Source organism: Macaca nemestrina, chromosome 10 (assembly GCF_043159975.1).
Source record: "Macaca nemestrina isolate mMacNem1 chromosome 10, mMacNem.hap1, whole genome shotgun sequence".
NCBI classification, from domain to species: domain Eukaryota; kingdom Metazoa; phylum Chordata; class Mammalia; order Primates; family Cercopithecidae; genus Macaca; species Macaca nemestrina.
This window is the reverse complement of record NC_092134.1, coordinates 23456103-23523697: the sequence shown is the minus strand read 5'-3', so window position 1 is coordinate 23523697 and position 67595 is coordinate 23456103. Positions and strand designations below refer to the sequence as shown.

The 67595-nt window shown below is 51.5% G+C and overlaps 1 protein-coding gene and 2 long non-coding RNA genes across 4 annotated transcripts; 2 read left to right on the top strand and 1 right to left on the bottom strand.

Annotated features, from left to right (window-relative positions):
- Window positions 1-9475: 9475 nt before the first annotated feature.
- On the bottom strand, window positions 9476-61727 carry LOC105493440 (transient receptor potential cation channel subfamily V member 4). 2 transcript variants are annotated; one of them, XM_011761090.2, is made up of 16 exons: window positions 61678-61727; window positions 41084-41500; window positions 35049-35221; window positions 29788-29940; window positions 27413-27553; window positions 25436-25734; window positions 23332-23511; window positions 21100-21258; window positions 20702-20794; window positions 20296-20369; window positions 19432-19597; window positions 19145-19211; window positions 15186-15502; window positions 13498-13625; window positions 10714-10835; window positions 9476-10169 (listed from the first exon to the last, which is right to left on the bottom strand). In XM_011761090.2, the coding sequence occupies exons 2-16, from the start codon at window positions 41467-41469 to the stop codon at window positions 10012-10014; spliced, it is 2616 nt and encodes an 871-aa protein (XP_011759392.2). In that variant the 5' UTR covers window positions 41470-41500; window positions 61678-61727; the 3' UTR covers window positions 9476-10011. The 2 variants fall into 2 exon arrangements, with proteins under 2 accessions (XP_011759392.2, XP_024652249.2); XM_024796481.2 differs by lacking the exon at window positions 61678-61727 and having other exon boundaries at window positions 41084-43288.
- LOC105493439 (uncharacterized) lies at window positions 22759-23820 on the top strand. The gene is made up of 3 exons (XR_011608854.1): window positions 22759-22908; window positions 23011-23072; window positions 23676-23820. It is a non-coding gene; the product is annotated as an uncharacterized lncRNA (long non-coding RNA).
- LOC139356655 (uncharacterized) lies at window positions 61312-62818 on the top strand. The gene is made up of 3 exons (XR_011608853.1): window positions 61312-61336; window positions 62472-62566; window positions 62670-62818. It is a non-coding gene; the product is annotated as an uncharacterized lncRNA (long non-coding RNA).
- Window positions 62819-67595: the final 4777 nt, after the last annotated feature.

The following is a 67595-nucleotide window of genomic DNA, read 5'->3' as shown; positions in this document are numbered from 1 at the left end:
CATAATGAGTATGTGGCAGAGCAAGGACTGGAACCCAACCCTGACCTGGAGTCGCTGGGTCTCATTTCCAGTACACCCTAACTGGTCCTGTCCATCGTATTGAGTTAGGCACAAAAGACGGGTGAGGCCCTCAGGGAAGAGAAGGAAGCCACATTTGAGAAGTAGGGATGAGTACTCTTATTTTGCAAGAAAGGAAACTGAGGTTCAGAGAGGGGAGGCAACTTGCCTGAGGGCACACAGCAATTTGGTCCTGAACTCTCCAGAGGCAGTCAAGACCACCTTCTCTCCTTCTTGGGGTGAGGGTACGAGGGTGGGGATGGGATACTTCCTGTCTCAAACCCTCAGGGCACACCCAATAGGGCGCTCACAGGTGGTCTTCCTGACCACATCCCCAGGTTCCAAGCTTCCTTCTGAACCCCTCTGAGGAGGCCCCTGAGTGTGACAACAGCGGCCCCTGGTGACCAATCTCCAGGACCTCAGCAGCCCCACCCTGTGCTAGCCAAGGGCAGATCTGTGGGATCCAGGGAGCGTATCCCCAAAACTAAGGGGTGCCAACAGCAACGGGGACTCTCTAATGTCACTAAGAATCTTGAGGTGCTAAGAAGACCCTAAGCTGAGATCTGCAGACCTGGGTTTAAGTCCCTGCTCCAAACCCCAACCTCTCCTGCCCTTACCTGTTAGAAGCCATTACAGCCTGCTGCTATGGGGAAATGGAATGTGTGCCTGCTTTTTGGAAAGGCCAAAAACACTAAGTAGTTTAAAAAAAATCCTGCCACCCCCTAGAAAGGTTGAACTCCACCACATCCAGGCTATGTGTCCTCAGCCATGGGCGTTTACTTGACTGGGCCTCACTTTCTTCATCTGTAAAATGGGGATACAAATTTGTACCTGTATCTGCATGATTTGGGCCAAATAACAGAAAATCCCCCTGACTCAGCTGGTTCCAATGAGAAAGAACATTTATTATCTGGAATAATCATAAAAAGCCTTAAGGCAGGGTGGCCCCACGGTTGGTTAATGCAGCAGCTCAATGGCGTCATCAGGGGCCAATGTCCTTTTCATCTTTCTGTTCTGTCAAGGCCCCTCAGGGGCACAAAGTGGCTGCTGCAGTTCCAGGCATCACATCCGGATGCAATAGTGACCAGCAACAGAGAGGCTAGTCTTTCTTTCCCTAGATTTCTCTTACTTTCCCAGAAACTTTTCCCAGAATTCCCCCTCCCCCAGCAGACCTCCCCACTTGTCTCATGGGGCAAAACTGGGTCACATGACTATTCCCATACCAATACCTGGCAAGGGAAGGAGAGTCATGGTGACTGGCTCAGGCGTTGTAAGGACGAGGAGGCATGATTTCTAGGATGGTACAAACACTAGAATGAGCTCGCGCACACGGTTCCTGAGATTATGAATGCCAAACACTGAGCACGGTATCTAATACATGGCAGATGCCTTATCCATATTGCTTCCCCCTTTCTCTGATTCCCTCTAAGAAGACAAGATTCCCAGCCTGGCCTCTCCTGAGCCAGCCTTCCACCCCTCAATCATGGGGCTTGGGTCTCCACCACTCAGTGCCTCTCCCATCCTGACCTCTGGCCCATCAGTGCCCTCCCTCTTATTTCTATCTCAAAAGCTTGGGATGAACAAAGATCACTTCATTGTCCCCAGTGACACTGGATTCCTAAAGAACAAAAGGAGGTGCTAGATTATTATATAAATGCTTCACCAGGGAGCCAAAAATTAATTACAGCATGAACAGAGGCTGGAGTATTTAACTGCTCCATCCAGACAACTGAAATGATCCAAGTACACCGTTATCTGGGCGAGGTGCAGGGACTGACTGCCGACTACGACATTATCACATTCGGAAATGTCAGAAGCGTGCATTTTGTGGGGAGATGAACAGTGTGGCTGAATATGGCTTTTGATTAAAACAAAATTCCCAGCATTCATCTAAAACAATAATAACAGCTAATAATAACAGGGCATGTAATAATGAACCATTCACAGGCATAAGAGGTAATTGTTCAATTAAGATCCCAGAGTTTCAGAGACTGTCTTTTCTGATGGGGTCCCTTTGTTTTTGCCTCCAGTAGCACTAATTCTTTCCTAGTAGTGCTTTAAACTTGGGAAGAAAAAAGCCCTCCTGTCAAATATGACATACAAGTGCCTTATCATTATTAAATACACATACATGCGCACAATAAGAAGTCCTTGCTGGAATCAAGTTAGGGGTATGAGGCTCTCAGTGAATGCTGACAGGCTTGAGAGCTCCGTGACAGTGACAGGCAACAGCCAGGGCCTTCACTGCAGAAGTGGTCTGGCCTCGTTACCTCTCATTGCCCAGGGACCAGAGTGCTTTCTCTCCAGCACGCGTTCTGAGGACAGAATGCCTGGGTTCAGGTCCCAACTCCACCGCTTAGCAGCCAGGTGCCCTGGGCAAGAGGCTTCACCTCCCTGAACCTGTTTCCTCATCTATAATACGGAATATAGTAGACATTTAGTTTTTTTGGCCTGCCCGTGTTCTATTTACTCTCTCTTCTAGTGTCTGTATCCATTAGCTATTGCTGCCTGCACTTAAAACACACACACACAAAATAAAAAACCCATTGGTATCCAAAAACATTCATTTCTCATGCCGCTGCGGGGTTGCTCTGATCTCAGCTAGGTTGCCTGGGTGTCTCTTATCCTCTTCCCGAGGGCTGGCCCTGGCATGTCTGCTAACATCCCATTGGTCAAGACAAGTCACGTGGTCAAGCCCAGGTGTGGGAAATTATGCTTTGCCCGCGGTGGGAGGACATCGCAAAGTTAGACTGCAAAGGGCACAGATAAAGGGAGGAGTGGGGATTTGGGGCAGCTGATTTCATCTAGCACAGGTTTCAACATTCTAACTTAGCTCAGGGCACTGCTGTTCCCCACTTTCAGCCCCCTGGGTCTGGGAGAAGCTAACTACCCCTAGCTCTGGAGATGGCCAAAGAACTCAAGTCTGACCAATCAGAGAGCACTTTGCTTCCCAAGCCACAGTGATTGGTTCAGGAGTGGACACATGACCCAAGTTGGTCCAGTGAGAGTCAGGGACCTGGGACTTTGCTGGGATGATTGGAACAAGAAGCTCTTTTCTCTAAGATTGTTAAATTGGTAGGATGTCAGTGTGCAGCTTCCAGGGGTTAACACCTTGGGACAGCCTAAGAAGAAAGCTGTCATAAAGGAAGACAGAGCTGAGAGACAGGCACATAATGGAGAGACTGAGTCCTGATTACCTCATTCAAGCCCCTGAATCCAGCCATACCTGAAGCCAAACATGCCTAGTCTTTTTCAGTAATATGAGCCAATGTGTACTCAGACTTGCTGTCACAAATCTGTGCCCCCCAAACCATGACTAATATGGGGCCGAGGTGGGAAGGATAATTAAGAGTGCCAACTGTATAGAATCCCCGTGAGACTTCAATGAGGTGCTATATATAGAAGAAGTAAGATCAAGCCTGGGACACTCGAAGGGTTCAGTGAATGCAGGTGAATTTTTATCATTTGTTGGAAGTATTTACCTTCAAAAAGACAGAAGAGACCTTCTGCAGAACTGAGCAATTGGGGTGGGGAAGATGGTAAGAGTTCATGGCAAAGGAAGGTTAGCTTGGCATCTTTGGAGTCAGATGACATCTGGATTCAAATCCACACTCATCAGGTAGCTGGGTGACCTTGAACAAGTCACTTCATCTCTGTGTCTTGTTCAAGAAGGGAAAAAAATATCTTATTCTTTACCTTCCGGGATTACACAGAAGATGAAATGAGATCATGTGGGCAAAGGGCCTGGGGTTTTGGAACTACTGCCTCAGGTTCAAATCCCACTTCATCTACTTAGTTGTGTGACCTTTTGCAGTGTCCGCGCCTCCTCAGTCTTAGAGAGACTGAATGCCAGTGTCAGACACAGTAGGCACGCCACAACTGGTAGCTGCAATGATAACCTGAAGAGTGGCTAAAGGAACCAAAGTGCTCAGTCTTGGAGAAGGGCACACAAGGCAGGGGAAAGAAGAAGGGCATCAGATACTAAACTAAGGATGCTACTTTTTTACAGACTTCAGAGACGATGAACCTCCTGTCACAGGAAGTATGCAAATAGAGAGGTGTAGGCTTGGTAGTGAAAAGGGATCAAGCTTGGATATAGGGTTGGGATAAATTAATAATTCCCAAATATCAGTCATTTCTAGAACATAGTCATCATTTTCTCCATGAACATTTATTCATTTAATATAGTTCCTTAAATCATCTAAGTATTCTTTTTTATAAGCTATATTTTTATTATTAAATGATTTTATTGTAAACTACACTTGAGACCACTACTTTATCTAGAAAACTGTATTGTTTGCCATAAAGAAAAGGCTTTATTACTCTAAAAATAATATGAAGTTAAAATGTTTTTTATTTTATCATTTTTTTGAGACAGAGTCTCACTCTGTCACCCAGGCTGGAGGGCAGTGGCGCGATCTCGGCTCACTGCAACCTCCACCTCCTAGGTTCAAGTGATTCTCCTGCCTCAGCCTCTTGAGTACCTGGGATTACAGGTGCACACCATCGTACCCAGCTGATTTTTAAATTTTATTTTATTTTATTTTTTGTAGTTCCTGAGTCCTTATGGTCTTGAACTCCTGACCTCAGGTGATCCACCTGCCTTGGCCTCCCAAAGCACTAGGATTACAGGCATGAGCCACCATGCCCAGCCACTAAAAATGTTTTTAAGTTCTTCCTAGATACCATGTCCTTCCAGAGGTTCTGAGCCTAAGGCTTCTCTCTATTTGAAAACAAAGATTAGTGAATGTTGGGAAGGCATTTAAATACAGAAGCACCATACTGAGACCTTGATACAGTCAGGGAATACAGAGAACTGAAAAGAGAATATGGGTTTTTTAAGTGTGATCCTATGTCCATTGTATCACCTGAGAATATTCTGGCATACCACCAGTGCATGTCCCACACTTTGAGAACACCGGGAAAGGTCATCTTTAAGATTTTACTGGAACAAACAAAATCCCAATGACTTGTAGATTTTTAAGTTCCCCCAAACAGCTATTGAGTCATAGTCAATATCCAAATCATCAAATATTTAGAAAAATCACAGTTGGGAAAACTTACTATAGGGCTAAAAGTGTACTCATAGGAAAATTCATAGCCAAAATTATTTCATTATAAAAAAGTAAAAATAATTAGCTGGGAGATAGTGGCACGCGCCTGTAATCCCAGCTACTCAAGAGGCTGAGGCAAGAGAATTGCTTGAGCTTGGGAGGTAGAGGTTGCAGTGAGCCAAGATCGTGCCACTGCACTCCAGTCTGGGTGACAGATTAAGACCCCGTCTCATAAAATAAAATAATGAAAATAAATTAAACACTCACCTTAGAAGTTACTGAGTCTCTTTGAGTTGGGAGGGTGTTTTGATTTTGTTGGCAGGCCCATCCCATCTGCCCCTAGAGAAGTGACCTCTTCACAGACCCAGAATGAGCCACAGCCATTCTTGGTGACAATGTTGGGGTGAAGGGTGGACATTTTCAAAAAGGACTGTAGTAGATGCTGCTGGTTGCCTAGGCAATATCAATTCCCACATCCTCTTTCTCATAGAACCCAGACCCGGCTGGAGTCACTTCTTTCCTCCATATTGCCATCTCCTTCTTTAGGCCAATTGCTGTTTCCTGCCTGCTGATTGGCCGAAGCGTGGGACACATGACACAATTCTGGTCAATAATACAAGAGGAGGCCGGGCGCGGTGGCTCAAGCCTGTAATCCCAGCACTTTGGGAGGCCGAGACGGGCGGATCACGAGGTCAGGAGATCGAGACCATCCTGGCTAACACGGTGAAACCCTGTCTCTACTAAAAAATACAAAAAACTAGCCGGGCGAGGTGGCGGCGCCTGTAGTCCCAGCTACTCGGGAGGCTGAGGCAGGAGAATGGCGTCAACCCGGGAGGCGGAGCTTGCAGTGAGCTGAGATCCGGCCACTGCACTCCAGCCTGAACGGCAGAGCGAGACTCCGTCTCAAAAAAAAATAATAATAATAATAATACAAGAGGAGAGGCCAGCTAGGACACTTCAGGGAAAAAGAGAAAGGAAGAGCTGTCTTCGCTTCTACTGAATGAGGCTGAATCTGGATGTAATGTCTGGATCAAGGGCGCCATCTTGTGTCCTTGAGGAAAGCTGGCGTGACGAAAAAGCCAGCACACCAGGCATTGCGTTGCCTCGCACAGAGCCTGACGCCTGGTTGGAATCCATACTTAAATGCTGAAGGACTACATGAGGGACAGAACTGGGTCCTTAATGAATCACAGAGACCCTGAATTAACCAGCCTTAATATCCTCCCTAACTTGGGACATCCTGCTATCTGACACAATAAATATCTTTTTTTTCTGCCAGTGGAAGTTTTCTGTTACTTGCTGCCCAAATCACATAAATATATGAACACTACAACCACAATTCTCTCTTCTTCCTCACTGATTTGGGTATTGACTATGATTCAACTGCTGCCTGGGGGAATTTTTTTTTTTTTTTTTTTTTTTTTTTTGGAGACAGAGTCTCACTTATCGCCCAGGCTGGAGTGCAGTGGTGCAATCTCAGCTCTCTGCAACCTCCACCACCGTCCCCCCAACTACCCCCAACAGGGCTCAAGCAATTCTCTCACCTCAGCCTCCTGAGTAGCTGGAATTACAGGGGTGCCCCATCACACCCACCTAATTTTCATATTTTTAGTGGAGACAGGGTTTCACCACGTTGGCCAGGCTGGTCTGGAACTCCTGACCTCAAGTGATCTGCCCACTTTGGACTCCCAAAGTGCTGGGATTACAGGTGTGAGCCACCATGCCCAGCCTGCCTGGGGGAATTTAAAGGGTCCCAGGAATCACTCAATCATCACAAAGCCTGTGCCCACTTTCCAGATAAGGGAACTGAGGCTCGGGAGCATTTCTAATCTACCCACAAATACCCAGAAGAGTTCCTGAGGCAAGACTCAAATCAGTTCTCTTGAATCCTAATCCAGAGTTTTTTTTTTTTTTTTTTTTTTGAGACAGAGTTTGCTCTCGTCACCCAGGCTGGGGTACAATGGTGAGATCTTGGCTCAATGCAACCTCCGCCTCCCAGGTTCAAGCAATTCTCCTGCCTCAGCCTCCCAAGTAACTGGGATTACAGGCAGGCAACCACCACACCTGGCTAATTTTTGTATTTTTAGTAGAGACGGGGTTTTGCCATATTGGCTAGGCTGGTCTCAAACTCCTGACCTCAGGTGATCTGCCCTCCTCAGCCTCCCAAAATGCTGGGATTACAGGCATGAGTCACTGCACCTGGCCCAAATCCAGAGCTTTCTAGGACATTCCCCGACATGCCAACATCCCCCCCTCACTATCCCTGCTTGCACCCGAGGAAAAATAGGCCCCCTCCTTGTCCCAAACAACCAGCTTTAAGGGAAGATCCAGGTGGCCATTTTGTCTTCTGACCAACCCAGGGGAAAAGCCCAACAGCAACAACTTAAGAGTGTTTTCACTTCAATCAGAGTAGAGGAAAAGGAAAAGTGTTTCTCTCTCTGCCCCAGACCTACTGCCTTTCTCAGAGTTGAGCCCCAGGGGCTCAGTCACTTGGCTACTCCTTCCCAGAGCCTGGCCTGAGGGAAAGATGTTTGTCTGCAGCCTCTGAAGAGCTGACCTGCCACTCTTAGCTGGGGTTCCCTGTGGTTCTGGGGAGGTTCACCAGGAAGCACCCGGTCACCCGGACATGGGGACTGGCTCAGGCGCAGCCTTCGACACAACCCATCTAACCAGAATGGCTTTGGGGATGCCTGTTGAGAGCGCTGGCTGAGGACCCCGTCTGGGTGTGGGAACAGATAAAAAATCATGAAGCCCTGGGAAGAATTGGGCTACCCTGGACCACGAGGGGTACAATCTGCTCCTGGAAAGCAATGTAGGAGGAGGTCAGGGGTTGGAGCCCCCTGGTCAGACTTGATGATAATCTGAGTCCTCCCTCCTGCTCATGGAGCTTGGTAGACTCATGTCCCTCCTGCCACTGACTCTCCCCTTCTGACAGATGAAGAGGTGGAGGCCCAGAGAGGTAAAGTGACTCAACTAACATTCCCTGAACCAAATAACCCATTGCCAATGCAAATCCAGGACTGCTCAACCCAAGCCCCGTGCTATTTTCCACTGCAGCTGCCCTTGGCCTTGGTCTCCTCCCAGACCCAAGCTCTTCTCAACTGAAGCTTCAGAAGGATGTGAGATCCCAGCCCCAGGCTGGACCCGGAGCTGGGAGGCCATGGGAAACTCTAGCTGGCTGTGGCTTCCTTGGCTTTGGGGTGGGGGCAGCAGGGTGGGTGTTTGTGGGGTTCCTCCTCATGCCAGGAGGTCTGGAGCTGCCTCAGAACTTGATTGGTGTTGGGTGTGATCCCAGGCTAATGGCTGCCCTGGTAAGGTGATATGGTTTGGCTGTGTCCCCACCCAAATCTCTTGAACTATAGCTCCCACAATTCCCACGTGTCGTGGGAGTGACCTGGTGGGAAGTAAATGAATCATGGGGGCGGGTCCTTCATGTGCTGTTCTGGTGATAGTGTCACAAGATCTGGTGGTTTTAGAAGGGGAGTTTCCCTGCACAAGCTCTCTTCTCTCTTGCCTGCTGCCATGTAAGATGTGCCTTTCACCTTCTGCCATGACTGTGAAGCCTCCCCAGCCACATGGAACTATGAATCCATTAAACCTCTTTTTCTTTATAAATTACCCAGTCTCGACTATGTCTTTATCAGCAGCGTGAGAACAGACTAATACAGAAGGGAAGAGGGTCAGCCTCACCTCTGGCTCATGGCTCAGAGCTCCAGGTGGCATGCGGCCCCGTGGACAGACACAGGCAGGCAGTCCTCAAGGAGGCACCATCCCACTCAGCCAGCAACACCACGACCCCCACCCACCCCAGCTCCACAAGCACTGCCAATGTGCCCCTGCTACCGTAGTCCTCACCACTGCTACGCCTCCCCACTTGCAGGACAGCCCTCCCTGCAGCACTCCCAGCATGACTGTTCCCTGATGAGCAGCAGAGCCCCCACACCTGCATCGTCAACGCCCAGCCAGCATTACTCTCCGCTGCCCAAATGTACTGTCTCCACCGGGATCATTATCCCCCAGCCAGCACTACTGTCACCCCCACCAGCATCACTCTTGCCCTGCCAACTTGACTCTCCCTGACCAGCATTATTACCCCCACCAGCATCACCCTCCTCCCCTCCTCCACCCCCACCTTCCCTACAGCCACCTCAGCCACCTCTCAGGCCACCATCACCATCACAACCACCCAGTCCAGCCCCCAACCACCAACACTCTAAATGCCTCCAGGTCAGCACTTCTGCCCTCATTCTCACCCCTGCCCCTGGCTCCCCCCAGGCATTTCCTAGCTCTCCCATCTCCCTCGATGTAGTCTCATGCCTGTTACCATCCCTCCCACCCCCGCCATCGTCCTGCCATCTCCACCATCAATGAAAAAATATTTATTGAGCACCAGCAAATCCCAGACGCTCTACAGAACATACAGAAGGCACGGCCCCATGCCGAGGGCCACAGCCCCTTGCAAAGCTGCCACGCTGCCAGAAATGGTGGCACATGCAGCTCAGGCACAGGCTGAGGCTGGGGCTTGGCTGGGCAGTGCACTTGGAACGGGGTCCTGAGGCCTCTGCCAGGTTCCACCTGGGGCGGGGGTCACGTCGCTTCCTGAGAGCAGAGCAAATAAATAATGGAGAGGCAGGGGCAGGGGCCTGAATCCTGTGGTGGAGGGGCTCTGGCGTTGGCTTATGTGACTCCATAGGAGCAAGACAGGTGGCCGGGAGCCCCCACCCCAGGGTGGGGAGGCAGGGCCTGGGGACCAGAGGGTCCTGGGGCCTCCCTGGCACCTCCACTGGGCCCTCGCCTCTGGAGCCAAAGCAGGGTGTGGGGGGACACCCCAGAAGGCACTGCTGAAATGCGGCTAGACTAGAAATGGATGGGCAGAGAGGCTGGGGCTGGGCTGCAGTCCCTAGAGCGGGGCGTCATCAGTCCTCCACTTGGGGGGGTAACCCTGCTGGTGGCCATCGCAGCGGGGGTTCCCCATGCTGTCCAGAGGCACCACCACCTCGTCCGGGTTCGAGTTCTTGTTCAGTTCCACCACGCGGGGTACCACCGAGGACCAGCGATCTGCACCGCGAGCACATCAGAGGGAGGGGTTGGGGGTTGGTGGAGAGACAGTGTGCATATATTGAGTGCCTACTGTGTACTGGGCACTCCACAGTGCTCTGAAGGGGTTGGGGGGGTGTGACTATGCTCATTTTACAGAGGTTGAAACTGGGGCTCAAGAGAGGTCAAGGTGCCTCCCCAGGAGAGAATGGAGGAACCAGGATTCAAGCTTGGAGCCGAATGCCCTGAGTGCCCGTGTCCTCTCCAGCTTCATCTTGCATGCTAACAGCTTACTGGACAAACACGAAGGTTTTCTCCACATGGGCACGGCTGAGGAGCTCGTCCTCCCTCCCCAGGCCAGCTCATGTCAACAGTAGGGATGGCCAGGATGAAGCCATGTAGGTGAGGTACCCCAGGCACTCACGGGCAGCAGAGGAAACTCAGGGGCACACTCTCTCATTCTGCAGACACGGACACCGAGTCCCGGAAAGGAGCAGGACTGCTCAAAGCAAACTTGTGATGAGAAGGGACTGGGGCTCCCCTCTGCACCCACCCTTCCACTCACCCCTGCGGAGGCGGCCCACGGTGTGTGAGAAGCCATAATACTGGTAGGTCTCATTCTTGCCCGGGTCCTCATTGATGATGCCCAAGTTCTGGTTCCAGTGAGACCAGTTCACCTCATCCACCCTGGTGGGGCCCAAGCAGAGGGTCATGGGGAGCCCCACAGAGATGTTCCCTATGCCACCATCCCCAGCACACCCTCCTTTTTTTGTTATGGTAACATTTACGTAACAAAGCTGGGCGTGGTGGCTCATGCCTGCAATCCAGCACTTTGGGAGGCCAAGGTTGGTGGATCATTTGAGGTCAGGAGTTCAAGACCAGCCTGGCCAACATGGTGAAACCCCGCCTCTACTAAAAATACAAAAAAAAAAAAAAAAAATTAGCAGGGCGTGGTGGCCCGTAGTCCCATGGTGGCCTGTAGTCCCATGGTGGCCTGTAGTCCCACGGACCCAGGAGGCTGAGGCAGGAGAATCGCTTGAACCTGGGAGGCGGTTGCAGTGAGCCAAGATCACACCACTGCACTCCAACCTGGGAGACAGAGCGTGAGACTCCATCTCAAAAAAAAAAATTGGTTGTGTGTGTATTTGTGTGTGTATTGGTTGTGTGTGTGTGTGTGTGTGTGTGTGTGTGTGTATTGGTTGTGTGTGTGTATGTGTGTGTATACACACACACACACAAAATTTCCATCTTAATCATTTTTGAGTATACAATTCAGTAGCATTAAGCACATCCACATTGTGTGACCATCACTGCTGTCTATTTCCAAAACTCTTCCATTTCCCCAAGCAGAAATTTTTTCTTTTATCCTTCTTTTGAGACAGGGTCTCACTCCATTGCCCAGGCGAGGGTGCAGTGTCACTATCACAGCTTACTGCAAACTTGACCTCCCAGGCTCAAGTGATCCTCCCACTTCAGCCCCCCGAGTAGCTGGGATTACAGGCATATGCCACCACACCTGGCTAAATGTTTTAAATTTTTTTTGTAGAGATGGGGTTTCACTGTGTTAATCTTGAACTCCTGGGCTCAAGCAATCCTCTTGCCTTGCTTCCCAAAGTGTTGGTACTACAGTCACCACGCCTGGCCCAGATAATATTTCACTGTACGCATAACCCACATTTTGTTTATCCACTCATTTGTTTTCACATATTATCTTTTTTTATTTTTTACATATTATCCTATCTATTCATTTTTGTTTGTTTTGAGACAGAGTCTTGCTCTGTCCCCCAGGCTGGAGTGCAGTGGCACAGTCTCGGCTCACTGCAACCTCTACCTACCAGGTTCAAGCAATTCTCCTGCCTCAGCCTCCTGAGTAGCTGGGATCACAGGTGCCCGCCACCATGCCCGGCTAGTTTTTGTGTTCTTAGTGGAGATGGGATTTCACCTGTTACCCAGGGTGTCTCAAACTCCTGACCTCAAGCAATCCTCCTGCCTTGGCCTCCCAAAGTGCTGGGATTACAAGCGTGAATCACCACACCCAGCTAGGATTTGAGCTTTGGATTCAAACTGAACAGAGGCTGGGGGTGGTGGCTCACACCTGGAATTCCAGCATTTTGGGAAGCTGAGGTGGGATGATCGCTTGAGACCAGGAGTTTGAGACCAGCCTGGGCAACATAGCAAGAACCCCATCTCTACAAAAAAATTAAAAATTGGTCGGACATGGTGGCATGAGGAGGCTGAGATGGGAGGATTGCTTGAGCCCAGGAGTTGGAGGCTGCAGTCAGCTATGATCACACCACTGCACTCCAGCCTGAGCAACCCTGCCTCTAAAAACAAACATAAAAAATGGAATTGAACTGATCAGCTGGCCTAGGAGGTGGGTGCTGTTATTGTTCCCATTTTACAGACGAGGAAACTGACTTTGCCTGACTCCAAACATTCTGCTTATGCTCAGCCAGGTGCAGTGGCTCAGGCCTGTAATCCCAGCACTTTGGGAGGCTGAGACGGGTGGATCACGAGGTCAGGAGATCAAGACCATCCTGGCTAGCACAGTGAAACCCCGTCTCTACTAAAAATACAAAAAATTAGGCGGGCGCGGTGGCAAGCGCCTGTAGTCCCAGCTACTCGGGAGGCTGAGGCAGGAGAATGGCATGAACCCAGGAGTCAGAGCTTGCAGTGAGACGAGATCGTGCCACTGCACTACAGCCTGGGAGACAGAGCAAGACGCCGTCTCAAAACAAACAAACAAACAACATTCTGCTTATGCTTTATGCTGACAACCACTTTAAAGAATGAATCAACTGAAAAGAAAAGATTCATGAAGGGGTTCACCTAAGAAGCTGGCACTCCCTGTGCCTCTGGAACACAGAGTCATTCTGCAGATGGGCTGGGTGAGGTCTCCAGCCCTGGAAACTGCAGATTCCTCAGCTTCCCATTTCACCCAAGGCACTAGAGCCCACCCCACTGTTTGCTAGATAGAGGGTGATGCTCTGAAATGAACCCACCATCCAAGTCTCTGCTTCCCACTGAGCAAGGAACAGGGGAGCCTGTGGTGTCCCAATGCGCGTCGGGCACTGGCAGAGCACTTCTCATGTGCTGACCTGTCTAATCCGCACCACCAGCCTAGGAGCCCATGCGATCATTGTCTCATTTCACAGATGAAGAAACTGAGGCTGAGAGAGGTGGGCCAACTTGCCTAAGATCGCCTGGTGGAAATAAACTCTGCTTGGGCCTCTTGGGGTCTCAGTGGCTCCAGAAATTGCAATGGGTAGACGACGCTGGAGCAGCAGGGGCCCCGAGCCAGTGGGGACGGTTCCGCCCTGCCTGCCCGGCCCCACTGCCCCAGCCTCACCTGAAGCACCACCTGCGGTCGGGAGTGCCGTCTGAGCTCTTGCCCACAGTGACCATCTCCCCGGAGCGGAAGGCCTTCCTCAGGAACACGGGGAAGGAGCGCTCAATGTCCAGGATGGTGGTGGCCCACTGCGGAGAGGGAGGGTCAGGAGGGACCTCAGTGAGCCTCACAGCCCGCGCCTGCTGCTCTGATGGCGGAAATGAGACAAGCGGCCAGGGTGGGCCCAGAACTAGGCATTTACACTCCTACCGCCCCCTAGACACAGGATGTATAAACTCAAACACCCACAGGTGGCAGGCAGGAAAACAAATGGGTGAAACAGGATCAGGTGCAGAAAGGCTGCAGTCCAAGCCCCATCACACTGACACAGCAGTCGCCACTCAGTGCTGAGAACATGAGGGAGGGGTGGAGACTGGGGCGAACAGGGAGCAAATGCCCCCATTTAAGAGGGTAGCTGCCACTTACCCCACCTGAGGGCTCCCAGGCAGGAATTTGGACCCTGCACTGCCTGGGGCTTCCAACTTTTCAAGAAAAGCCGGAAATCTGGATTTTCATAGGGAAACTCTTAATTTTTAAATTTGCAGTTTTTTTGTTTTTTTTTTTAATATAATGGTCTGAGGCTGGGTGGAATGGCTCACACCTGCAATCTCAGCACTTTGGGAAGCCAAGGCCCGCCGATCGCTTGAGCTCAGAAGTTCAAGACCAGCCTGGGTAACATGGTGAAACCCCATCTCTACAAAAAATACAAAAATTAGCCAGGTGCAGTGGTGCACACCTTAGTCCCAGCTACTTGGGAGGCTGAGGTCGGAGAATCACTTGAGCCTGGGAGGCAGAGGTTGCAGTGAGCCAAGAGCGTGCATTGCACTCCAGCCCACAGGATGCCCTGTTTGCATCCTGTAATGCCCAGTGGGGAAACTGAGGCCCAATGAAGTAAGCAATACAGATAAAGGTTAAGAGCAGGCCGGAGTTGTTTCCCTCAGACGCAGTCCTGGGAGGACAACCTTGGGCCTTTTTTTTTTCACTGCACCATTTTCCTGAAATGCACAGTCAAAGTAAATATGGGTGCTGTATTCCTGGGCCATGGGGCAGCACTGTTTATTAGGACACCAGGTTTGGAGGCTGCACCTGGCCTGGGAGGGCTGTGATCCCAGGGCCTGCGCTTCCCAGGATTGTATAGAAAGCTTTTGGGAAGTAAAGGCTGCAGCTCCCCGGGGCCAAGGCAGCCCCTATCCCCACTGGTTTCTCCTCTAGGAAGCATGCTCACGGTTGCTAGTAAAAGACCCCCGTGAGAATGCTGACATCCCTGTGCTGGCGTGCTGAAGCATAAAAGCTGCCCCTGGGCTCAGCATGGGACACCTGCTGAAACGCTGATGGCCACTGAGCACTTTCTGAGCTGGCAGAAGTCACTCAGTCGTGCTGGGTGGAGCCAACTGTGTCCTGTGAGCTGAACCACAAGGAGAATCTGAGTCCACTGCTGGTGGCCAGGCAAGAAGCCACCTCGAAATTCATGAGGTAGCTCCGGGAAGTCAGCAGCAGCCTCTGATGCCCATTTTACAGACAGGGAAGTGGAGGCAGAATGAGACGACACGGCTTGCTCAGAATGGAAGGCCGAGGAAGCCAGTCGGGTGAGTGTCCTTAGAAGGACAAGGGTGGCCGGTGGGATGGGGCTGGGGGCCCTGGGGCCTCACCTGCAGCTTCCAGATGTGCTTGCTCTCCTTGGAGACCTGGCCCACCGTCTCGCCCATGAGGGCAATGAGCATGTTGAGGAGCAGCACAAAGGTGAGAATGATGTAGGTCACCAGCAGGATGATGAAGACCACGGGGTACTTGGTGCTGCTCAGCATCTCCAGGTCGCCCATGCCGATGGTCAGCTTAAACAGGTCCAGGAGGAAGGTGCTGAAGGTCTCGCTGTCGCGGCACGAGGGGTAAGTGGGCACTGTGCAGTTGGTCTGGTCATCATTGCACACTTTCAAGTTGGCACACGGGTTCAGGAGGGAGACCAGGGCTGTGGGAGGGGTGGGGGTGGCACGCGCTGAGTGTGAGGACACTCACAGAGAGGTGGAGGGTGTCATTTTCATTTGCTGGAGGGGAAAGCTGAGGCCTAATGAGGGGAGCACCCCGGCCCACACGCTGACCTATGTCACCCTGCACGTCAGCCAAGCCACACCAAACCCAGGTCCTCCTGATCCCAAAGCCTTTGAAGCCTTTGCTCTTTCCATAAACTCTTGCTGATAGGAAGAGGTTCTCTCTCTCTCTCTCTCTCTCTCTCTCTTTCTGTGATGGGGTCTTGCTATGTTGCCCAGGATGGAGTGCAGTGGCTACTCACAGGCGCAATCTCACTACTGAAAAGCATGGGAGTTTTGACCTGCTCTGTTTCCAACCTGGGACATTTCACCCCTCCTTACACAACCTGGTGGTTCCCTGCTACTGGGAGGGAAGAGGTTTTCAGGATCTAGTCCAGGGAGGGTCTCAGTTTTCCCCACCAGGGGACATTTGACAATATCTAAAGACATATTGGGTTGTTACGACTGGGGGTGGGGGTGCTACTGGCATCAGGTGGGTGGAGGCCAGGGGTGCTGCCCAACACCCTGCAATGCAGAGGATGGTCCCTGCCACTAAGAATGATCTGGTCTCAAATGTCAATAGTGTTCGGAAATCCTAATGCAACCTACCATTCTTAGAGGTACTGGGGGCTCTGGAATGTTCCTATTCCCAGGGGCAGACTCTCTCTCTGACAGCTTCCCACTGCACCCCAACCCAGAGAGGAAAAATGGGGGCTGAAACCAGGCACCAGTCCTGACTGTCCCCGAAGCCATGTTCTCTAAGGGGCCTCTCCTGTTCCAGACATCTCAAACTCATCATGGTTCTCCTTTCCTACTAAGCCCAGGTGAAGCTTCAGATTCCTTCTCAACACAGTTTGGCAGCAACAACCTGTCCCTAAACCAGCCAGGGAGGGGAGCATGAAGAAGGCTCAGTCCCATCAGTCAGTGGGGCATAGAATGTCATATTGCCTGCAACCAGAGATCAGAGTATGCAGATTTCAACTCATATGCTAATGCTCTTCAGTTGTATAGCACCTTCTCAACAGAGAAGGATTCTGAGACCTTGTCTGGACTCACCAGAAAAACTGTTCTGTGATCCATTAGTAATGTCTGCTATGGGCACCAAAGTGTGGGAAGAGAAGCGTGTGTGTGTCCTGTTTATGTCATGTCAGCCTCAGAACCGAGATCTAGTGCATCCTATAAGGAGAAGCCCTGTGACTGAGCTGACTGCTCAGCTGCTACTCTAACCCTTGTTTCTGCTCGGTTTCAATAACTAGGACTGCAGTAAGGCTAGATCGCTGACCTGAATCCCAAACTGCTGAATCCTCGACACTGTCTAGTTTTTCCAGTGTGATCCCTGGAAGGGGAAAGCTGTACCCTGTCCCTATCTCCCTAGTGAAAACCACAATTCCACTTCCCCCCAATAATCCACATAGAGCCTTGGCCACCGTCATGGGTTAAAGTATCACCCTCATGAGATTCCTGTGCCAGGCTCGTCCCCAGATGAACCTGCTCAGATGTGAATGTGTCTGGGTCTAACCTGAGCTGGCCACTCCCCTTTGGATGCTGGGCATTGATGTCAGATCACCCACCCCTCAGGGACCAGCCCAAGGACTTGGTCAGTTTCTCCAGCCCTGGTCCCTGGTCCTTCCCTCATGGCCCATGCCACTGAGGTCCCAGAATGCTTCTGAGTGGCATTGTGACATCAGGGAGAAGGTGTATCAAAGGGAGCTGATGTCAGGCTTTAAGAAAATACCTGGGCTAGTAGTTTAATTATTAAATTTTATCCTTCCATGTATCCATGCCCCTTCAATGTGGCTTTACAGCTTCTCCCACCAAGAAGTGGAGTCTAGGCCAGGCACGGTGGCTCGTGCCTATAATCCCGCACTTTGGGAGGCTGAGGTGGGAGGACTGCTTGAGCCCAGGAGTTCAAGACCAGACTGGGCAACATAGCGAGACCCTGTCTCCACCCAAAAACAAGAAAAAAAAGAAATGACGTCTATTTCCCCATCCGTTGAATCGAGGCTGGCCTTGGGACTTGCTTTGGCCAACAGAGTAAGGCAGCAGTGATGCCATGCCAGGAGGTGTCCTTGAACACTTCTGCTCATGTTCTTGGAAGCCTAAGGCTACCATGTGGACAAGCCCAAGCTAGCTGGCCAGAGATGAGTGACCACGTGGAAGATAGATAGCAAAGCCCCTCTAACCAAGTCCATACTAGCCAGCCTGCCAGCTGACCACAGGCACAAGAGCCTGTAGGGATCAACCAAACCTGGCCCAGGGCAGCACAGCCACCCAGCTGACCCACCGACTCATAAGCAATAATAAGTTGGCCTGGTACAGTGGCTCACGCCTATATTCCCAGCACTTTGGGAGGCCAAGGTGGGTAGATCACTTGGGGTCAGGAGGTCGAGACCAACCTGGCCAACATGGTGAAACCCCATCTCTACCAAAAATATAAAACTTAGCCATGCATGGCGGCACACGCCTGTAATCCCAGCTATTCGAGAGGCTGAGGCAAGAGAATCGCTTGAACCTGGGAGGCAGAGGTCGCAGTGAGCCAAGAGCACCACTGCCCTCCAGCCTCAGCTACAGAGACCTTGCCACAAAAAAACAAACAATAATAATAATAATAATAAGTGGGTGCTATTTTAAGCCACTAAGCTTTAGGTGGCTTCCTTTGTAACAATAGCTGACACTCTAGTTTTACCATTCACTAGCTTTTTTTCTTTTTTTTTTTTTTTTGAGACAGAGTCTCGCTGTGTTGCCCAGGCTGGAGTGCAGTGGCGCCATCTTGGCTCGCTGCAACCTCCACCTTCTGGGTTCAAGCGATTCTTGTGCCTCAGCCTTCTGAGTAGCTGGGTCTATAGTTGCGCGCCACCATGCCTGTCTAATTTTTGTATTTTTTGGTAGAGACAGGGTTTCGCCATGTTGGCCAGGCTGGTATCAAACTCCTGACCTCAAGTGATTCACCCACCTTGGCCTCCCGAAGTGCTGGGATTACAGGTGTGAGCCACTGCACCCAGCCACCATTCACTGGCTTTTGAACTTGTGCTAGTTATTTAACCCTCCTAAGCCTCAGTTTCCTTTTCTATAAGAGGGGATAATAAAGGCACTTAGCTTACAGGCTTGTTGGGGGTCAAGAATGGAAACGTTACTTAGTCTAGTGCCTGGTACACAAATAAGAACTCAGTGGCCGGGCATATTGGCTCACACCTGTAATCTCAGAATTTTGGGAGGCCGAGATGGGTAGATCACCTGAGGTCAGGAGTTCAAGACCAGCCTGGCCAACAAGGTGAAACCCTGTCTCTACTACAAATACAAAAAAAAAAAAAAAAAAATTAGCGGGGCGTGGTGGCAGGAGCCTGTAATCCCAACTACATGGGAGGCTGAGGCAGGAGAATTGCTTGAACCTGGAAGGTGGAGGTTGCAGTGAGCTGAGATTGCACCACTGCACTCCAGCCTGGGCAACAGGAGTAAAACTCCATCTCAAAAAAAAAAAAAAAAAAAAGAACTCAGCAGGGCTGCTATTGTCCCCAATATATCATGGCTACTGTTCCCGTCCTTGCACCACCCCTGCCAGGCCCACCTGAGCACCCAGAGCTCACCTGAAGCGTAGCCGATCATGAAGAGCAAGTAGACCAGCAGGAATCGGAAAAGGTCCTTGAAGAGGATCTAAAGACCCCAGTGGGATTATGGAGGCAAACAGGAGACATGTGGTTTCTCACTTTCCCCATTTCTCCATCTCCACCCTGGTCCCACCCCAGTGTCCAGACCATGCCTCCTGCCCTCACGGTACCCGGCATCCTCAGGTCTGCAGGCGCATAAGTGTGCATGTGGTGTGTGTGGCTCCCTCCAGGAACACACGAGTCCAGAGGGCCCTCCCAGCCCGTACCTTCTGGATCATGATGCTATAGGTCCCCGTCAGCTTCAGCCCACGGGTGAAGTAAAGGGCATTCATCCAGCCCAGGACCAGGGCAAAGACCATCACGGCCAGGTAGGCCTCAATCCCTGCCAGGTAGAGGGCTGCTGAGACGATCACCAGGACAGAGTAGATGAAGCTACAGTGCAGCAGAGACCACAAGAGAGGCCAGAGGGGAGAGGGGACAATGAGGCTCCGGAGGGGGAGACAAGCCTCCAAGCCCTCCAGGGTATCAGGACTTCCCAATGCCTTCTAGACCCCCAGGAAAGAAACAAAGTGGATTAGCAGGGTTCCCCAGCTTTCTGTTAACAACAACATTCAATGAGCTGGCAATTAATCCTGAGGACCCACAAGATTCTGAAGTGATGCCCCTTGGAACTGCTAAAGACAGATTTAGTGGTGTTCAGTGGAGACTTTGTGGCTAAGTGAATTTCATCGTTCTCCAACTCTAAGGGAAATGTGGAAGAGGTAACACACACGCAGTAACTCTCTCATCCTGTGTCCCAGGCAGACATCATTAATTAATCCCAACTCTTTCCCACTAAACACAGACACAGGTGCAAAATTCTTAACATGGCCCTTCAGGCAGACATTAGCAATCATTCACCAGCATAATTATTTCTATCCATGGTATATATGATAACTCCCTAGCAATCAGAATTTTTCTTTAACCAGAAAACCCTGTTGTTTGTGGCTTTGTCCTGACTTTGGGTTAGAGCTGCCCAGGTTGGGTGGATTCATTCTAATAGAATCACCTCTTTCCTGAATCTGGATGACCTAGCAACCCAAACCCACCTTCCTCACCCAAAACCTGCTGGCCCAGGGACCTCCACTTACTAGAGCAGCTGGAAGGAGCCATCAATGAAGAGAGAATTCACTCCAGGGCATTTCTTCATGAACAAGTCTTTGATCTGGAAGACAGGAGGGGGCACGTGAAAGGGGTGGGGCCAGCAGGAAAGGAGAAGAGGAAAGAGGAGACAGAGAAAGGGACAGAAGATAGGGAGGCAGAGGCTGGTACAGAGAAAAGACAAAGGACTCTTTCCTGTTAGAAAAGGAGAAAAAAGCAGAGATAGAGAACATGAGATTGGAGGAGGTAGAAGAGAAATGGGAAAATAAAAGGAGGAAGGAAAGGAGAAGGACGATTTGGAGGAGAGAGAAGAGAAGAAGGAGAGAAAAGAGGTGCAGGAAGAGAAGAGGAAGAGGAGAGCAGGCAGAGTGGGGGGCACGGGGGCCAGGCACTCACGTTGGTGAAGAAGAACAGGACCCCAGTGAAGAGCGTAATGACCTCGCCAGCCAGCCGCAGGTAGTCCACCGTGGTGCGGTAAGGGTACGGTGGCTGGGGAGCAGCAAGGGCACACAGGTCGTCACCCGGCCCCTCCAACATCTGGCCCCCAATCCAGATGTTCCCCCAGACCCAAAACATCTGGATCCCATGTAGCCTCCTCCTTCACTCTCTTGCTCCTGAGTCCCCCTCCTCCCAGCTCAGGGCCACCCCTGCATGTTGGAGGGCGCCTCCCCAACCTGTTCCTAAACCTTCTCCAGTTCCTCCTACAGGGGACCCAGAGGGACGAGGTTGTGCCCCCGTCCTGCATGGCTCAGCCAGTGCCTGCCCCAGCCCCTGCCCGGTCCCTGGGCACTCACTGTGCCCTCCAGCGGCTGGTAGTAGGCGGTGAGGGTGAAGATGACCATGGCGCATAGGTAGGAGACCACGTTGATGTAGAAGGACACGGCCCCGAACTTGCGCCACTTGTCCCGCAGCAGTTCATTGATGGGCTCCACAGCCAGCATCTCGTGGCGGTTCTGTGAGAGGCAGGGTGGTCAGGGGCTGCCTTCCTGAGGTGGGGGGTCCTGGCAGGCTGCCCCGGCTGTGCTTTCCCCCACCCTCCACCCCGATAGCGCTTTCTCTTTCCATCCATTCCTCAGCTGCGTTCAAGGATTCATGGGGAACTGGACAGATACTGAACATCAGCCCCAAGCTCCCGCACTCACCATTTGAGATTCTGCCCAATTCTGCCTCAATGTGCCTTTCCGCCCTATTCTAGCGTCACAGAACTCAGAACTGGAAAGTCCCTTAAAAGACATTTATTTTCAGGCAGGGCACGGTGGCTCACGCCTGTAATCCCAGCACTTTGGGAGTCCGAGACAGGCAGATCACCTGATGTCAGGAGTTCAAGACCAGCCTATCCAACGTGGTGAAACCCTGACTCTACTAAAACTACAAAAATTAGCCGGGCGTGGTGGCGGGCACCTGTAATCCCAGCTACTCCTGAGGCGGAGGCAGGAGAATCACTTGAACCTGGGAGGCGGAGATTGCAGTGAGCCTAGATTGTGCCACTGCACTCCAGCCTGGGTGACAAGAGCGAGACTCCGTCTCAAAAAAGAAAAAAGGACATTTATTCTCATGGTTCCCAAACTCCAATCTGTGGATAGTACCAAGCTGTTGGCCGCAAAATCATCTATGTAGCTTGCCGCAAGTATAAATCCTGGCCTCCATTCTCAGAAATTCTGATTCAGAGAGAAAGATTGGGAAATTTTTGCCCAAAGATGATAAATGATTGACTTACCACAATTCTCCAATTCTGAACCCAGGGCAGCCATCAATAATTGAGCCCTGCACAATTGTATTCATACAGTTCCCTGGGTAGACACTACCAATCAATCAGTTTGCACCTGAGATGCTAAACCTGCTGCCACTACTAATTTAAATCAAGATGGCCACTAATTCAAAAAATAAGAGAAATGAGGTCTTGCAAGGAAGCCAAGCTCACAGACCAGTAAGCCACAGGGCAGGGTTAGAAGGGTGACCACCTGCACCCAGTCCCCAGCATTTTCTGCTCCCTTTGTATAGCTTCCTAGCCCTTTAATGACTTGAGTTTCTCCATAATCATGATTTGTGCAATAACACAGCCACAGAGATGCTCTTGTAGTGTTATTCCTGATAGTTACAGGCAGAAACAAACCCAAGCGACCAACAATAACAGAATGGTTCACTTGAATATGGTACATTTACATGCAGCGACAATATTACCAAAGAATATTTAAAACTACAGAATGATGTTCACAAAATATTGCTAAGTAGAAAAATAAAAAGCTTGTTTTGTTTTGTTTTGTTTTTTGAGACAGGGTCTCCCTCTGTCACCCAGGCTGGAGTGCAGTGGCATGATCTCAGCTCACTGAAGCCTCGACCTCCCCAGGCTCAGGTGATCCTCCCACCTCAGCCTCCCAAGTAGCTGGGACTACAGGCTCGCACCACCACACCCAGCTAACTTTTATTTTTATTTTTATTTTTGTAGAGACGGGGTTTTGCCATATTGCCCAGGCTGGTGTCAAACTCCTGGCTTCAAGCAATCCGCCCACCTTGGCTCCCCAAAATGCTGGAATTACAGGCATAACCCACCACGCCTCGCTGAAAAAAAGAGCTTTCAAAAGTTCATATAACAACCACGAATGGTAAAAGCTGACATAATCTTTACTCTGTACCAGGCCATTCTAAAATTAACCTCTTTGGTCCTCCCAACAGCCCCATGGGATATGTATGATCCTTATCCCCAGGTTACAAACGAGGAAGCTGAGACCCAGAGAGGTGGGGCCACTTGTCCTGAGACACACAGCATGTAAGCTACAGAGCCAGGATCCCAACCCAGTCCTACCTGCTCCAAAAGTCCACCTTCCCACAAGTCTTGCTCATTTCCTCACATGCCAGACACTGTTCTGGGCACTTAATTGGCACCTTCTCTTGCAGTCAGCCAACAGATCCACCACGTTGGGCACTAGAGGCTGAGGCTCTCTCCCCTAGCCCAGCCCCAGGGCCCCATCCCTGCTCCCAGCCCTGCCCCTCCTTCCTCGCACCCCATGCCCTCTCCTGGAGCCCACCTCAATCTTGCTGTTGTACACCAGGATCTCCAGCACGGAGGCCTCTTCCCCACATGTGTCCAGGGAGGAGAGGTCATAAAGCGAGGAATATACTGGCCCGTAGGCCCAGTCCTTGAACTTGCGGGACAGGTGCCGTGTGTCCTCATCCGTCACCTCCCGCCGGATGATGTGCTGAAAGATCTACACAGGGGGCCAGGAGGGTCAGGGGGCTCACACTGGAGAGGTCCCCAGGGCTGGGCCCAGCTCAGCACATGACGCCTCCCCAGAAAACAGCTGAGCACCGGCTGCTGGAGGACCCCTTCCTCATCTTGTTTAATTCTTGCTCTTATTATCTTGGTTTACAGATAAGGAGTGGAGGCTGGGAAAAATGAAAGGTGTTCCAGAAGACACTTAACCAGTCAGCTGGAGCCAGACGGAACCGGAATGAGCCTTCAACATCTTAATTGTAATGAATATCTTCTTCGTGCCATTAAAATAGCAACGAATCCATCTTAATAATATGTGAATTATAATACTGACGATCATATGCGGTCCTTCCTGTTACCACTCCTTCCCTGGCTTACACACAGGGAAGCTGAGGCACAGAGAGGGGTTGGGAATTGCCCAAGGTCAGGCAATGTTAGGATTTTGGGGTTTGTTTTTGTTTTGAGATAGAATCTCACTCTGTCACCCAGGATGGAGTGCAGTGGTGTGATCTCAGCTCACTGCAACCGTCGCCTCCCAGGTTCAAGCAATTCTCCTGCCTCAACTTCCTGAGTAGCTGGGATTACAGGTGCCCACTACCACACCTGGCTAATATTTCTGTATTTTTAGTAGAGATGGGGTTTCACCATGTTGGCCAGGCTGGTCTTGAACTCCTGACCTCAGGTGATCCACCCACCTCAGCCTCCCAGAGTGCTGGGATTACAGGCGTGATCCACCGTGCCCAGCCAGGATTTTGGGGGTTTTTTTTGAGACAGGTTCTTGCTCTGTTGCCCAGGCTGGAGTGCAGTGGCACTATCACAGCTCACTGCAGCCTCAATCTCCTGGGCTCAAGTGATCCTCCCACCTCAGCCTCCCAAAGTGTTAGGTTTACAGACATGAGCCACCGAGCCCAGCCGAAGCTAGGATTTAAGCCGGAGACTTTCTACTGCCTCAGGGTCCTGGAATAATTGCAATTTCAGTAATTTTTGCTACATTTTTATTTATTTATTTTTACTTTGGTTTTTATTTATTTAGGATCTCACTATGTTGCCCAGGCTGGACTTAAACAATCCTCTCACCTCAGCCTCCCAACTAGCTGGCATTACAGACATGTAAGTGAGCACTTATTGCCTCTCCTGGGCTCCTTCCTAAGAGCCTTATGTGGATACCGCATTTAATTGTCACAACACCACACCAGAGGGCACTCTTATATCCCCATTTTACAGACAAGGAAACTGAGGCACAGAAAAGGGAGATGAGATGTCTGAGGTCACGCACTGGGAAGTGGTAGCCCCAGGACTTGGACAGGTGCTCCTGCCTCTAGGGCACTCCAGACTTGGTTCCCAAACACAGTGACAGTGCCCCCCAGAGGACATTTCAGCAACGTTCTGGAGATATTTTTGGTGGTCACAAGTGTAAGGGAAGAGCATCTGGTGGGTAGAGACCCGGGATGCAGATCAATGTCTGGCAAAAGCACAAGATGGTCCCCACCACAAAGAACCTGCCGCCCAAAATAATCGTGCTGAAGTTGAGAAACCCTTCTCCAGGCCCCATGCTGTGCAGCCCAGAAAGGGGAAGGAACTAGGGCAGGGGCACTCAGCAGGTTCGAGGCTGGGAGCACTGCTGGGCTACAGCCCTGGGACTCACTTTCCTATCAGCGGCGCATCCTGGCTGGTGGGGGTGGAGTGGTGAACATCCATTAGGGTGACATGAGGCAAGAGGCTCAGGGATGAAGCTAAGAAGCTTGGCTGGACACTAGGGAGCCATAGCAGGTTCTTGAGCTGGGACATCTGCACACTGGGGTTGGCGTGTTGGGAGGTGTGTGCACATATCAATAATGAATACCAGCAGCAGACCCTCATGTGTGTGTGCAGAGGGGCACAAGTGGGTGGATCAGCTGTGCCCCCAGCTGTACACTCACCCCAATCTTGCCCGTCTTGGCAGCCATCATTAGGGGTGAGAGGCCATCGTTGTTGAGCACGGCCTCCAGGTTGCTGTCGGGGAAGAGGCGGGCACACTTCAGCAGCAGCAGGTCATACATCTTGGTAACGAACTTGGTGTTCTCACGGGTGTTGTCGGCGATGGCCACCAGCGCGTGCAGCACCGTGTTGCCTCGCGAGTCCTGGCGCCGCATGTCTGCCTTCTTGTGGGGGTTCTCCGTCAGGTAGTTGACAATGTGGGGCTGGTTGGTGCAGGCAGCCAGCGACAAGGGCAGCTCCCCTACGGGCCAGGGTGGAGGGTGGGAGGTCAGCGAAGGGGGCCCAGGGTGGGACTCTGCCTGCAGACACTCGGGGGATGGACACTGTGGCACTCTGAGGATGATGGAGACAGTACCAGCAGTGGATATGAACTGCACGTTTCTCTGGGTGATGCCAGGGTGATAGGGTGTGGCTAGTTAAGGGCACAGCCATGCGAGTCGGAGGCTGTCAGGGACTGGATACATCCAATGATGGAATTATTATTATTATTATTTTTGAGACAAAGTCTCACTCCGTTGCCCAGGCTGGAGTGCAGTGGCACAATCTCGGCTCACTACAACCTCCACCTCCTGGGTGCAAGCAATTCTTGTGCCTCAGCCGAGTAGCCGGGATTACAGGCATCTGCCACCACACCTGGCTAATTTTTGTATTTTTAGTAGAGACAGGATTTCACCATGTTGGCCATGCTGGTCTCAAACTCCTGACCTCAAGTGATCTGCCCCCCTTGGCCTCCCAAAGTGCCGCGATTACAGGCATGAGCCACCGTGCCCAGCCGATGATGGAATTCTTTGTGTGACTTTGTCCCTGAGCTGCACATAATGAGTGCCTTTAAGCACGGGCAAGATTCAAAATATTTCATGAGTCCAGCGATGACAACGGCAGTGGTGGGCTTTGGGCCTGGTGATGTTGGTCCCAGCATAAACCAGATTAAAGGACACAGACAATACAGGCTGGGTGCTGACAACACAGCCCAAGGGCCTCTCATGATCCCCACTGCACAGCTGGGGAAGGTGAGGGAAGTGAGGTCACATGCCTGGAAAGTGCAGAGTGAGGATTTGGCTTTTTTTGTTGTTTTCTTTTTGCTTTTTAAAGACAGAGTCTTGCTCTGTTGTCCAGGCTGGAATGCAGTGGTGCAATCACAGCTCACTGCAGCCTCGAACTCCTAGGTTCAAGTGATCCTCCAGCCTTGGCCTCCGAAGCAGCTGGGATTACAAGCACATGACACCATGCCATCTAATTTTTTTTTTTTTTTTTTGAGACAGAGTCTCACTCTGTCACCCAGGCTGGAATGCAATGGGGAAATCTTGGCTCACTGCAACCTCTGTCCCCCAGGTTCAAGCAATTCTCCTGCCTCAGCCTCCCATGTAACTAGGATTACAGGCACCCACCATCATGCCCAGCTAATTTTTGTTATTTTTGTAGAGATGGGGTTTCACCATGTTGTTGGCCAGGCTGGTCTCGAACTCTTGACCTCAGGTGATCCATCTGCCTTGTCCTCCCAAAGTGCTAGAATTACAGGCATGAGCCACCACGCCCAGCCATTTTTTAAATTTTTAAAAGAGACAGAGTCTTGCTATGTTGCCTAGCCTGGTCTCAAACTCCTGGCCTCAAGCGATCCTCCTGCCTTGACCTCCCAAAGTGCTGGGATGACAGGTGTGAGCCACCGTGCCTGGCTGGAGTGAGGATCTGAATCCAGGTCCATGGTGCCAAGTTCCCCAATAGCACTTACACCTCAGAGGCAAGGGCCCCGTGACCAAGACCGGCGTGCAGCCTGTGCTCCAGAGTGCTGTCTGCACCCATGGCCAGAGTGGCCCTGGGTGTCTGGAGGATGGTCAGGGCTGCAGACACCAAGCAGTATCACACTATCTCCCGCCATGCTTCTCCAGCATGCTGTCGGCCCCCACCACGCCCCTCCTTACCAAAGTAGAAGTAGCCTCCCTCATCCTTGGGCTGGAAGAAGCGCCCACGGGCCTGGGCGTGGACGTCAGCTCCTTGGGCCACGAGGAGCTCCACGTAGTGTTTGCAGCGACGCTCGATGGCGATGTGCAGGGCCGTCTGACCTGGGGACAGGGGACAGTCATTCAGGGCCCTGGCGGGGCAGAGACCCAGCCAGGCTTGCTGGGGGTGGGGGTGGGGTGCAGGATGTAGAAATTGGGGTGGGAAATGCAGGCAGATTCCTGCCCAGCAACACCCAAGGGCAGCAAATAGGCCCTTGGATATTCCCCAGGATCCATCGCAGAAGCAGAATCTCAAGCCCAAAGGATACCCAGTTTGTGGAATCCTGAATGTGAGAACTTTTTAGATTCATAAGACGCCTTAAAAATCCTAGAGGAGGCCAGGTGCAGTGGTTCACGCCTGTAATCCCCGTGCTTTGGGAGACCGAGGAGGGAGATCACCTGAGCCCAGGAGTCTGAGGCAAGCCTGGGCAACACAGTGAGACCCCATCTCTATAGAAATGTTAAAAATTAGCTGGGCCTGGTGACTTACCCCTGTAGTCCCAACTACTCAGGAGGCTGAGGCAGGAGGATTGCTGAAGCCTAGCAGTTCAATACCAGCCTGGGCAACTGATAAGGTTTGGCTCTGCGTCCACACCTAAATCTTACCTTGAATTGTAGTTCCCATAATCCCCCGGTGTCATGGGAGGGACCCCATGAAAGGTAATTTAATCATGAGGGCAGTTACCCTCATGCTGTTTTGATGGTGAGTGAGTCCTCAAGAGATCTGATGATTCTATAAGGGGCTTTTCCCCCTTTTGCTTGGCACTTCTCCTTCCTAGAACCATGTGAAGAAGGGCATGTTTGCTTCCCCTTCCACCATGATTGTAAGTTTCCTGAGGCCTCCCCAGCCCTGCGGAACTGTGAGTCAATTAAATCTCTTTCCTTTATACATTATCCAGTCTTGGGCAGTTCTTTATAGTAGCATGAGAACAGACTAATACAACAACATGAGACCCCGTCTCTACAGAAATTTTAAAAATTAGCCTGGCATGGTGGTCCATGCCAGTGGTCCTAGCTACTTGGGCAGGTGAGGTGGGAGAATCGCTTGAGCCCAGGAGATCAAGGCTGTAGTGAGCCATGATCACACCACTGCACTCCAGCTTGGGTGACAGAGCAAGAACCTGTCTCAAAAAAAAAAAAAAAAAAGAAAAAAGAAAGAAAAATCCTAGAGAAAACAACAGTACCTTGGCCTCCCAGAATTTTGGACTCAAGATAAAATATTCCTGGATTTTGAATCTTAATATCCAGGCATCTGAAGGTCAACTCTGATTTACAGAATCTCAGAATTCAGAACTGGGGAGCTTGGCCCCCTGCTGCCTTTGCCTCTCAGAGCTTGTGAGCTCAGGACTCATTATCATGGAGCCTTAGAGCACCCACCACCGCAGCATCCTAGGGCAGATCCCCAGGTCATGATCCCTAGACTCGCTGCATCTCAGAAGCTTGGAATCTTTTTTTTTTTTAGACAGGGTCTCATTCTGTCACCCAGGCTGGAGCTCAGTGGCACAATCATAGCTCACTGCAGCCTTGATCCTCTGAGTTCAACGGATCCTCCCACCTCAGTCTCCCAAGTACCTGGGACTACAGGTGTGCACCAACATACCTGGCTTTTTTTTTTCTTTTTTTTTTTTTTTTCGGGATGAGTCTTGCTCTTGTCTATCACCCAGGCTGGGGTGCAATGGCATGATCTCGGCTCACTGAAACCTCCACCTCCCGGGTTCAAGCGATTCTTCTGCCTCAGTCTCCCAAGTAGCAGGGATTGCAGGTACATGCCACCAAACGTGGCTAATTTTTGTATTTTTAGTCAGGACGGGATTTCACCATGTTGTCCAGGCTGGTTTTGAACTCCTGACATCAAGTGATCTGCACCCCCCACGTTGGCCTCCCAAAGTGTGCTGGGGTTACAGGCAAAAGCCACCGCACCTGGCCCTATTTTTTTTTTTTTTTTTTTTTTTTTTTTTGCATTTTTAGTAGGGACGGGATTTCACCATGTTGGCCAGGCTGGTCTTAAACTCTTGACCTCAAGCGATCTGCCCCCCTTGGCTTTCCAAAGAGCCACCATGCCCGGTGGAATCTTCTGTTCTGAAACTCAAAACAAAGTTGGAAGGGGTAGTTACTGTTCCTTCATCCATCCATCCATCCATCCATCCATCCATCCATCCATCCATCCATTCATTCATTCGTCAGGTCCTGGGTACAGGCTGGCACTTAGGCCCAGATCAAAGCTCTCAGGGGTCAGACAAGCAAAGGACAGTATCTCCACCAGCCCTCATGGCACCCCTGTGCAGCCCGGGGCCCACCTCGATAGTAGATGTCGCGGAAGGGCGAGTTGATGAACTCCCGCATGTTGCCGGTGCGCTCCGCGATGTCCAGCAGCACAGGGATGGTGTCATTGCGGCCGCTGCTCAGGTTCAGCAAGGCCTTGGGCAGGCAGGTCTTCCCTGTAGATGGCTCTAGCAGGAGAGACATACAAGATGAGGCGGTGCTCCAGCCCGTGACCTTGAACTTGTAGGCATCGGAGTACAGAGCACTGGGTAGGCGGTCAGACATCTTGGCTGCCAACATCTCCTCTCCGAGCCTGTTTCCTCATCTGTCCAGTGGGGACCCAGGGCCACTCTATCTGCCTCCAGTGGTGCTGAGAGGGTGCAATAAACTCATGGGCTTAGGTGCTTTGAAATGTGAGAGGCTTCAGCCTACAGATTGGTATTTATTTAATTAATCTTATTTGGGAAGATTTTTTATTTATTAATATATATATATTTTTTAAGAGACAGGGTCTCACTCTGTCATCCAGGCTGGAGTATAGTGGTGCAATCCTAGCTCATTGCAGCCTCCAATTCCTGGGCTCCAGTGATCCTCCCACCTCGGCCTCCCAAGTAGCAGCTAAGACTACAGGTGTGCACCTCCATGCTTAACTAATTTTTTAATTTTTATTTTCGTAGAGAAGGGATCTCACTATGTTACCCAGGCTGGTCCCAAACACCTGGCCTCAAGTGATCCTCCCACCTCTGCCTCCCAAAGTGCTGGGATTACAGGTGTGAGCCACCACACCTGGCCCTTGAAAAACATTTTTGTAAAGTGCTTCATAAACAAGTAAATGGTGAGAATGCTGGGTTAAGCAAAGCCAACCATATTTCCTTACTACAGGACTTCTCAGCGCCTTTCATACACGAACAGGGACTGTGAACCTCTAAAAGCAAGACGCACTAGGCAGCGCTCACCCACCTGTCAGAGCACAGAGTCCTTTTCCCATGAAGCGTTTACGCTGCGGCCCCTAGAAGGGAGTGGAGGGGTGTAGGGTTCCCCAAAGTGCGGGACTGTGTGCCACAGTGGACGCGAACTGACCTTAGGAGAGTCAGGAGAGAATCTTGGGGATTCTAAGGGTGCAACAATAATAACCCTGAAGGTTTCATCCACTATTGAAACTTTCTCATGAAGTCATTTCTCTGTTTGGTACTAGCAGGTCCTTAACGCCTCTCACTAACACTTGCTAATATCTCTTTGCAAGTTTCTTCCTATTGCAGCTATTTTTATGGTTACCTGAGTTGATTTATATCTCAAAAGAGTAAGTTGAAAACTCCCCTGTGAATCAAGGACAGGGCAAAATCATGCCAGGGGCTCGGGAATGGCCAGAGAGTGGGAGATGCAGGTGTGGGTTCAGGCATCCGTTCTGAAGCCAGGCACCTTGGGTTTGAGGCCTGGCTTTGCTTCCAACAGCTGTATGACCATTTCTCTGCTTAGGGTCCTTTCTGGCTAAATTAAAGCTATGAAGGGAAATCGAAGAGCAAATCAGTATTTGTTGATTAGCCCAGTACCAGGCAGATAGGAGTCTGATAAATATTAGTGTTGCTGTTATCATTCCATGAGATGGGATTTAGGAACCGTCTCCCTAAATGCCAGGAATCCGTGGGGCAGACTCACAGAGACCTGAATTCTAGTCTTGACCCTTCCAAGAGCAGGGTTGTTTGGGACAAGCCTCGTCCCCAGTTGCTTTCCCACTGTCCACCTGGCGCCCAGCTCAGAGGCGACACCATCCCTCTCATGGAATAATGTGGCCCAGCCACTGTCCCTCCCACATGCCTAAGACACTTCCCTCCTTTCCCTCATTTTCCCCAGCATCTCTGGCCTTCCTTCATCCACTTTCCACATAGCAGCTGGAATGGTCACTTCAGACTGCAACTGACCATGGTGAACCACAGGGCTTTTGCATCTGCTGTCCCTGAACCCCCACCCCAATCTGAAACATTCCTCCCTCCTCTTTTCACCTGGTTAACTGCACCTCACTCAGACTCTGCTCAAGTGTCACCTCCTCCAGGAAGCTCTCCTGGATTTTCCCTAACTAGGTCAAATCCTCCGGTACAGACTTTTGTTGACACCTGTTACAGTTTGTAACTGTGTGCTTATTTCTGTGGTTGCTTGGTCAATGTTCATCCTGTCCAGGAGCCTGTGGGCACCTTGATGGCACGGTGATGCCTGCTTTGCTCACTATTGTTCGGCCTCTGCCAAGCACAGTGCTTGGCATGTGGTGGGTGCCCCACAGCCATTTGCTGAGTTAACACACATCGAATGAAGGAGAGGGCCGGGCACCCCGGGCAATTCCAAACCATAGGTGACCCAAAGTGGAACGAGAGACCCTAGATTTGGGCTTTCAGACACGGGTTATAGACCCAGGGACCAGGCGCCTGGGTGCTGGGAGGAGATGTCAGGAGCAGGATCTTCCCAGAGAGGAGGTGGAACATGCAGTTCCAGAAACCAGCCACCAGGTGGCGAAGTGGCTCTGCCCAGGGTGGGCTGCTGTAGCCAGGGGCTCTAAATTGACAATTGCCAAATTGGAGGTTGTGAAAGTTTGCGGAGGGGAGGTGGGGGCAGGGGAGGGTGTCCCAGACTTCCCTGATAATCAGATGAGCTCATGACCCTTTAGCCATGCAGGGATGGATCCAGGTTTTATGGGACCTGGACTAAGTCCAGGACCTTAGAAAGGGCCTTAGCCAGGGGCCCTGGCACTTAATTAGTATCACGGACCTTACGGTAAGTCTCCCTCTACGCACATACACTACCCTCTGCAATTTCAGAGACCCACCTCCCACACTCATGCACAGACACACATGGATCTGGGGGTTCCTGGACTGTGCTAAAAGCCCCCAACTCAGTCCTGAATTCAGGAGAAGCCAGAGGCCTTGACAAGCCAGCCTAGTGCTGAAGGCACAGGTGCCAGCGTCCATCTCCCAGGATTCGCTCTACACCAAGATTCCCCACCTTTGCCTCACGTACTTGGTGGACCAGGAGAGGCCATTTGGCCAGGGCTTAAACATGGGTTATCTCCAAATGAGATTATTCATGCCGTCACTGAGCTACTCCAGGAGCAGAGAGAAGCCCCACCCTCCCACAACTCTAAACTTGTGCCTCCAAATGAGGCCACATTGTCTGGCCGGGAACCATGAATATTTTTCATAAATCCAGCAATTGTCTTTTTTTTTTTTTTTTTTTTTTTTTTGAGACAGAGTCTCGCTCTGTTGCCCAGGCTAGAGTGCAGTGGTGCAATCTTGGCTCACTGCAACCTCCGCCTCCCAGGTTCAAGTGATTCTCCTGGCTCAGCCTCCTAAGTAGCTGAAATTACAGGTGTGTGCTGCTAAGCCTGGTTCTTTTTTTTTTTTTTTTTTTTTTTTTTTTTGTATTTTTAGTAGAGACAGGGTTTCACCATGTTGGCAGGGCTGGTCTCAAACTCCTGACCTTAGGTGATTCACCTTCCTCGGTCTCCCAAAGTGCTGGGATTATAGGCATGAGCCACCATACCCAGCAATTGTTTCCTGGTAGACACAATGATACTGCATCGTATTGTTTCAGTGTAAGAATGAGGTTGAGGCCAGCCTTAATGGCTCACGCCTGTAATCCCAGCACTTTGGAAGGTTGAGGCAGGAGGATCACTTGAAGCCAGGAGTTTGATACCAGCCTGGGAAACATAGTGAGAGCCTGTCTCTTAAAAAAAAGAAAAAAACTTTTAGCCAGGCATGGTAGCTTGCACCTGTAGTTCCAACTACTCTGGAGGCTGAAGCAGGAGGATTGCTTGAGGCCAGAAGTTCAAGGCTGCAGGGAGCTGTGATCACACCACAGCATTCCAGCCGGGCGACAGAATGAGACCCTATCTCAAAAAAAAGAAACAGGTTGATAAAGATATATGCGGATGATGTAGCACAGACTTCTTCACCCTGTTTGGGAACTGAGTTTATTTAAAGTAACTGAGGTCTTAAAAAATGGCCTCTTCTGGTTGGGCGCAGTGGCTCATGCCTGTAATCCCAGCACTTTGGGAGGCTGAGGCAGGCGGATCACGTGAGATCATGAGTTCGAGACCAGCCTGACCAACATGGAGAGACCTCGTCTCTACTAAAAACAAAGAATTAGCCAGGTGTGGTGGCACATGCCTGTTATCCCAGCTACTTGGGAGGCTGAGGCAGGAGAATCACTTGAACCCAGGAGGTGGAGGTTGTGGTGAGCAGAGATCACGCCTTTGCACTCCAGCCTGGGCAACAAGAACAAAACTGTCTCAAAAAAAAAAAAAAAAAAAAGGCCTCTTCTGACATCCCTGAAGCTTCCTCAGACTTAGGCTGGAGACCAACCATGGACAGCCTTCCAAGATGGGCCCTTCTTCATAGCAGGTGTCCCAATTCTTTTCTTTTTTTCTGTTTGTCACCCAGGCTGGAGTGCTGCAGCCTCAGCCTCCTAGGCTCATGCAACCCTCCTGCCTTGGCCTCCCAAAGCACTGGGATTACAGGTGTGGTGAGCCATCATGCCCAGCCTAAGTGTTACATTTCTTGACATGGTATCTTGACTTGTGAGATCAAGGCCAGTTTAATAATGGCTTACCCAGAACCCAGCACATCGCAGGTGGCTGATTTGGGTGCAGGTGTTCACAGGTAAGGCCTGGGGCTGTGGAGGGTGCCGGTGTCCTGAGGTGGGTGTTTTGAATCTGGACAAGGCTGAAGGGTGAGTTCTCTGGGCTGGGGCTTCAGCCTAGGAAGGGGAGCCCTAAAGTTGGGCTGGGGTGGAGCAGACCCCAAGAAGTAGAATCAGGACTACCAGCTCGGACACCCTGCCCATCCCTCCAGACCTTTCCTCAGGGGAGCAGGAGCTCCAGGACTCCAGCTGCCTGCACTGGGTTCTTTGTGGGATGAGAGCCAGGAGTATGCTGTGATTATTCCCCAGTTTACAGATGAGAAAACAGAGGCTCAGAGAAGTCACACATCACTTAAGTGGTAAAGGTGGGATCTGAACCCAGGTAGGTGGACTCTGCTTACCCATTACACTAACCTTTTCATAAATAAGGGCTGAATGAATGAATGAATGAACGAGTGGAGGTAGCTGAGGCCCAGAGAGGTGAAGGACACACAGGACCAGACTCCCTGTCCAGTCTGGCACTTTCCAGACTCCCTGTCCATTGGCACTTTCCAGGCCAATGCAATCCACTGACCCAAAGGAAGAAGCTGAGGGAAAAGGGGGCCCCCAATGCCAGGCTTCCCCCACACCCCTGGCTGTCCCACTGGCTATGCCCATCTGGGTGGCTCACCTCGAAATTCCTCATCAGTCAGGCGTTTCTTGTGGGTCAGCAAGAAGGGGAGCAGCCCATCCAGGTCGGCAGTGGAGCCCCGGGACACAATGTCAAAGAGGATGGGCCTGTTGAAGACTTTGAGGATGGGGGGCGGCTGGGGGGCAGGGGCTTTGGGGCTCTGCGGCTGCTTCCTGGAGGAGGTAGGGAGGCAAGTTGATGGGAGGGCTCGTCCCCTGCCTGCCCCACTGTCCCTGGCCTTAGGGACCCAGAGACTGTGGCGGGGGGCAGGCAGTTGAAGCCCTACAAGGACAGAGTGAGGTAGGTGGGGCAGCTGTAAAAACTAAGGAATGTTTTATCCAACAAACGATAGCTAGTACTACTGTGTGTTGGGTGGAGACAAACAGAAAGAAAGAAACGCACAGACTGCCCATACATCTATCCACCCATCCATCCACACATCCACTCACCCACCCGTCCATCTATCCATCCATCCATCCATCCTTCCATCCATCCATCACTCATCCATCCATCTACCCATCCACCCTCTCATCCATCTATCCACCCATCCATCCATCACTCATCCATCCATCTACCCATCCACCCACCTATCCATTCATCCCTCATCCATCCATCTACCCACCCACCCACTCCTCCATCTATCCACTCGCCCATCCATCCATCCATCACTCATCCATCCATCCATCTACCCATCCACCCACTCTTCCATCTATCCACCCATCCATCCATCACTTATCCATCCATCCACCCACTCATCCATCCATCCATCCACCCACCCACCATTCACCCATCCACCTACCTACCTATCCATCCATTCATCATTCATCCATCCATCCACCCACTCATCCATCCATCCATCACTCATCCATCCATCTACCCATCCACCCACCCACCCATCCATCCATTCATCCACCCATCCACCCACCTGCCCATCCATCCATCCATCACTCATCCATACATCCACCCACTCAGCATCCACCCATCTACCTACCAACCCATCATCCATCCATCACTCATTCATCCATCCATCCCTCATCCATCCATCCATCCATCCCTCACTCATCCATCCATCCACCCACTCATCCATCCATCTACCCATCCACCAACCCATCCATCCATCACTCATCTATCCATCCACACATCCACCCACCCACCCACCCATCCACCCATCCACCCATCCACCCATCCATCACTCATTCATTCATCTACCCATCCACTCACTCCTCCATCTATCCACCCATCCATTCATTACTCATTCATTCATCCACCCACTCGTCAATCCACCCATCCATCCCACCCATCCATCCATCCATCCAACTGCCCATCCACCCACCCACCCACTCATGTATTAGTCATTTATTGAGTACTTACTAAGGCAGAGAGACTGAAAGAGACAAAAAGAAAGAGAAAATAAAGAAACAGCAGACTAAAAGATGAGGCATTTAATCCATTCATTCCATAACTAACCCATTAATGTATTCATTCAGCAAACATTTGAGACAAATGAGGCCATGCTCATACGTACTTGCTCATGGCCCACCACAAGGTAAGCACTCAATAAATGTTAGTTGATATTACCATTATTAATGAGTGCCTACTGTGTGTCTGGAGCTTGTATGTGCATGGGAGAGATGTGGAGCTACAGAGACAGATGGAGGAAGGGCGTGGCACAGAGAGGGTTGGGAAGAGAAGAGATGGAGAAAGGAAGGAAACAGACACTAAGAGAAGGAGGGCTTGGAGACATTCAGTCATTCAACAAGCATTTTTTTGGCACCTTTTATATGCTAGGTTCTGGGAGAGAAGAGCTAGCCCAGGGCCACCATGAGGCAGGAATGCTCTCTCTGTCACGTTCTTACCTGGCCCAGTGCCTGGCACATCTTGGGATGCAGTAAGACTCTGTTCAACGAATAAGAGGCTAAAGAGGAGGAAGATGGAGGCACAGGGTCTGGGAAGGAGAAGAGGGGAGAGTAGGGGAACAGAGAAAACCCTAAAAAGAGGCAGCGGGGCCAGAGGGGAAGGGGGAATGCAGTTGGGAAAATTGAGGCCAGGGCAGGTTGTGGAAGCAGGTGGGACAGGGTTGCAAGGGTGGACAAAGCCGGCATCTGGCTGTACCCAGCCTGTCTTGCCATGAGAAGGGGACAGCCACTCTCCTCCTTTCCTCTTCGCCGGGGGTTGAGATTTTCCATCTCAGGGCAGGTGCTGGGAAAGGGGGTCATTAGCATCCACAGTAGGGTAAGAGGTGTGCTCTCCTGTTGACAGGGGCACAGGCACAGACACAGCCTCTAATGAGGGCACTTAGGCAGCCACCACTATACCTCTTCCTGAACTTTGACCTTTGAGCCAAAATAAAAAGGAATACTGCCCCTGCCAGACCTCACTGAGGCAGCCCTCAGGACTCAGCAGCGCCCCACTTCCTCCACCAGCCTGGACTTCCTGGGGTGGGGGTGGGGGTGGGGGTGGGGAGGAGGGCTTGCAGGAGGGGTCCGAGGGAGGCGAAGGGGAGACACAGAGCCCACTAGCTTTCAACAGGACCTGGGAGGGCTTGGGGACAGAAGGATGGGAACCCTGGGCACTCTGCTGCTCTGGCCCTCAGTTTCCACCTCTGAGCAGAGGTGGTACAGATTTTTCAGCACACGGACAACTGTGAAGCCCTGTTCCTTGGACATATCTGCAGAGCCTCTCCAGCCTTAGGCCCTTGCACTCACATTTCTCTCCACCTAGGACACCCTTCCCTCCCTCTCTGTGGCTGCCCCTTCGCAGCCCTTAGCTTTAGGCTTGAATGTTGACTCCTCCAAGAAACCCTCCTGGATTACCTTTCTTGTATCCACCCACTCTCTAACTTCAGCACCTCCCTCAACTCACATGGCATATCCATGTGCTCAGCTACTTGCTTCTTGCCTGTCTCACCCTCTAAACTGAAAGTGTTGCCTGAGTAGAGGTGGATCTGGTCTGGCTCAGCCAGTAGCCTCAGGACCAACCCCACTGACTGGCAGATAGTGGGCACTCAAGAAACATCCACTGACTGGGTGTGGTGGTTCATGCCTGTAATCCCAGCACTTTGGGAGGCCGAGGTGAACGGATCACTTGAGGTCAGTAGTTCGAGACTAGCCTGGCCAACATGGTAAAACCCTGTCTCTACTAAAAATACAAAAATTAGCCGGGCGTGGTGGTGCACACCTGTAGTTCCAGCTACCCGGGAGGCTGAGGCAGGAGAATCACTTGAACCTGGGAGGAGGAGGTTGCAATGAGCCAAGATCGCACCACTGCACTCCAGTCTGAGTGACAGAGCAAGACCCTGTCTCAAAAAAAAAAAAAAAGAAAAGAAAAGAAAAAGAAAAGGAAAGGAAACATCCACTGAATGAATCAATGACTCTGTGAAAAAATAAAGCGGGCAGCTCTTGACCAAGCAAGGGCTGCGAAGGTGAATGGGCTCCATCCAAGAGATAAATGAATCCATGGCCAGCAAGGGGAACAGAGGAGGACCAGGCAAGCCCAGGTCATCTCCAGACCTCAGGACCATCCTCCAGGACACACACACAGGCAACCAAGAGGGGATTTCACGGAGCAGCTGAGGAAAGGGTCAATTCAGGGCACATTAGGGACAGCAGGGCCGGGACCGAGAAAGGATATGGTTCAGCAGGGCCTGCTGAGGCTCAGGAGGAGCTGGCTAGGAGACTGTAAGCCCTGCTCCCTTCCCCAAACTGCCAAAAGCTCGTGGAAGTCCCTGGGCTTCCTAAAGGACCAGGAGGGAGGGCTCAACCTCACAAAGCAGGGAGTCTGCAGGTGACAGACAACAGGGTCATGCTGGAAGCAGAACCCGGGATGACTGAGTTTGCAGAGTGCCACACAAACCACATGAGATGCCAGGCAAATGCCTCTGAGTCTAGAGTCTGGGCTGCAAGACTCAGCTCAGCAGAACCCACTGCGGGAGGATGGGGACCAGACAAGGTGGTCGAGGTGGGCTGGAGGCTCCCTGTCCCCAGCTAGGCCTGGCATGGAATACATAACAGGAGCCACATGCTGTCACCCCATCCAGGGCTTCTCTCCACTGTCTTTTCTTTCAGCAAGGTTGTCATTATGGAAAAGAAAGGGTGAATGCCTCGGGGTTTCCAGCTCTTTCTAAGCCTCAGGAAAGCCACTGGATGGCCAGGAATGGAGGTGATGCTTGAAGAAGACCCAGGAAGGGCAGCTGGATGTGTGCCGGGAAGAGAAGGTAGGGAGATGGATGGATGAATAGATGCAAAAATGAAAGAAAAGATGAGCAAATGAATAAATGAATCAGTGACTAAGCAAACAAAGGAACGAATGGACAAATGGATGGACAGAGAGCTGGGTAAATAAACTGGCGGTTAGAAGAGAGAAGGAGGGGAAGGAAAGACAGAAGGCAGGCAGGTGAGCAATCAAGCATGAGAAATGGAATGAATGAATGAATGAATAGTTTGATAGCTGAATGGCTAGATGAATAGAAACAGTGGGTAGGTGAGAGGATGGAATGACATTCAGACGAGAAAATGGTAGATGAATGGAAGGTTGGTTATATGGGTGTATGGCTGGACAGATGGCTGACAGATGGGTAGATGGGTAGATAGATATTTTAATGAGTGGACAATGGATGGATAGATTGGACAGGTGGACAAAAAAGTAGAAAGATGGGCATCTGGGTGAATGAATGAGTAGATGGTAGATGGATAAATGGATGGATGGATGGATGAACAGATGTATAAATAAGAAGATAAACAAATGGAAGGCTGGATGTGTAGGTGAAGAGACGGACAGACAAGTAGATGAATGGGGGACAGATGAATAGGTAGATATGTAGGTGAATAAAAAAGCAGATGAGGCTGGATGCAGTGGCTCACGCCTATAATCCCAGCACTTTGGGAGGCCAAGGCAGGTGGATCACGAGGTCAGGAGTTCAAGACCAGCCTGGCCAAGATGGTGAAAACCTGTCTCTACTAAAAATAGAAAAAAAAAATTAGCTGGGTGTGGTGGCGGGTGCCTGTAATCCCAGCTACTCAGGAGGCTGAGACGGGAGAATTGTTTGAACCCAGGAGGTGGAGGTTTTAGTGAGCCAAGATCACGCCACTGCACTCCAGTCTGAGCAACAGAGCAAGACTCCATCTCAAAAAGAAAAAAAAAAAGCAGATGAATGAATGGAGAGTTAGATGAGTAAATAGTTGTATAAATGAGTGGGTGGAGGGGTGAATGGGTAAATCGGTGAATGAATGGATGAATGGATGAACAGACAAATGTCCAATGGAAGGGTGGACAGAGAGGTAAATGGGTAGAGGAATGGATGATGGATTAATAGATAGATAGATGATGAAAAGATGGATGGATGATGGATAGATGGGTAGATGGATAGATTGGATGGATGGATGGATGGATGATGGGTGGATAGATAGATGATGCATGGATGGATGGATGGATTAATGGATAGATGGACATATGGAATAATGAGGAATAGATGAATAGATGGACAGATGGAAGGATGATGGATGAATGGATGGATGGATGATGGGTAGATGGATAGATGGGTGGATAGTAGATAGATGGACAGATGGAATAATGATGGATAGATGAATAGATGGATAGATGGAAGGATGATGGATAAATGAATAGATGGATGGATGGATGATGAATGATGGGTGGATGGATAGATGGATAGATGATAGATGGCTGGATGATGGATGGATGGATGGACGGATGGATGGATGGATGGATGGATGGATGATATATGGATGGAGAGATGAATGGATTGATGGATAGATGTATGGATGGTTGGATGGATGGATGGATAGATGGATGGATGGATGGATGAATAGATGGATGGTTGGATGGATGGATGGATAGATGGATGGTTGGATCGATGGATGGATGGATGGATGGACAGATGGATAGATGGATGGACAGATGGATAGATGGATGGATGGATGAATTGACAAATATGTAGATAATAGATAGAGGGGTGGATGATGAATGGGTGAATGGATACAGAGGAGGAGACCACAGGCCAGGAATCTAACAATACTCACTCTATGATCTTCTTCCTCCACCTCTTGTTGTCACTGGGGTGGTGACGATAGGTGCCATAGTCAAAGAGTGAGTCCATGGGTGCTTTCTTGGGTCCAGGCACCACCGAGGACTCATATAGGGTGGACTCCAGCAGATCAATGGGGTTGGGCACCCCCTTGCGGAAGGCACCCTGGAACTTCATGCGCAGATTTGGTCGCCCATCGCCTAGGCCAGCAGGGCGACTGGCATCAGCCGGTGAGGGTGAAGGGGAGCCATCCTCCCCCTCGAACAGATTGGCCAGGGAGGAGAGAGGAAAAGCCTCCCCGCCTGGGGTGCCACTCTCATCCCCAGGGAGCTCAGCCACCTCCCCGGGACCCGCGCGGGGGCCTTCGCTGGAATCCGCCATGCCTGCCCCAGGCCCGTCTGCACTGCTCAGCCTGCAAGGGGATGAAAGGGGAGTCAGGCAAAACCCAGCCAGTGGCAGGGGCTCCAGGAAGCCCCCTCCCACGTAGACAAGCAGCAGTGCTGCCAGCTGCTTCAAAGCCACCGTTGTAATGACAGGGGCGCAGGGAGGCCACTCCCAGATGTGGTTGGCCGCCAGCCTCAGGCGGGAACTGCAACAGGAGCCTCTTTTAGGAACCTGGAAACACAAATTGGCCCCAGGTCCAACTACCCTGGGCATTAGCTGAAAGAGGGTGGACTTCGGGGTCACGCTGGGACCCCATACTTGGATCCCAGACCCTACTGCTGACCAAGAAAGCCAGCTGTGGAGCCCCAGAGAGCCAAGTTCAAATCCAGGCTCCACACTTCGTCATTCCATGACATTGAGCAAGTCATAGCCTCAGTTTCCTGATCTGTAAGATGGGAATATCCAAACCCCATGGGTAGAACATGCAGTCCAGTGGCCAGTGCAGTGCAGTGCCTGGCACGTGGTAAGCACCTGCTAAAGCAGAACTATTAACCGTGGGCTTCAGGCACAGGAAGGGCTCAGAAAATCCATGTGGACTTGCTGTGTGGGCCGGCAGTCCTGTTTCCTCATCAAACACCGTCATGATGATCCCCATTTTACAGAACAGGAAACTGAGGCTCCAAGACTTGAGTTGACTTCCCCAGTGCACCAACTCTGCTCCACAGCACAAAGTGCTGATTCCTCCCTGCACCTCTGCCTGGTTAACTCCTCCCCACTGGAACTCCCCAGTTCCAGCTCAACTGGGCTCCTCTGGAAAGCCCTCCCCCGACTGCACACACTCGTTCCCAGGATCTGTGCTCATTTCCTCGGAAGCTTTATCCCAGCTGTTCACGGGATGGTTCATTCCCAGGCTGTGGGCGCAAGGAGGCAGGAAACGTATCTGTTCATCCTCGAGTCCCCACACAAATGAGCAACTTTATGACAAAGATGTCATTTGTTCCCATTTCTCAGATGAGGAAGCAGGTTTCAAAGGCAGCAAACAGCCTGCAGGGAGAAGGGCTGGACTTGAACCACGTCTCTCTGGCTCCTGGGTCCAGTGCTTAGCCAGGAGCCAGGGCAAGGGAGGAGCAAGGCCCCACTGGTTGGCTGTCAGCCCCCTGTTCTCTGTAGCATGGTGCCAGCCAGGCGGGGCTGGGCACCGAGGGTGAGTTTCCTGGAACTCTTAGCGCCCCACCCAGGAGGCAGGAGCATGTCTGAAAAGCCCTCTCTTATACATCTCACCCTTCCCACCCAATACACACGGAGAAAAACAAATAAACTAGTTCCCACCTTGTTTGTTCTGTGGCTTCCAGGAGGGAAGGCTTGGACCAGGGAGGCGGGGACACAGCAAGAGGACTCCCTTAGTGGGCGCAGCAGGACACAGAGGGTCAGAGCTCCCTCCGGGGGCGGGCTCCCCTCTGGACACCAACAGGGAGACACAGCCTGGCCTTTGGAGTCATTCAGGCCTGGGTTCTAATCCCTTTACATGTAGTGTGATCTTAGGTAAGTTACTTGAGCTCCCCAAGCCTCAGTTCCCTCCTCTGCAAAATGGATACAATTGAAGTCACTTTTTCATAGGGTTGGAGGCAGTGGGAAGTGAGGTCAGATATATCCAGTGCCACTTCTGGGATTAAAGTGGGGTTTTGGCTGGGTGCAGCAGCTCACGCCTGTAATCCCAGCACTTTGGGAGGCCAAGGCAGGTGGATTACTTAAAGTCAGGAGTTTGAGACCAGCCTGGCCAACATGGCGAAACCCCATCTCTACAAAAAATACAAAAATTAGCTGGGCATGGTGGCATGTGCCTGTAATCCCAGCTACTCAGGAGGCTGAGGCAGGAGAATCACTTGAACCCAGGAGGTGGAGGTTACAGTGAGCCAAGATGGCACCATTGTATTCCAGCCTGGGTGACAGAGCAAGACTCCATCTAAAAATAAATAAATAGAGTGGGGTTTTCAGTTACTATAACCAAAGGAAGAAAGAGAAGTTAGGAGGCCAGGTTCCGAAATCAGACCGACCCAGTTCCTGTCTTGGCCCTGGTCATTAGCTGTTTGGCCATGGGCAAATCACTTCCTCTCTCTGCCCCTTGGTTTTCCCACCTGCAAGACCAGAGTGACCACGCCTGTTCCTAGGGTCCTCCAGCATGTGAGGCACCTACTCAGTGCCAGCACCTAGTAGGACCTCTGGAGACAAGAAGTCCTTTTGACTGGCCAGGTAGGAGAGGGGGATCTGGATCCCAGTCTCTCATGGCTGCCACATGCGTTTGGGCTTTGCTCTTCAGGAATGGGGGCCGGGGGGATGCTGAGGCAGGAGGGGCATCTGCAGGGGCCCAGGCATTGGCGGGAGGCGGATTAGACTCTCCTGAGCACAGCCCTGCCCACCTCACTGGGGGCCCTGAGATCAGGGGGAGACAAGACATCAGGCACACCCTCTGTGTTGTCAATACCCTTCTATCCACTGCACCTCTCACCATGGCACCCCAGAGGCTAATGGAACCCCACCCCAGGGAGCTCCCAAGGCCAGAGAAGGCAGCCAAGAAGCTCCTTCCATCCCCCATCATTCCTGCACCCTCCTCCCCTCAGGAGGATAGCCCTCCCCTAAGCCTGGACAGCACCCCAGGTTCCTGGGGAGTCCAAAATGGGGGCTCTGGTGCCAGCCAATCCCGGGTTCAGATCCCCTCCCAGCAACTCTCAACCTGTCTGGTTTCCGTGTGGCCTTGGGCAAGTCATGCCACGATCATGATTAGCATTCTAATTAGGATGAAATAATAATTATGAACTAAATCACCATCCTCGCCTGATGACATAGCTCAGGCTGTGCCCAGCATGGGGCCTCATCTAGCCCTCACCATGACTCCAGACCAGTCGTTCTCAACCAGGGACAGTTCCGCTCCTCCCCTAAGGACATTTGGTAATATCTGATAATATGTTTTGTTGTCACAACTGTACAGGAGAGGGAGCACTGCTGGCATCTGGTAGGTCAAGGCCAGGGATGGCACTAAACATCCTCCAAAGCAGAAGACAGCCCCGCACCACAAAGAATGACCCAGCCCACAATGTCAATAGCGCCGGGACTGAGAACACCTGCCCTGGAGGTAGGTATTGCAATCATTCCCATTCTACAGATGAGGAAACTGAGGCTCAGAGAGGCTAAGCGACTTGCCTGAGGTCACACAGCAGGTTAGTGACAGAGCCAGGACTGAAATGCAAGCAGCTGGCTGCAGAGTCCGGGCTGAATCCCTCCATGCACTGGGGATGTCCTGGGTGCCAGGTGAGGGTGAAAGGAAGCTATCCTCACCCTCAAACAGATTGACCAGGGAGGAGAGGGGGAAGGCCTCCCCACCAGGGAGCTCGGCCACCTCGCTGGGCCTGCACAGGGGCCTTTGCTGGGATCCACCATGCCGGATGGCACTAAACATCCTCCAATATAAAAGACAGCCCCACACCACAGAGAATAACCCAGTCAACAATGTCAACAACACTGAGGTTGAGAAAATCTCCCCTAGAAGTAGGTATTGCAATCATTCCCATTTTACAGATGAGGAAACTGAGGCTCAGAGAGGCTAAGTGACTTACCTGAGGTCACACAGCGGTTAGTGATGGAGTACCAGGGTGCCACCTAAGCATTTAGTGTCTCCTTCGAGCTTCCCAACCACCCCAGGAGGTAGGGATGATTACTGCCTGCCCATTATCATCTCTCTGAGCCTCAGTTTCTCTACCTGTAAAATGGGGATTGCAATAATAGCACCTCCCTTATAGGGCTTCTGGGAGATAAGGCAGGTCAAGTGTTTCTTGGGCACCTCAGAAATACTTGCTAAATGTTTGATCTTGTCATATTTAATCATCATCATCACCACTATGATACAGTCCTGATTTACCTGTCCTCCCTTACTCCCCTTCCCCAAAACACACATGCACACACGTGCCAGAAGTACAGCCTGGCATTTTATAGCCCATGCTAAAATCCACCAAGCCCCTCTCTCATTTAATCTCCCGAAGAACCTGGACAAAGCTAGGCTACCGCTCCCACTTTACAGCTAAGGAAATGGAGGCTCTGAGAGGCCAGCTAGGGAGCAAATGGCTTTGAAGAAAACCTCCAGACTCCTAGCCCTGGGCTCCTTCCACATCACAGCACTCAGGGGTGTGTACGCACCAGCTCACCTGTACACATACACATAGGCATGCGTACACGTACACACACACCCCACACACACCCCCACACACACACACCCCCCCCACACACACACCACACACACACACCACACATATACACCACACACCACATACACACATCACACGCACACACACACACCACACACACACACACCACACACACACCACACACACACACACACCACACACACCCACACCACACACACACCCCACACACACACACCCCACACACACACACCACACACACACACCACACATACACACCACACACCACATACACACACCACACACACACACCACACACACACCACACACACACACCACACACACACACCACACATACACACATACACCACACACACACACACCACACACACACCACACACACACACACCACACACACACACACCACACACACACCACACACACACACACCACACACACCACACACACACACACCACACACACACACACCACACACACACCACACACACACACCACACACACACACACCACACACACACACACCACACACACACCACACATACACACATATACCACACACACACACCACACACACACCACACACACACACCACACACACCACACACACACACCACACACCCCCCCCCACACACACACCCCCCCCACACACACACCCCACACACACCCCCCCCACACACACCCCCCACACACACACACACCCCACACACACACACACCACACACACACACACACCACACACACACCACACACCACATACACACATCACACACACACACACCACACACACACCACACACACACACACACACCACACACACCCACACCACACACACACCACACACACACACACCACACACACACCACACACACACACCACACATACACACATATACCACACACACACACACCACACACACACACCACACATACACACATACACCACACACACACACACCACACACACACATACACACACCACATATACACACACACCACACACACACACAACCACACACACACATACACACACACCACACACACACACACCACACACACATACACACACACAACCACACACACACCACACACACACACACCACACACACACCACGCACACACCACACACACACGCCACACATACACACACATACACCACACACACACCCCACACACACTTACAGACACACACCACACACACATACACACACCACACACACATACACACACACACACAACCACACACACAACCACACACACATCACACACACACCACACACACCACACACACAACCACACACACACACCACACACACACGCACACACACACACCACACACACATACACACACATCACACACACCACACATACACACACATACACACATACACCACACACACACACACATATAGACCACACACACACACCACACACACCCACACACACCACACACATACACACACACACACCACACACACACACCACACACACACATACACACACACAACCACACACACACACCACACACATACACATACACACACTACACACACATACACACCACACACACACCACACACACACATACACACACACACCACACACACACACACACACCACGCACACACACACACACACCCGGCTCTGCTGCTCTGTGGCAATTCCCTCCCCAAACACTGCCCTGTTCTCTGTGGTCAGAAAAAGTTTACTCCCTGTTCTAATTTGCCCTGAAGGCTGTTATTACACATTCCAAACTCATGCCAGCTTTAGGAGGGAGGGAAGAGGGGGATGCAGGCAGGGAGAGAGGCTGAGAGCCTGGGTGTGAGTCCACGTGAGTCTCCGCTGCGTGTGACTGTCATGTACATTTCTTCCCACCTTCCTCCACGTGCGTGTGCACATGTGTGTGCCCACTATGAGCAGGTACGGTAGGCCCTTCGTTCCCGCACGGGCTCACAATGCCTCTACCAGGAGCCCCTCCACAGTGGGGAAGCTCCCAGCTGCACCAGGTGTGCATCAGGGAGGCACCCAAGAATGTTCCTGCATGACTGTGAACATCCCCACACACTGACATGGTCACAACAGTGTTCATTCAGAGCAGCGGGTATTTGTTTGTTTGTTTGTTTGTTTGTTTGTTGAGACAGGGTCTCACTCTGTCACCCAGACTGGAGTGCAGTGGCACAATCTCAGCTCACTGCAACCTCCGCCTCCCAGGCTCAAGTGATTCTCCTGCCTCAGCCTCCCAAGTAGCTGGGATTACAGAAACATGCCACTACCACTCGGCTAATTTTTGTATTTTTAGTAGAGATGGGGTTTCATATGTTGGCCAGGCTGGTCTTGAACTCCTGACCTCAAATGACCCACCCGCCTTGGCCTCCCAAAGTGCTAGAATTACAGGCATGAGCCACTGCGCCTGGCCAAAGTAGCAGTTTTTTAACATGTTGGTTTTAAATCCTATATATTCAAAAGAAGGTTTATATTTAAACCCTTCTTTAGAACATATATACCAAACGGTGGTCCACACAGAGATGGCAGTTGTGTAGGATGGACAGAGAAAGAATCTGCATCTTCCTCTGGAAAGGGTCCAAGGGGCAGGAGTAGAAGCCAGCTACCTATTTATTTATTCCACACTTTTACTGAGCACCTACTATGTGCCAGGCACTGGTGCTAGGTACTAGGGACACAGATGTGAACAAAACAGATAGCAATCCCTTTGGGGGCAGACCTTCTGGTGGGGAAACAATAAACTAGACAAACCAAGCAGCACAGTCATGTCGGGTGGTGTTAAGAACTGCATAGACCAGAAGGGCTCAGGAGTGGGCAAGTTAAGGGGTACAGGAGTCCTGAGTAGGGTGATGAGATACAGGGCTGAGCCAGGGTCCCCAAGCCTTCCTTTCTGCCCTAGACAGACCCCAGGCTTTCTGGGAATCTGGCTTTCTGTTCTCATGGCCCCCTGAGCTGGTGAGGCACAGAGTGAGACAGCATTTTGACGTCAGGCAGACCAGAGGGTCAGATCCCAGACCCACGGCTCATTCGCTATGTAAGCTCGAGCAAGTTACCCAACCTCTCTGATCTTCACTTTCCTCAGCTGCCCTATTAAGGGATCGTAATAGGGTCGTTGTGAGAGGTATATACGTTGAGTCAAGTGCCCGGCAGAAAGAAAGCCTCAATACACAGCAGATTGCACAACAGGTGCCTTCTCTCTGAGAATCCCGAATTCAACGGCGGTGGAGGTCTCTGGCTCCATCCCCATGCCCCGACTTGCGGAGGGTGGAAAAAGGGGCCTATCCTCGGGGTTACCCGCGGCTTTGCCTGATCTCATGGAAACCCTGGCACACATTTGTCAAATCCCATCCTCCTGATTACGTGACCAAGGAAAGCTGCTTAAATCTGGGGGCAAGTTTGGGCATGCAGGCCTGCTCCGCCCCAGCGGGGAGGATTCCAGGGAGCTGGTTTCTCCTGGCTCCCTCCCTTCTGGATCAATTCATTCCACCAGGCATCAATGGAGTGGAACCTGTTTGCAGGGCCCAGAGGAGACATAAAAGTGTGGAACCTCAGAGAACTCACAGTCCAGGAGGGAGGGCAGACGGCTCTTCCTGCCTCCAGGCCTTTGCCTAGGCTGTTCCCTCTGCCTGGAATGCCCTTCCCTTCGCTGGCTGGTTCCCACTTACTCCTCAGGCCTCATCTTAAAGGGTACTTCCTCTGAAAAGCCCTCCTGTTTCCCTTGTTGTTCACTCTTAGAGTAATATGTGCCTTCCTTTACAGCACTTCCCACTATTAAACTTTTCTATATATGTGGTTTTTTTTCAAGAGAGTCTCGCTCTGTCGCCCAGGTTGGAGTGTAGTGGCAGGATCTCGGCTCACTGCAACCTCCACCTCCTGGGTTCAAGCGATTCTCGTGCCTCAGCCTCCCCGAGTAGCTGGGATTACAGGTATGCATCACCACACCTGGCTAATTTTTCATATTTTGAGTAGAGACAGGGTTTTGCCATGATGGCCAGTCTGGTCTTGAACTCCTGACCTCAGGTGATCTGCCTGCCTCAGCCTCCCAAAGTGTTGGGATTATAGGCGTGAGCCACCGTGCATGGCCAATATATTATTCTTTGATTCATCTTCTCTCTTCATCTCCAGAGTTTTAGTTCCATGTGGTAGGGACTATTTCATGTCCCCTGTGTCCCCAGCATTCAACATGGTGCTGAAGCAAAATGAGGTGTCAATGAATATTTGGTTTATTTTAGGCTGTAAGACCAGGGACCTGAAGTTCCAGGTGGGGTTGCAGAGCAAGGGCAGCCGGAATCCTGATGGGGAGTGGGGGAGGCTGCAAGGAGGAGGAGGAGGAGGAGGATAAAGGGCAGAGGAGGCGTCAAGGACAAAGGTGCGGAGGGGAAAGTGCAGGGCGCACAGAGGAATGGTGTGGCCTGGGGCACAGGGAGAAGGAAAGCAGGAAGAAGAGATGGGTGAGTGGGTGGGCAGCGGGGAGGTGGGTGGGGGAGGAATCCATGTGTAGGAAGGAGCCCACGGAGAAGGTGCTCAGGCTCCCAGACAGACCCAGTGTGCTTATACCTCCCTCCGTCCTGGGGCTCCTTGGCCAATTTGGGGGGCACTCACTTCCTGTGGAACTCTCAAATAAACACACTGCGAGTGCCTGCCATTCCAGCTCAGTCTTGCAGGGCACATGTGGGTAGGAAGGTACTAGGAAGACAAGGACTCTGAGCTTTGCTGTGACTAGAAAGTCCCAGACCTGTCCACCCACTCCCCACCTTCCAGGTAAGAAAACTGAGGCTCGGCCAGGCGCGGTGGCTCACATCTGCAATCCCAGCACTTTGGGAGGCCAAGGCGGGCGGATCACAAGGGCCAGCAGATCGAGACCACCGTGAAACCCCATCTCTACTAAAAATACAAAAAATTAGCCGGGCATGGTGGTGGGTGCCTGTAGTCCCAGCTACTCGGGAGGCTGAGGCAGGAGAATGGTGTGAACCCGGGAGGCAGGGCTTGCAGTGAGCCAAGAATGCGCCACTGCACTCCAGCCTGGGCGACAGAGCGAGACTCCGTCTCAAAAAAAAAAAAAAAAAGAAAACTGAGGTTCAGAGAGGCAAAGTCACTTGTCTGGCATTGCCTTGCTCCAGAAAGGGGGAAGCAGGATTAGAACCCATGCATCCCCAGGACCTGTACCTTTGATGGACACTATATAAAGACAAAGGAACTCTGGGAGGGAGGAGCTTTAGAAAGAATGGAGTGGGGGGTGGATCGCAGTCCCTGGTGAACCACCAGTTCACCAGCTCTGGGCAAGTCACCTGGCCTTCCCATGCCTTGGTTTCCTCACCTGCAAAATGGCAATGATCCTAGCACCTACCCCAAGGGAACTGTCGTGAGGGTTAAATGAAATAAAGCATGCAAAACACTGAGCCTGGTGCCTGGTACACAGCATGCATTTCAGTCAAGAATGGCTGCTGTTGGAATCTTCGGTATCAGTGTACTATTTATCAGTATCATTAGGGGAACAGATGAACAAAAGGACTGAGGACCAAGGAACGCAATGACTCCTAGAGAAGGCACAGCGGCCGAAGCCAGAGCCTTGGAGGTAGATTCTGGTAGCCACCTAGAAGTGGCAGCCGACTGGGAGCTCAGCTCCTTGGCCAGGCAAAATCTGCCTGCCAGGCTACGCACGGCTCCCAGGCCCCTGGCAGGCGGCAGTGGTAGGGGGGCATCATGCCATGCCCAGCAGCTTCCCCGGCCAGCCTGTATTTACCTAGCAGGTCTCGGCCCAGCCCGCTTCCTGTTTGCTGCACAGTGGCCGCCTGTCCAGGACAGACAGAGCTCCAGTGTCCTGCTGGGCCCCCACCCCATGCACTCACACCACCCAGGCAGGGCAGGTCTGGGGTGACTCACCGGGCCCCACGGAGGGCAAGGCCAGTGTGCACGGCAGTCATTTGGTCATTCTGCAAGCCCTTGGCTGGAGGGATGCTGGCTGACAGCACCCACAGATGCCCCTCTGAGCTTTCACACGGACCAATTCATTTCTGAGGGTCCCAGCCCCGGGGCAGGAGCCACCAAGAGGCCGTGTGGCTTAACGGTTAAGAGCATGCACCTTGCAGGCACAAAAGGCCACATATTGCAGGATTCCATTTATATGAAATGCCAGAAGAGTCAAATCCATAGAGACAGAAAGCAGATGAGTTGCTGCCAGGGGCTGGGAGCGGAGAGTGATGACTGCTAACGGGTACAGAGTCCTTTTTCGGGGGTGATGAAAATGTTCTGGAATGAGATACTGCTGATGTCTCTACAACTCTGAATATACTAAGAAACCAACCGAATTGTACGTTTTAAAAGACTGAGTTATGAGTATGTGAATTACATTTAAATGACCCTTCCAGGCTTAGTGACCTCGGGCAGGTCACTTCCCTCCCAGAAACTCAGTTTCCTTGTTGCAACATGGGAATGTCATGGGGATTAAGCACACATAAAGGGTTTCTTTTTTTTCTTTCTTTCTTTTTGTGTGTGTGTGTGTGTGTGTGTATGTGTGTGTGTGTGTCAGGATCTTGCTCTGTCACCCAGGTTAGAGTATAAGTGGCACAATCTCGGCTCACTGCAACTTCCGTCTCCCAAGTTCAAACAATCCTCCTGCCTCAGCCTCCCTAGTAGCTGGGATTACAGGCGCCCACCACTGCGCCAGCTAATTTTTGTATTTTTAGAAGAGATGGGGTTTCACCATGTTGGCCAGGCTGGTCTCAAACTCCTGACCTCAGGTGATTCGCCTGCCTCAGCCTCTCAAAATGCTGGTATTACAGGCGTGAGCCACCGCGCCCAGCCACGTAAAGGGTTTCAAACAGGGTCTGGCACGTACTAGGGGCTCAAGGATACAAAGTCACTAGCCCAGGAGGCTCCAGGTCCTTCTTCCCTTATCTCGCTTCCCTCCCATCAGAGAATAGCCCAGGATTCCACCCTCTCAGCCAGCTGTGCTTGAGAATATGCTACCCAGCTCCAGCCAGGGAGGAGGGAGGCGCCAAAATCTTAGGCCAGCCGGGCGCAGTGGCTCATGCCTGTAATCCCAGCACTTTGGGAGGCTGAGGTGGGCGGATCACTTGAGGTCCGAAGCTCAAGACCAGACTGGCCAACATGGTGAAACCCCATCTCTACTAAAAATACAAAAATTAGCTGGGTGTGGTGGCGGGCGCCTGTAATCCCAGCTACTTGGGAGGCTGAGGCATGAGAATCGCTTGAACCCAGGAGGCAGAGGTTGCAGTGAGCTGAGAGAGCGCCACTGCACTCCAGCGTGGGCGACAAGAGACTCCATCTCAAAAAAACAAAACAAACCTTAGGCCTGCCTTCTCTCTTATCTGTAAAATGGGGGCAATAATTACTACGACCTGGGTGGGGTTAAGCCGTATTTGCTCCATAGTTATTTGGTGTACTGTACATTCATGCTTTAAACTAAAACATAAGGCTGGGTGCAGTGGCTCACACCTGTAATCCCAACACTTTGGGAGGCCAAGGTGGGAGGATCGCTTGAGCCCAGTTCGAGACCAGCCTGGGCAACATGGTGAGATCCCATCTCTACAAAAAATAAATTTATTTATTTTTTTAAATATTACAAAATAAAATAACAGCTCCTACCCCAAAGGGCTATTGTGAGGATTAAATGTGATAATTCGAGCCTTCAGCGTAGTGCCTGGCAAACACGAAGTGTTCAATGAATAGCAGCTTCTTTGCCATTCTTGCTAACATTCCCTGAGTTTACAGTGGGGGTGGGGGAAGATGACATTGAGGTCCAGGGAGGTCAGAACTGAGCAGGCACTGGAACCCAGACTTCCCGGCTCCAAAACCAGGGCTTGTGACTGCACAGACCTCACCTTTGGAAAGGGTTTCCTTGCCACCTCATGTTCATCTTCCGTCACCTTTGGAAGGCTGTCAGGACAAGGGCTGCTTCCCAGCTGGGAGACTGGGGACCAGAAGGGACAGGACACTCGTCCATGCATACATTCCTCTACCCCACTTCCAGGTGCAAAAGTCCCGAGTTTGCCAAATCAGAGAAGGGGGAAGAGGGCAGGCGCCCGTGATGAATGGATGGGGTGGGAGTCGGGGAAGGGAGCCTGAGGCAGCAGAAAACCAGTCTGAGATCCTTCCTCTGTCCCAGCCCACCTCAAACACCAGTCTGTGCCAACAGTAGGCTGCTGCCTCAGGGGTTAACTGCTTGGAATTACGACTGAGGCTAATGCCTGCAATGCTACCATCAGTAATGCCTACCCTCCATGGCACATTTTACACAGCACCTCCCACTTGGTTGGTTTTTGAGACAGGGTATGTCTCCGTTACCCAGGCTGGAGTGCAGTGGCACAATCATGGCTCACTGCAGCCTCGACCTCCCAGGCCCAAGCAATCCTCCCACCTCAGCCTCCCTAGGAGCTGGGACCGCAGGCATGTACCACCATGCCTACCTACTTTTTTTTTTTTTGAGATGATGTCTCGCTCTGTCACCCAGGCTGGAGTGCAGTGATGCGATCTTGGCTCACTGCAAGCTCCGCCTCCTGGGTTCATGCCATTCTCCTGCCTCAGCCTCCTGAGTAGCTGGGACTACAGGCGCCCGCCACCATGCCCGGCTCATGTTTTGTATTTTTTTTTTTTTAGTAGAGACGGGGTTTCACTGTGGTCTCGATCTCCTGACCTCATGATCCGCCCACCTCGGCCTCCAAAAATGCTGAGATTGCAGGCGTGAGCCACTGCGCCCAGCCACCATGCCTACTTTTAAAATGTATTTTTTGTAGAGATGGGGTCTCACTATACTGCCCAGGCTAGTCTCTAATGCCTGGGCTCACGTGATCCACCCACCTTGGCCTCCCAAAGTGTTGTGATTACAGGCATGAACCACTGTGCCTGGCCCCTTCTATCTGTTTTAATCCAAATAGTAACTATAGAGATGAAATATTATTGTGTCCATTCCCAGATGTACAAACTCAGTCCCGGGAGAAAGGATGTTTCACCAATGCCAATCATAGGCTAAGCACTTTCACATTTCTCTCTCATTTGAGGTAGGTGTTATTGTTATCATTTCACAGATGAACAAACGGAGGATCAGAAAGAATGAGATTTAACTGAGGCCACACTCTACAGGAAGTGAATGTGCATAAAATTCCAACCATTTGCTTTTAAATCCATCTGAGTTCATTCATCCCTTTGGGGGCTACCATCCCCTCTCCCTGGGAGCCCCCTTCTCAACGCAATGTCCCTTGGAACGCAGCAGGACGGGTGGCACAGTGGTGACAGGCTTGGAGTCTGACTCTTGGCTTTGCCATTTAGTAACTGTGTGGCCCCAGACGGATCACTTGACCTCTCCGAGCTTCAGTTTCCTCGCCTGTGAAAGGAGCTCATCACAGTCCCCACCGCTGGGTTGCTTGTCATTGTGGTATCAGAGTCTCACAATGTGGCCGCAAAGCACTGCGTTGGGGATGATGTCACTCAGACAAAAGCTCTAGGGCGAGGGGACTCCCTGCTGGTAACTGCTGAGCCCAGATGCCTGGAACAGGGCCTGGCACATAACAGCTGCTCAAGATGTGTTTGCTGGATGAATGAATGAATTAATGAATGAATGAACACAGAGGGAAGGAGTGAAAGATGGGCTTAGTCATTCTCTCCAGAGCAGACAGGTCCCCCAAGTGAACCTCTGCCCAACTAACTAATTAGCTTCCTCCCTTCCATCTTTTAACAGACAGCTTACTGAGCACCTACTATGTGTGGGGCTTTCTGGCCTATGAGACCAATACCTCTCATGAGGACAACTATTGTGAGCCCATTTTATAGATGAGGAAACTGAGGCTCAACAAGACCAGGACACTCACCTATGCAAACTCGGTCTCAGAGCCAGAGCCTGTATCTGAGCAGGCGCTTCCTTCTGATGCCCTGCCTGGCTGGCTCGTCCAGTCACTCATTCCTTCCTTCATTCATCCCTTCACTCTATCTATAGGTATTCCTGAGCCCCTCCTGTGTGCCAAGGGGGGACATGAGTGAGCCAGACCCATTGGTCAGTCAGCCCCATGCCCCCTGTCCCACCCTCACCTGCTGAGGTCTCAGCCCAAAGCCCACAGAGCCCACCCTCCATAAACACACACGTACACACAATACACACACACATACACACATTACACACATATACACATACACAGAATACACACACTTACATACACACATTATACACATATACACATACACTACACACACATACACACAATACACATATACACACACATACATACAATACACACACATACATACATTACACACATATATGCATACATACACACATACAATACACACACATACATATGCATATTACGCACATATACACATACACACAATACACATATAAACATACATACAATACACACATACATATATACACAAACACACACACATAGACACATGCACACACATGCATACACATTCACATATACATATACGTATATACATACACATATGCACACACATGCACAGACATACATGCACACATATACATGTACACACATACACATACATGTACACACATACACATATACACACATACACATATATACACATACACACATAGACATACACACACACATACACATGCACATCAATACACACACACACACACACACACACACACACAGAGGGAACGGTCTCAGAAGCTGGCCAGCCCACTTGGTCAAGCGGGTGGAACCCAGGCCACTCCACCCTCGGGGGAAAACGGGCGCCCGGTGAGACTGAGGAGCTCTTTGTGCAAGGGGCAGGGTGGGTGGACAGGAGCGGCAGCTGTTACTCACTAACCAAAGAAATAGAAGGATATTCCTGTTTGGTCAATGGCCCGCCTGTCTGTCCCCTGAGCCCCCGCCTCCTTCTGTGGCCTTTCCAACACCCTGACCTCATCTGGAGACTTGCAAGGGCTTCCTGTGCGCCTGGCGTGGTCTCATGTGATCCTCCCTCGCCGATGAGGACACATGCTCAGAGAGGGGATGTGACCTCCTTGGAGTCACACAGCCAGCAGTGGCCAGGGCTCGGGGCAAAAAGAGGAAACCAATGGTCAGGAAGGGGCTAAGGGTGGGAAGGAAGTCAGAGTCACATTGAAAGTGAGGCCCTGTCCCTTCCTCATTCCTGTCCAGCCACTGGGGTGCCAGATCATGGGATCCAAGGGCACCTAAGGCAGAAGGAGCCCAGGCCAGAACAAGAGCGGCAGCCAGAATAACCCAAATCCCTCCCCAAGTTGGCAGAGCTCTGACCTCAGCAAAGCCCAGGAACAGAGAGGTTAAGCCACTTCCCGAGGTCACAGAGCAGCAACTGGCAGAGCTGGGAGGTAAGCTGAGGTGGCTCAAATGCCAAGATGGGTGAGCCTACCGTAGCTTTCAACGCAAGAAGCTAAGCTGACCACTGGGCTTTTCATGGACCCAAGGACACCAGTGTCACTCAGATCTGGCTTCCAGTTCCAGTTCTGTCATGAGCCAGCTGGGCATCCCTAAGTAAACTGCTTCCTCTCTGAGTCTCAGTTTCCTCAGCTGTAAAATGGGGCTTGGCATTCCTGCCCTTGCCCACCCCCAGCAGTGGGGAAGCTGTGACACCATCGAAATGCACATCAGCTCTCAGGCCTGTAATCTGAGCACTTTGGGAGGCCAACGCAGGAGGATCACTTGAGCTCTGGAATTCGAGACCAGACTGGGCAACATAGTGAGACCCCTGTCTCTGAAAAAAAATTTAATTAGCTGGGTGTGTCCCAACTACTTGGGAGACTGAGGTAGGAGGATCACTTGAGCCCAGGAGTTCAAGGCTGCTGTGAGCTATGATCACACCACTGCATTCCAGCCTGGGCAACAGACTGAGACCCTGTCTCTAAAAATAATAAATGAAAATAAAAAGTGCACATCAGGCAATAGATGCTAGTTTTAAACTAAATACTAGAGGTTGTGCTGAAGACTGTCCACAACCTCTCAGCAAGGCAGGCGTTACCTTATCCCCTTCGTCCAGATGAGGAAACTGAGGCCAAAGGAATAACGGAACTTATTGGAAGCTGGGATTGGAACCTGGGCAGCTGGGCTCCAGCCCTAGTTTTCAAGCATTAAATCAAGAAAATAAAAAATGTTGATGGCTCCTGGCGCTCAGTCCATGCTCATAAATATTTCCTTGCTGAAAACATATCATTATCTGCCCAAATGCAAGTCTAGCTTTGCCCCCAATACCTTTCACCCACCCACCTGGCATGGAGGGGCTCTCTGAGGATGTCCGGGGGACGAGCTGGAAGAAAACATGCCCTGGAATGGGCCTGGGGACAAGGGGAGCCAACACAGTCTGAGGCAGAAGAGCTGTGCTTCAGAGCCCCATCCAGGTGCCTTGGATCATCCCTGCAAAGTGGGACGAGAGTCCCTTTGACAGAGGAGGAAATGGAAGCCCAGAGAGGCCAGGTGGCTTCCCCAAGCTCCTCCGGGGGGAACAGCAGGCCTGTCTCAAACATGCAGATGCAGTTTAAGCCCAGGCCTGTCTGTGCAATTCAGGTTCTTTGTTTTGAGAAAGGATCTCTCACTCTGGAGTGCAGTGGTGCAATCGCAGTTCACTGCAACTTCTGACTCCTGGGCTTAAGCGATCCTCCCACCTCAGCCTCTCAAGTAGCTGGCACTACAGGTGCATGCTACCATGTTCAGCTAATTTTTGTATTTTTTCTAGAGACGGGGTTTCAACATGTTGCCCGGCTGGTCCCGAACTCCCGGGCTTGACCAGTCCACCCACCTCAGTCTCCCAAAGTGTTGGGATTATGGGTGTATGCCACTGCACCCAGCCAATTCAGGTTCCTATCTCTGGTAGCTCCCCCATGACCCCAGGCACCCCAGAGAGGGTCCAGACAAATGGGGATGGGCCACCTTACAGGTGAAGGAATGGATTTGCAATCGGACAAATGGGATTTAGGTCCCAGCTCTGCCCCTTCTCAGCTGAGAGAACCTAGGCAAGCGACTTCACCCTCCAGACTTCATTCCGCCCTCTGAAAAATGGGGATGAAAATAGTTTTGTATCCAAATATGCTGAGAGTGCTTGACTCAGTGCTTGGCACACAGTAAGTGCTCAATAAAGGCTTGCCACTGTCATAATTGTTAATGCAACCCAGGGTTGGCTAAAGCCAGACAGAACCTTGTACCCAGAGTTCAGAACAGCAGCCACAGGGCCTAAGACCACAAGTTATCTCAAGAGATCTGAATTAATCTTTAACAGGTGAATTCTGCTCCAAATTGGTGATGCGGAGCATTCCAGAGGGCCCACTGCCATAAAATAAATGTTTTCTCGACTCCCCGGACTCTATCTGTGACAAGAGGAGCTGTTACCTGGGTCCCTATAATTTGGAGAATGGACTGGAGTGTCTTTCCCAAAGTCAAATGGGGGAAACTGAGGCAGACAGCAGGGTCAAGGGCCTGCATGGGGTAGAGATACCCACTTCATGTGGACCCCATCCCCCTAGGTACAGAGGAAGGAACTCAGAGGACTTTGACCAACTCAAAAGTATTTGTTCAGACAACCATGCCATAGATACTGACTGAGCACCTACTATGTTCCAGGCACATGAGGCTCAGTCTTGTGTGTTTCCTTCCCTCCTACATCTCCTTCCAGCTGCCCCTCTCCACTCGGAGCTTGGATGACTTCCCCAGCCTTGGGGCCAGCCTCTCTGAGCTCCTCCAATCTTTCCCACTCTGCAGCCAAAGGGACCTTTCTAGAACACACAAACAACCATGTCACTCCCAGGTGGGACTTCTGGGCCTCTGGGTCTGACTTAGCCCCTGCCTGTCTGATCCCTCACCCTTTCCAGTCACGTCACAAACTCCAGACAAACAGAACGATTTCTCTGCTCTATAAACCCCAGGTGTAGCCACCTGGTAACAGGTAAAAGTCATGTCTCTGCTAGTGCCATTCTCTTTGCCTGAATACCCTTTCCTCTACTTTTGCATTTATTCTTCAAGGTGCGGTTCAAACACTACCTTGACCAAGCCCTCATGGGTCCTTCCTGGGCCAGTCCCCCTACCCTACAGCATTCTCCCCTGACCCCATCCATTCCACAGCATACATTTACTAAGCGTTGGCCATCCACGCACATCTTGCTAGATGCCCACAAGTCAGGTGTGGGAGCTCCTCCCCGGGGCCACAAGGGAAAATCCTTCTTCCCTTCACACCCCTCAAGCTAGAGCGAGGCTGGGATTCGAAGCGTCTCAGTGCTCCAGTGCCCAGTTCAGAGCTGGCATGGGTGACCTTGCAGAGAGCATTTGCTGGAGGAGGCAGTAAGTGGCAGAGGCAGGGCTGGCAGCAGATGAGGCAGGAGGAACCTCCACAGCCCCTTCCCCAGATATAAAGTGTCTGGGTTTCACCTGGGGAATCCCAGCCATCCTCACAGGAGCTTAGGTGAAACATCCCTCCTGGGGGCATCACACGCTTTTTGTTCAGGCAACCATTCCCTGGTTACCTCCATTTCAAAACAGCCCCACCTTGGTCTTACAAAGTGAACCACCCTGATCTATGACTGCCATTTGCCATTTGTGTCTGGGACCCCTTCCCCCTGCAATTCACCAATCAAGGTGGGTGTCCAGGCTTTCTGGTTCCCCTTGTTCTTCAAACAGAACGAACTAGAGAAAGGCCAATTGACTTTTTCACCCTCTTTGTTAAGAAAATGTTTGGGGCAACAACAGCTGGTAAAACAATGACGGCAGCCAACAGTGACTGTGCCAGGTTCCTGGAAAGTCATCGGTCCTCACGACAGCCCTGGGGGCTTGCCCTCAGGCACCCCAGTATTACAGAGGAGAGAACACAGAGGCTCAGACAGCTAGGGGACTAGGCCAAGGGCACACAGCAGGGGACTGCAGAGCACACCCCGGGCCCCACACAGACCCACTCAGCCTCGCAAATGACCCAGGCCTGACCTTTCTACCCATGCTCCCCCAAAAGCCCACTTCGTCACCCTCCTCAGGAGCCAGCCCCGAGTTACCCTCTGCCCTTGCTCTGGAGCCAAAGTGGCAAATCTTAAATCCTCAAGCAGTTCTTAGCATCCCAGAACAAAGCTCCCATAGGGTATCTGCCTAGCATTTCAGGGGTTCACGGCCCCCCTGCCCCCAGCAGAGGCCCTTGTTTTAGAAGCTGAGACAGAAAAGCCACAGGACCCACCTCTGCCCTGCCACTTCCCAGGCACTCCATGGGCACCAGGCCCTGTGTGCACAGCTGGTCCCAGGACAGGACACCTGGTGTGGTGGGAAGGGCTTTGGGGCTGGACAGCCCCTGGGTTTAAATCCCAATTGTCTAGATCCCCGACCTAAGCCTCAGTTTCCCCATCTGCAAAACAGAGAGGACAGACAGAGGGAATGGCTGGGGCCGGCTGGGGCAGTGGGTGGCTCGATGAATGTGTCTGTCGTTGGTGTTTCCAGGCTAGTGGGGAGTGTGGGAGCCTCTCTCTCCCCGCCCCACCCCCAGCCCCGCCACCCGCCCCCGGGACGTCCTGAGAGTCCAGGGCAGAACTAGAGGTTAAAGATTTTCATGCCTCTTGGAGGAAACAGCCGTCTGTCTGGGACTCAGTAACCAAGAAGAAGCCTTTGGAAGCTCCAGACTCCAAATTCCATCCGACATGCTCAGAGGCCAAGGGTCCTCCGAAAATCCCTCTTCCAAGTCTCCTAAGGTGGGCTGCAGGGCTCCGGGCCTTTGGTTCCCTGGCTTGGGGTCAGGGGAACCGGACCGCCCTCCCCCCAGATCTGCTACCCCAGGCCCCACGTTGGTGCCCATTTCACAGGTGATAAAACCGAGGCCCAAAGAGCCGTTGTCCTGCCCAAGGGCACTTAGCGGAGAGGCTGGCGCCTACGGAACCTAGCGCCTCCCGCCTCCCGCCTCCCGCCTCCCGCGCCCCCGCTCCGCACTTTGGAGCCTCGGGACCCCCCGGAGCCGGACGGGCCACGGAGATGTCCCCAGGGGCGCAAGGGGACCTCGGCTGGGCCGCCCCTCCCGGGCCCGGGCCCCACTCACCTCCGGGACGGCTGGGCGCCGGCGGCCGGGAGCTCCGCGTTTCCTGAATCCCGGCGGGCCCGCCCGGCGCCCGTCCGCCCGCGGGTCCCTCCTCCGCCGGCTCAGATTCCAGCCGCGCGCCGCCCCCAGCCTGCTCCCCGCCCACCCGCCGGCCCGCGGACCCCGCCGAGCGCAGGCCCTGGAAGGGGCGGCCCCTGCTCGCACCCCGTCCGCCTGGCCAGGGCCCCCCCTGCGGGGAAGGTGCAGGGTCAGGGCCTCAGTTTCCTCGCCTGGAAAATGGGTGTCGCGATCCCTGGATAGAGCGGCAGACGGTCGTTGGAGAGGGCTCTGGTTGGAATCGGCTCCGATTCGATCTTGCTCTGTGATTTCGGGCCGCCCTGGGTCTGTGTCCTAGTTTGTTCATGGGCGTCCCAGCCTATTCCTCCACGTGTTTGCTCATTTATTCATTCATTCAGCAGACAATTCCCTCCAAGGAGTTGCCGGAGGTCCCTACCCTCGGGTATGGCCCATAGAGATGGTTCAGGGGTAAATAAATGTGAGCTGCTCTCCTTGGTCTTCACCCAGTGCTTACAGCGAAGCCTGCCTCGGAATAGGCAATCAATATGTTTTGTTGCTGTTATTTTTGAGACAGGGTATCACTCTGTTGCCCAGGCTGGAGTGCGGTGGTGTGATCATGAATCACTTCAGCCTCAACCACCAGAGTTCAAGCAATCCTCCCGTATCAGCCTCCCTAGTAACTGGGACCACAGGCGCCCACCACCAGGCTTGGCTAATTTTATTTAAATTTTTTGCAGAGATAGGGTCTCACTATGTCGCCTAGGCTGGTCTCAAACTCCAGGGCTCAAGCGATCTACCTGCCTCGTCCTCCCAAAGTGCTGGGATTGCAAGTGTGAGTTACCGTGCCTGGCTCAATGTGTTTTTGTTTATTTATTATTATTATTATTATTATTATTATTATTATTTTTGATACATGTTCTCCCTTTATCACCCAGGTTGGAATGCAGTGGCACGATCACGGCTCACTACAGCCTCAAACTCCTGGCCTCAAGTGATCCTCCCACCTCAGCCTCCTGAGCAGCTGGGACAGGCATGCACCACCACACCCCACTAATTTTTATTTTTTTGTAGAAGGGGGTGGGGGAGGGGAGGGGTCTCACTATGTTGTGCAGGCTGGTCTCAAACTCCTGGCCTCAAGTGATCCTCCCACTTCAATCTCGCAAACCACTGAGACTATAGGCATGAACCACCACACCCATCCATGTATTTTTTTATCAGATAACAAAGATGGGCCCCAACACATAGCCATACCCTCTACCCAGCACTGAGTCCACTTGAATACCTCCACAGGATGGGCAGCTCACTTCCTCCAGGGTGGTTGGAAAGCCTAGTGGGCCCGCAGCTTGGCTCTGTGACTCCCTAACCCAGCAGTCCTACGCAAGTCCCTTCACCTTTGTGCCTCAGTGCCTCTACATCCCCCTGTAGAGTGGGGCATACAAAAGTCCTCGCCTCACAGTCACGGTGAAGCTGCTGGGAGCATCCCAGTTGTGCAGAGCTTTTTTTTTTTTTTTTGAGACAGAGTCTCACTCTGTCACCCAGGCTGGTGTACAGTGGCGCGATCTTGGCTCACGGCAACCTCTGCCTCCTGAGTTCAAGCGATTATCCTGCCTCAGCCTCCTGGGGGCTGGGATTACAGGCATGCGCCACCATGCCAGGCTAATTTTTTGTGTTTTTAGTAGAGACAGGGTTTCACCATGTTGACCAGCCTGGCCTTGAACTCCTGACCTCAGGTGATCCTCCCACTTCAGACTCCCAAAGTGCTGGGATTACAGGTGTGAGCCACTGCGCCTGGGCCAGAGCCATGCCATTTTCATTATTAGTGTTTTCACTAAATTGACCCCACTCAGGGACTGTGGGGTAGATCCTTCCTCCTCAGCTTGAAAATAGCAGTATCTCCCCTGAGGTCCAACAGCTGGAAAGTGAAATTTTATAATTGCTGGAGGGGGGAGAGAGAGAGAGAGAGAGAGAGAGAGAGAGAGAGAGAGAAAGTGTGTGTGTGTGTGTGTGTGTGTGTGTGTGTGTACCCCTGAATACGATTGATGTGTTCACCTCCAGTGTGAAACATTTACAAAGAAACAAACCCTAATAATTAACTCACTGAGCACAGAAGCGTAGTGGATGAGAGGGAGAAGTGTTGCCAAATAAACTTTTCTTGCAACAGGCTGTGAGGTAGGGGTTTGCTGTACCCATTTTGCAAATGGGAAACTGCAGCTTGGAGAGGAGTGTGGCCTCTCCGAAAGCTGCTCCTTCCATGGTGGGGGTTGGGGTGGTAAAGAGAACCGTCTGAGGGTCCAGAGTAAACAGGCAGATGTCTGGCAGTGGAGAGGAAGGTAAACACAGGGCCCCTCACACCTCCCTGACAGACAGCTATCTGCTGCGGACCCTCAGGGCTGGGGTTGGGGCTGGGCCAGGTTGAGGGTGGAGGAGTGAGTCTGGGGCTCATTTCTGCAGAAAGGCCTGTCTTAATTTCAAAGAAAATGGCAAGGGTGCTTCCAGCCACAAGGAGGCTGATGTTGGGGACTGGAACTGGAGGAGATGGGGCTGGGGATGGCGACCTGCTCTTCTCTAAGCTCAGAGGGAAGGGGCCTGAGTCCTCAGCATCAGCATCGCTAACCCAACTCTTTCCTGATCCCCATTTCATAGATGGAACAACTGAGGCCCCCGTGCAGGGAAGTGACTCATCTTGGGCTAAGCAGCTGGAGCTTGGCCTCTGCACCAGACACCAGGGTTCAAATCCTGCCCTGCCACTGATGGGAGAAGGAGCTGTGGTGGGAGCTGTGGGCAAGAGCCTCCCTCTCTCTCTGTGCCTCAGTTTCCCCACCTAAAACATGGGTACCAGTGCCCATGAAGCAAGGGAACGTGTTCATGACCACAGGTCTAGCACCTGGCACTTAGTAGGTGCTTTAAAAATACTGGTTGATGGGTCAGACGAAGTGGTTCATACCTGTTATCCCAGCACTTTGGGAGGCTGAGGTGGGCAGATCGTCTGAGGTCAGGAGTTCGAGACCAGCCTGGCCAATATGGTGAAACCCCATCTCCACTAAAAATACAAAAATTAGCTGGGCGTGGTGGGGGGCACCTGTAATCCCAGCTACTTGGGAGGCTGAGACAGGAGAATTGCTTGAACCTGGAAGAGGGAGGTTGCAGTGAGCCGAGATCACGCCACTGCACTCCAGCCTGGGCAACAGAGAGACACTCCATCTCAAAAAAAAAAAAAAAAATCCTGGTTGATGGAGCTGGGGGAGAGGAGAATGGGAGATTGCTGTTTTTTGGGCATAGGGTTTCAGTTTTGTAAGATGCAAAGAGTTCTGGAGATGAATGATGGCGACGATGGTCACACAACAATATGAATGTACTTTTTAAGTTTAATTTTTATTTTTTTTTTTCATTTTAGAGACAGCGTATTGCTCTGTAGCCCAGGCTATAGTGCAGTTGCCTGATCATAGCTCATTGCAGCCTGAAATTTCTAGGTTCAAGCGATCCTCCCGCCTCAGCCTCCTGAAGAGCTGGGACTATAGGTGCATGTCACCAAGCCTGGCTTTTTAAATTTTATTTTTTGTAGAGGTGGGGTCTCGCTATGCTGCCCAAGCTGGTCTCAAACTCCTGTGCTCAAGTGATCCTCATAACCTGGCCTCTCAAAACGCTGGGATTACAGGCGTGAGCCACTGTGCCTGGCCAGAAAGAACTTTTCCTCTTAGGGAAGGAAAGGCTTTCAAGGCCCTTAGCATTGGCTGTGAGTCACGTGGCAGCCACAGGTAGGGCGCAGCCTTGCTCTCCATGCAGCTCCTGGACTGCCCCAGGTGGACTCAGCTACCTCCCCTAAGAAAGGTTCCTGGGCAGCAGCCAAGGGTCTGCATTTACCAAGTGCTTACTGTATGCCAGGTCCAGTGCCAGACACTGGGGAGAGATTGGTGAGCCAGACAGGTCAGGATCTCAGGGACTTTATACCCAGGGTACCCAGTTATAAAAACAAGACACGTGCACCTCACTTTACAGTTGGCATAGTCCTGATCCTGCCACCAATTCAGTTCATCTTTTGACAGCCTGGAAAGGAGGAATTCTTCTGCCATTTTGTAGATAATGACACAAAGAGGCCACTTGTCTGAGATCCCACAGCTGGTAAGATTTGAACCCAAGCCCAGCAGACTCTACAGTGTAGCATGACCAGCAGGAATATTTTCTTGGCCAGGCACGGTGGCACACACCTGTAATCAGAGCATTTAGGAGAATCACTTGAGCCCCAGAGGTCGAGCTTGCAGTGAGCTGTGTTTGGGCAGCTGCACTCCAGCCTGGACAACAAAGCAAGACCCTGTCTAGAAAAAAAATATATATATAGATATGATCTCAAAAAGACAGACCATAAGTGTGGGTGAGGAAGTGGAGAAGCTGGAATCTTCACGCACTGCTGGTAGGAATGTGTAATGGGCTTGCTGCTCTGGAAAACAATCTGGCAGTTCCTCCAAATATTAAATCTAGAGTTACTGCTGGGCACGGTGGCTCCTGCCTATAATCCCAACGCTTTGGGAGGTCAAGGCGGGTGGATCGCTTGAGGACAGGAGTTCGAGACCAGCCTGGCCAATACGGTGAAACCCCTAACAAAAAGTACAAAAATTAACTGGGCGTGATGGCAGGCACCAGTAATCCCAGCTACTCAGGAGGTTGAGGCACAAGAATTGCTTGAGCCCAGGAGGCAGAGGCTGCAGTGAGCTGAGATTGTGCCACTGCACTCCAGCTTTGGCAACAGAGTGAGATCCTGTCTCAAAAAAAAAAAAAAAAAAAAATCTAGAGTTCCCATATGACCCAGTAATTCCACCCCAGGAACATAACCAAGAGAAATGAAAACTTACGTCCATAGAAAAACTTGAATGTTCATAGCAGCATTATTCATAATAGCCAAAAAAAAAAAATGACTCAAATTCTCAATGGATAAACACAGTATATCCACACAATGGAATACTATTTGGCAATAAAATGAATGGTGTACTGAGTCATGCAACAACATGGATGAACCTTGGAAACAGGATGCTAAGTGGCCAGATGCAAAAGGCCGCATATTACATAATTCCATTTATATGAAATGGTCAGAAGAGGCAAATCTATAGAAACAGAAAGGAGATCAGTGGTTGTCGGGGCTGGGGGGAAGGGAGGATTTGGGGGGCCAAGGGTAATGGCTAAAGGGTATGGGCTTTTTCTTTTTCTGTCGCACAGGCTGGAGTGCAAAAGTGCAACCACAGCTCACTGCGCCCTCTAACTCCTCGGTTCAAACATTCTCTCACCTCAGCCTCCTGAGTAGCTGGGACTACAGGCGCGTACCACCACACCCAACCAAACAGGATGATGCAAATATTCTAAAATTGACTGGTGATGGTTGCTCATATGTATGACTATACTAAAAACCACTGAAGACCGGGCACGGTGGCTCATGCCTGTAATCGCAGCACTTTGGGAGGCCAAGGTGGGAGGATCACCAGGTCAGGAGTTCCAGACCAGCCTGGCTAACATGGTGAAACCCCGTATTTACTAAAAATACAAAAATTAGCCAGGCATGGTAATGCGTGCCTGTAATCCCAGCTACTCAGGAGGCTGAGGCAGGAGAATCGCTTGAACCTGGGAGGCAGAGGTTGCAGTGAACCGAGATCACGCCATTGCACTCCAGCCTAGGCAACAGAGTGAGACTCAAAAAATTTTTTAAATTAAGTAAATAAATAAAATAAAAACCATTGAAGAGTATACTTTAAGTGGGTGAATTGTATGGTATATGACTATCTTAATAAAGCTGTTGTGAAATTTTCTTTTTTTTAAAAAAAAGAAGACAGCCAGGTACAGTGGCTCATGTACTGTCATCCCAGCACTTTGGGAGG

Bases quoted from the DNA above. Each gene is read 5' to 3' on its own strand.
- LOC105493440 (XM_024796481.2), bottom strand. From the start codon at position 41,745: ATGCCCAGGGTAGTTGGACCTGGGGCCAATTTGTGTTTCCAGGTTCCT. The intron at 19,598-20,295 runs GTAAGTGGAGGT...GCTGCACTGTAG, and splicing joins GGCTCCTTCCAGCTGCTCTA to CTTCATCTACTCTGTCCTGG. The intron at 15,503-19,144 runs GTGAGCTCTGGG...CCCCTCCCACAG, and splicing joins CATGATCGGCTACGCTTCAG to CCCTGGTCTCCCTCCTGAAC.